Source organism: Erythrolamprus reginae, chromosome 9 (assembly GCF_031021105.1).
Source record: "Erythrolamprus reginae isolate rEryReg1 chromosome 9, rEryReg1.hap1, whole genome shotgun sequence".
In the NCBI taxonomy this organism is placed as follows: Eukaryota; Metazoa; Chordata; class Lepidosauria; order Squamata; family Dipsadidae; genus Erythrolamprus; species Erythrolamprus reginae.
In genome coordinates, this window is record NC_091958.1 from 49,568,240 (window position 1) to 49,639,241 (window position 71,002).

A 71,002-nucleotide genomic window follows, 5' to 3' on the forward strand; every position below is an offset into this window, starting at 1 on the left:
ATGGGTTTTTAAAAATATCTTAAATTGTAAATTATTAGATTTGTCATGAACTGTTTTATTGTGTTGTGAGCCGCCCCGAGTCTATGGAGAGGGGCGGCATACAAATCTAATAAATAAATAAATAAATAAAATAAATGTGACTCATCTGGTCGGGCCGGGAATTTAGACATTCTATTCCCCATCCCCACCTGAAAATAACTTTGTTGCCTTATATTAACACGCTCTGATGCTAAGCAGTTAAGACATTCTACTCTCTCTCCCCACCTGAAACGAACTCTGTTCCAACTGCCAGTTATTTTATATTCATACACTCTGCAGCTAAAGAGTTATACTTTCTAAATAAAATTTCAAGCTTCAAGTGTCAATGTATCAAGTCCAATCATAACTACTGATTAATTTTCAAGCTTTAACTGTCAAGTTATCAAACCCGATCAGTTTCCTAGTGAAGCACGGGTATCCAGTTTCTAGCGTATATATGAAATGAAAAGGCCACAATTCAATGCTGAGACAAGGAGTAAAAACTCATCGGAGATGGAATCGGATGAGGAAAGAGGGGAGTTTCCTTGCCATAAAATCAAATATGACATCAAATCTCTCCAGCATGATCTTCTAGTCTAGTGATTTTTCCCCGCTTTGAAACTAAACCAGAGCAAAGTGTGTTTCACTTTGTGAAAGAAGAAGGACTGTGAATTGCCTCACAGCTGCAAGCTAAGTATCTCAGAACTGATAAGGGACTTGTACAAATTACCAGTTTGTTTGGAGACGAGTGCTCCTTGCTATACCAAAAGAGGGCTTGGTTTAAGTGAATTTTCATTATAAAGAACATTGTTTTGAATTTTCAAACGTGTGTGTGTGTCTGAAATTTGTACCTGTGAATTTTTGGGAGGATTCTACCAGATCTCGACAGAACACTACTCAAATAGGGGGTGAACTAGAAGGCAAGACAAGGAACAATGGATGGAAACTAATCAAGGAGAAGAAACCAGCTGGAATTAAGGAGAAATTTCCTAACAGGGAGGCAATCACCCAGTGGAACAGCTTGCCTCCAGAAGTTGTGGATGTTCCAGCATTGGAGGTTTTTAAGAAGAGACTGGACAGTCATGGAATGGTATAGGGCAGTGATAGCAATAACATTTAGACATATCCCGCTTCACAAGGTGTTACAACCCTCTCTAAGCGGTTTATAGCGAGTCAACCTCTTGTCCCCAACAACCTGGGTCCTTGTTTTACCGACCTCGGAAGGCTGGAAGACTGATTCAACTTTGAGCCTTACTAAGATTTGATCTGCCAAACTGCTGGTAGCCGGTGGTCAGGAGAAGTAGCTTGCAGGACTGCACTCTACCCACCCACCACCGAGGCTCTTTGGTGGCAAAACCTTTTTGGTTCGCGTGCCAAAAGGGTGTGTGCCTGTGCTAGCACATGCTCACACCCATTCCCCGTGCCTGCGCCTCTGTTTATGCGCATCACTAAAACCTTGGACGGTGAAAAAAATGGGCAAACCAGAAGTCTGTTTTCTGAATTTTCAGTTTGCCTGTTGCCCATGTCACACCAACACTCCACAGTCTGCATTGGTTGCCGATCAGTTTCCGGTCACAATTCAAAGTGTTGGTTATGACCTATAAAGCCCTTCATGGCACCGGACCAGAATATCTCCGGGACCGCCTTCTGCCGCACGAATCCCAACGACTGGTTAGGTCCCACAGAGTTGGCCTTCTCCAGGTCCCGTCAACTAAACAATGTCGTTTGGCGGGACCCAGGGGAAGAGCCTTCTCTGTGGCGGCCCCGGCCCTCTGGAACCAACTCCCCCCAGAGATTAGAATAGCCCCCACCCTTCTTGCCTTTCGCAAGCTTCTTAAAACCCACCTCTGTCGTCAGGCATGGGGGAATTAAGATATTCTTTCCCCCTCGGCTTCCACAATTTATGTATGGTACGTTTGTATGTACGATTGGTTTTAAAATAAGGGTTTTTAGCTTCTTTAGTATTGGATTGTCGCATGTTGTTTTTATCACTGTTGTTAGCCGCCCCGAGTCTACGGAGAGGGGCGGCATACAAATCCAATAAAATAAAATGAAATGGCCTGCTTTTTACACTCCAGAGGACAAAACAGCCTTCCTCAAGGCCGAAAACCAGAGGACAAAACAGCCTTCCCGAAGGCCAAAAATCAGCTGGCTAGCGAGCGCATAAGGCAACGCCTTGTGTGCCCTCCAATATGTTTCTGTATGCCTGCTGTGGCACACATGCCATAGCTTCGCCATCCCTGGCATAGGATCTCCTGCTCCAGCAAAGGGTTGGACTACAAGACTCCCAAGGTCTCTTCCAATTCTGTTATTCAAAGCCAGAACTTTGCTTAGACCTCAAAAACAGGAGCTCGCAACCCCGGCTCCAGAGAAACAGGACTTCTCGTAGCTCAGGTACAATTTGGGAAAAGGAACTTTAATGCGGTCGTTTAAAACACACAAAAGGGGTGCCCCCCTTTGCTCTCAGCCGCTGACAGAGGATGTGAATTTCAAGTATTTATTTATTTAATAAAAGCCATTCTCTTTCCCTCGTGCCCACTCAGTTGTTGGTGAATTAAAATCTCAAACGTTTTGCCTGCATTCTGATAGAATTTACTGATCTGGTGCGTCGCTGAAGACCTGTCTTTGGATGGGATCATTAAGGACATTCCCAGGCCTATTTCCGTAATATGAAGAGTGTTCCTCTAGCAAATGGGAAGTTGATTTTTTTGCTGTTCCCCATTGCCTTGAGCCCACCTACCATCCTGGTGGGGCAGACAATTCTGCGTAAACGAGTCTCCGTTTTGAAGCATTCAAGCTGCCAAGAAATATACACCACCTTCTTGGGGGTGTAAACTAGGTTCCCCCCCCCCCCCAGCCACAACTTTATGGGTGTATGGACTTCAACTCCCAGAATTCTGGGGAATTCTGGCAGTTGAATCCACAAGTCTTAAAGTCAGCAAAATTGAGAGCAGCTGTTTCCAGGGCAGGCTGAGATCTCCCTGGCCTGCCACACCCAATACATGCCTCCCCACCTACCCAAAAAATATTCAAAACGGCAATGCCGAAATTTGGCAGGTACATGTGCTCTTTGAGGCAGTGTGGTTTTCTTTCAGCACGAGGGGTGAGAATCAGAGAAAAAGGGTGACAGTTGCCTGTTTTACGGGGGGAAACTGTCTTTATTCTGCTTTTTCGGGCTGGATATTTCTATGTGAAAAGCCTTACAACAGAATTTCCCAAAGATGGTGACTTTTTAAGACGCCTGGACTTCAACTCCCAGAATTCCATGCTGGCTGGGGTGGGGTGGGGTGGGCAGGATTCTGGGAGTTGAAGTCCACAAGTCTTAAAGTTGCCAAACCCTGCCTTACATGCTTCTAACCACCTTTGAGAATCTTGGTTGTTTAGTGCTCTACTATCATGGCTGATAGTCCAAAAGGTTGATCAATTGATCAGCTGGCAGGCAGGAACTCTCTCTCTCTCTCTCTCTGTATGTGTATATATATGTATATATGTGTGTGTGTGTGTGTGTGTGTATGTATTGGTCCAGTCAATGTGCTAACTTCGCAAACAAAATCAGCCATGCTACAAAATTAACCACCACAACAACAACGGTAACAGTACAATGCTGCTTTCATTGGCTTCCAACATAGTTTTTGCCTGGGAATTTTAAACGCATTTGCCCTGAACAGTTTTACACTGTTATCAATCGTGGTATAAATCTCAAAATTATCACAACCTTAAAAAAAAAAAATTCAACAATGTAAACAGCACTACACACAGTATAGGCCTGCTCTGTTTAAAAAAAAAATATGAAGAACTTCAATCTGGCACTATAATAATTTAGTGATGTTAATTTAACCTCACCAGGAAAAAGTGTATGAATATATATATATATATATATATTCTTTGAAAGTTGTGTAACCTGGGGTATAGAAGCATACCAGCCTGAAAAACATTTGGAAATAAAATCATTGAACTCGCAACCGAAGGGAAGGGAAGAATTAAACATTCTGGGGAGAGGAGAAACAGGAATAACCCAATTTTGAAAAGAAAGTGCCTAAAATATGGATACAGCATTTGAAAGCCCTTTCAAATTACAAGGCAGAGAAAGGTGTAAAGTAGAAAAAATCTGGAGAAGTCTGTAAATTCCAGAGGAGTTTTCTGAGCTTACGGGCCATGAGGGTGAGGACGGGGCGGGGGACAATTGCCGCTGTCGAAACTGTCAGGCCGCGTGATGGTCTGTAAACGGGGACGCTGTCTGTAAATCCTCCAAGCGGGCGGGGCTCCCCTCGTCCTCCCCCTTCCTCCGTCGCTCCGTTTCCCACTCCACGAACGTGTCAAAGAGGCTGGGCCAAGCCTCGTCCTCGCTGTAATTGCTGAGGTCCGGCCCGATGACCTGAGTGAAATTGAGGAACATGTTCCAGGTGTCTCTGGAGATGCCCTTGATACCCGAAGGGTTCTCGGTCAAGAAGTGCAACCACTGGTCCAAAATGGGAGGCTTGTTCTGCATGAAAACCAGCTTCCAGAGCGCGATGGCTATTTCCCGGTGGAGCGACCTCTGGCCTTCGTCCGAATCCAAGCCAAACTGGAAAGTGAAACGGTAGAGGTCTTTGAATTTATCTTCCTGCTTGGCTTCATTCAAGAGGCTGGAGAACCGGCCGCAAATCCCATCGATGGTGTCCGCGTTTATTGCTTTGCAACCCTCAAAAAACTCCATCCTGTGGGCAGGGAGGAAAGATGGCAGTTAGGTTTGATTTTTCACCCTACATTTATTTATTTATTTATTTTGTCCAATACACAATGAGGGTTTTAGTGGGTATATATCTATATAACACATAGTAAAATACATGATGATGGTTATTGAGGGAGATACTCATAGTAAAATATATCTAAGAAATAATAGAAAAGAAGATGTAGTAATAGAACATATCAATGAAAGAATAGAAGAGATACAGGAATAGAAGAAAGGTATAGGAGATATAGGAGAGCAATAGGACAGGGGACGGAAGGCACTCTAGTGCACTTGTACTCGCCCCTTACTGACCTCTTAGGAATCTGGATAGGTCAACCGTAGATAATCTAAGGGTAAAGTGTTGGGGGTTTGGGGATGACACTATGGAGTCCGGTAATGAGTTCCACGCTTTGACAACTCGGTTACTGAAGTCATATTTTTTACAGTCAAGTTTGGAGCGGTTAATATTAAGTTTAAATCAAGGCCAGACTATTTACGGGACTATCTCTTGCCACCTCCCAGACACCTAATAAGAGCACACAGAGTTGCCTCCTCCAGATCCCGTCAACTAAGCAATGCAGGTTGGCTGGTCCATGGGGGAGGGCCTTCTCTGTTGCTGCCCCAGCTCTATGGAATCAACTCCCCCCCCACCCTGAGATCTGTACTGCTCCCACCCTAATGGCTTTCTGTAAGGCCACGAAGACCTGCAGGCCTGGGGGCCATGAATTAACAACCAGCATGCCCAAACTGTATGAATGCTACCCATGCACGTTGACTGTTTAGTTTATCATGAGTTTGATAATTAAAATTGTATATTTGACTTCTTTTTAATTGTTTTTTGTATTTTTTATATTGTTGCAAGCCGCTTCGGGATTGGGCGGCATAGAAATTGAATTAAATAAATAAATAGAATAATAAATACATAATTAAAACTTTTTAATTCGTTTATCGAAGGAAAAAAATACAAAGAGGAAAAAAAAACCTGGAAAAGTAAGAAGAGAGGAATGGAAAAAGAAAGGGTATAGTGTAAAGGGAGGGGAAGGGGGGGCGAGTGAAGGCACCAACTTAGGTTTGATTTTCAATAGTTCAAATCAATGGAGAATCTCAAGAGTCTGAACCTTGGCAACTTAAGACTTGTGGACTTCAACTCCCAGAATTCCTCAGTCTTAAAAGTTGCCAAGGTTGGAGACCTCCTAATCCAGATCATGGCTGTCCCAAAGGCATAAAAGAGATGAAAAAACATGGCAGATGACTATTCATCTCCCTGCTGGACAGACTGGTTGAGAGAGAACCTTTTGGTCAGAGCGGCTGGTGGCCCCAATCAAGGAATCTTTGTGTTAACTTCAAAGGGTTTGTTGTATTTGGGGAACTGGGTCAGAACAATGGGTTTTTCTAGATTTCCCCAGTGTTTGGCAGAGAACATGTTTGCTACTGACATTTTCCAAGTTTTTCCCACAGCAGGCCACTAAAACTGACTGCTAGATCTGCAGGTTAGCGGTTCAAATCTCATCACCGGCTCAAGGTTGACTCAGCCTTCCATCCTTCCGAGGGGGGTAAAATGAGGGCCCGGATTGTGGGGGCAATAGGCTGGCTCGGTTAAAAAGTGCTATTGCTAACATGTTGTAAGCGGCACTGAGTTTAAGCCGAAGGGCGGCATAAAAAAATGGAATACAGTGTTCCCTCGCTTTTCGCGGGGGATGCGTTCCAAGATCGCCCGCGCAAGTCGAATTTCCGCGAAGTAGAGATGCGGAAGTAAATACAGTGATCCCTCGATTATCGCGAGGGTTCCGTTCCAAGACCCCTCGCGATGATCGATTTTTCGCGATGTAGGGTTGCGGAAGTAAAAACACCATCTGCGCATGCGCGCCCTTTTTTTCATGGCCACGCATGCGCAGATAGTGGAGTTTGCGTGAGCGGCGGGGAAGACCCAGGGAAGGTTCCTTCGGCCGCCCAGCAGCTGATCTGCTCGGTAGCGCAGCAGCAGCGAGCAGACGAAGATCGGGGTTTCCCTGCCGCCCACGCAAAGGGGAAACCCCGATTCGGCTCCTCGCTGCTACCGCGCTGCCGAGCAGATCAGCTGCTGGGCGGCCGAAGGAACCTTCCCTGGGTCTTCCTCGCTGATGCCCCCGCTCGCCCGCCCACCCGCCCGCCGCCCGCCAGCAAGAGGGGTAGAGATAGAGAAAGAGAGAGAAGGAAAGAAAGAGATGAGAGAGGGAGGAAGAGAGTGTGAGAGAGGAAGAAGCAAGATAGAGAAAGAGAGAGAGAAAGAAAGATGAGAAAGGAAGGAAGAGAGTGATGTCATCGGGTGGGGAAAATCGCGATATAGCGTTTCGCGAAGAACGAGATTGCGAAAATCGAGGGATCACTGTACACTATTTTTGGCTATGAAAAGTATCACAAACCTTCCCTTAACACTTTAAACCCCAAAATGGCAATTTTCCATTCCCTTAGCAACCATTTAGATTATTATTCACCATGTTTATTTATTAAAGTTTATTAAAAGAAATATTTATTAAAAGCAGACGAAAGTTTGGCGATGACATAGGACGTCATCGGGTGGGAAAAAACTGTGGTATAGGGAAAAAACCCATGAAGTATTTTTTAATTAATATTTTTGAAAAACCGTGGTATAGACTTTTCGCGAACTTTGAACCCGTGAAAACTGAGGGGACACTGTACATAAAATAAATCAAATAAAACTAATACCAGTTGAGGGGACTCCAGATACCCAGTTTCTGACGGCACGCAGGGCTTACCTTGTGAATTTGCACATGGTAGCCGCTTGAAATTTCCAAGCCAGCACGAGCACTTTGAATTCCGTGGGGTCAACACAGAGGTCGTTGCAAAAACGCTCCATGCCTTCCTCCAGTATGGCGTCTTCTCTCTCGTCCTTGTACCTCCTGAACAATTCCTCAGTTCTGTGGAGGAACGATTCCTCGGAGCCCGAGACGGGTTCCTTCCGGGCATCTCCGGAGGACGTGGGAGGCTGGTTGGCTTCTATAGCCGCTTCCACCTTCTTCGTCCCGTTGACCAGGATATCTCCAGAGGGTTTCCTGCCAACCAGGTTGAGCTCCTCTTTGTGATTGGTGCTCCGCTTCGCGTGAGCTTTGCCGTGGGCCTCCCGATCGCCATTTTTGCTACCCAGAGTGGAAGAAGGATTCTTGCACTTGGTGACGCACTGGCCCATATTGTAGAGCGCCCAGCGGTTAGAGCAGCCCCCACGCCGTCACACGCCTGCCCCACTGGTGCTGCCTGGGCCTCTGCATGCTCTCAGTGGTAATCGGCCAGCCTGGAAGAAAGACAGGTGAAGGGAAGAAAGGATCAATCCTTCTTTTAATCATATTGAGGGTAATCCTAAAATCCATTTGGATAAAAATTGGATGGCTTGAGGCTTTGAAATTGGACTTAAAGGAGAGGGGGGGAAAGAACTTTAAGGGTCCAAATGGACTTGGCACAAGGGTGATTTTGCAAGAGGCAGCTGGACTTTTGGGGTTTTTTTTTTCTTTGAAGACGTTTCGTTTCTCACCCAAGAAGCTTCTTCCGCTCTCAGAGAAGCAAAATCTCAGAGCCGAAGAAACGTCTTGGATGAGAAGCGAAAAGTCTTCAAAGAAAAAAATAAACCAGAAAAAAAGCACCTTTGGGACAGCTAATACAGTGATACCTTGTCTTACAAACTTAATTGGTTCTGGGACGAGGTTCTTAAGGTGAAAAGTTTGTAAGATGAAACAATGTTTCCCATAGGAATCAATGGAAAAGCAATTAATGCATGCAAGCCCAAAATTCACCCCTTTTGCCAGCCGAAGTGCCTGTTTTTGTGCTGCTGGGATTTCCCTGAGGTTCCCCTCCATAGGAAACCCCACTTCCGGACTTCTGTGTTTTTGTGATGCTGCAGGGGAATCCCAGCATCGCAAAAACAAGCACTTCACTGGCAACGGAAGTCCGGAGGTGGGGTTTCCCGGTGAAGGGAGCATCAGTGAAATCGCAGCATCGCAAAACACCGAAGTCCTTGAAACCCCACCTCCAGACCTCTGTGTTTTTGTGATGCTGCGATTTCACTGAGGCTCCCCTTGCTGGGAAACCTCACCTCCGGACTTCTGTTGCCAGCGAAGCACTCGTTTCTGCGCTTCTGGGATTCCCCTGCAGCATCATAAAAACATGGAAGTCCAGAGGTGGGCTTTCCCATGGAGGGGAGCCTCAGTGGAATCCCAGCAGCGCAAAAACAGGTGCTTCGCTAGCAACGGAAGTCCAGAGGCGGGGCATCCCAGCGGCAGTGGTGGGTTTGTAAGGTGAAAATAGTTTGTAAGAAGAGGCAAAAAAATCTTAAAGGCCAGGTTTGTATCTCGAAAAGTTTGTAAGACGAGGGGTTTGTAAGATGAGGTATCACTGTACTCAGTTCTGCCTGAAGAGACCCTTCCTTTCCCTCTGTAGGTGTCAAGGGCATTTTATCAGAAAAAGCTTCCCGGAAGCTTATTTATTTATTTTTTATTTGTTTGACTTCTGTGCCGCCCAATCCCGAAGGACTCAGCTACGTTGAGGACTGAGCTACGTTGGCTGACATTCTGGAAATTACAAGCTGTCGGGCTTGCAAGGCTGAGTGACAAGTTAAGCCACCGACGTCCGTGGCTTTAAAAGGGATGCGAGATTGACACAGACAATATAGCTATCAATAGCTACTCGTCACAATGGCGATGTGCTTTCTTGGTATCAGCAGCAGCATCACTCTCAATACCAGTTGCTAGGGAACAGGGATGGGGGGGGGGAGAGAGAAAGGAGGCCCCCGGTGCGCTCGTATCCTGCCCATGCGCTTCCCAGAGGCATCGAGCTGGCTGTTGTGGGAAGATAATGAATTAAACAGAGTCTAATCCAGCTGGGTTTCACTTACAGGCTTTGTGGGTTGGGGAAGAGAATGGATACAATGAGGAAGGTGTCGTAATGCAAGTATTAACTGTGCCCTATGGCTTCACAATGCCTGAATTCATGGCCTGGGGCCGGGTTATTCGCGGGGCTGTCTCTGTCTGGTTCTATCCACCCGTCATGTGAGACCCAACAGAAGGGGCACGCTCCAGGCCCCATTCATTAGGGAATATCACCTGGCAGGTTCCCAGAGGAGAAGGGGAGCCTTTTCTGGGAATATCGTCCCCCCCCCCCCCCAGGGATTAGTCACAGTAAACAATATTTGCAGCTCGGGATTGACTAGAGGGGTCCTTGGTGCTGTCTAAGCCTGGCTCTTTTCTTGCAGATGTTGCGTTGCCGAACTAGGTAACGTCATCAGTGCTAGGAGAGAGTGTGGTTTGGGAGGACGGGGAGGAGTAGCATGACTGTGATGTCCTTGATGCTCTATAAGCTTTGTTTCTTTTCCCCTTGGAGACATTTTCCTATTTGGACCGGGACTCACTGCTCACAGTCACTCATGCCCTCATCACCTCGAGGCTCGACTACTGTAACGCTCTCTACATGGGGCTACCTTTGAAAAATGTTCGGAATGCAGCTGCGAGACCAGTCATGGGCTTTCCCAAATATGCCCATGTCACACCAACACTCCGCAGTCTGCATTGGTTGCCGATCAATTTCCGGTCACAATTCAAAGTGTTGGTTATGACCTATAAAGCCCTTCATGGCATCGGACCAGAATATCTCCGAGACCGCCTTCTGCTGCACGAATCCCAGTGACCGATTAGGTCCCACAGAGTTGGCCTTCTCCGGGTCCCGTCAACTAAACAATGTCGGTTGGCGGGCCCCAGGGGAAGAGCCTTCTCTGTGGCGGCCCCGGCTCTCTGGAACCAGCTCCCCCCAGAGATTAGAACTGCCTCTACCCTCCTTGCCTTTCGTAAACTTCTCAAAACCCACCTTTGTTGTCAGGCATGGGGGAACTGAAACATCTCCCCCGGGCCTATATAATTTATGTACGGTATGTTTGTAGGTATGTCTGCTTAAAAATGGGGTTTTTTTAACTATTTTAAATTTTAAATTGAATATTATTAGATTTGTTATGAATTGTTTTATTGTGTTGTGAGCCGCCCCGAGTCCACGGAAAGGGGCGGCATACAAATCTAATAAATAAATAAATAAATAAATAAATAAATAAATAAATAAATAAATAAATAAATAAATAAATAAATAAATAAATAAATAAATAAATAAATAAATAAATAAATAAATAAATTTCCTAACTAGGTAACATCATCAGCTGTTACCTAGCAGTGGTTCTCAACCTGGGGGTTGGGACCCCTTTGGGGGGGTTGAACAACCGTTTCACAGGGGTCGCCTAAGACCACAGGAAAAGACAAATTTCCCCTGGTGTTAGGAACTAAAGCTTCTAATCTGGCACCTTGGAACATAGTTTTGTAATCCGATCGATCAGGCGTTTACAGTGGGGGGGGGGGCTCTGACCTTCCTACCAATCAGTTTAAAGCTGTGTTGGGAGAATGGGCACTAGACTTATGGTTGGGGGGTCACCACAACATGAGGAACTGTATTTTTTTTTAATAAACTTTATTGATTTTCTTAAAAACATACAAACACACATTTAACATAAAATTGGGGTTGCAGATACCCCGCTTGTTCCAGAAGTCAAATTGCATTACAGAAAAAAGAATACATTATTAATATGTTAAGTCAACCTATTACTTTAAGTGAAAAGAAGAAATTTTATATGACCTTATTATGAAAAAATAAAATAAAACATAAACTTCATATCTAAGCAAAGTACAAACACAAAAATTAAATCCTAACCATACTACTAATATGCATTTTTAATTCTTCTTTTTGTCTATCCATGTATACACTTCATTCCAAATCACATAAAATTCAGATTCTTCTTGGTTATTTAACTGTCTGGTCATCATATCTCCGGGTCCCGTCAACTAAACAATGTCGGTTGGCGGGCCCCAGGGGAAGAGCCTTCTCTGTGGTGGCCCCGACTCTCTGGAACCAGCTCCCCCCAGAGATTAGAATTGCCCCTACCCTCCTCGCCTTTCGCAAACTCCTTAAAACCCACCTTTGTCGTCAGGCATGGGGGAACTGAGATATCTCCCCCGGGCCTATACAATTTATGTATGGTATGCTTGTGTGTATGTCTGTTTAATAATGAGGTTTTTAAATATTTTAAATTGTAAATTATTAGATTTGTTATAAACTGTTTTTATTGTGTTGTGAGCCGCCCCGAGTCTACGGAAAGGGGCGGCATACAAATCTAATAAATAATAATAATAATAATAATAATAATAATAATAATAATAATCTCCATTTCAGCGCAGTCTAATATTTTCTTAATAACCTCCTCCTCTTTGGGAATATCTTCCCCCTTCGAATTTTGCGCATATACTATCCTGGCCGCTGTCGTCATATGAATAACTAAATGTAAAATATCTTTCTTATATTTCTGTTTGTTTATACCTAGTAAGTAAAATTATGGAGTTTTTTCTATCTCTTGAGGAACTGTATTAAGGGGTCACGGCATTGGAAAGGTTGAGAACCACTGAGGGATCAGCTGTCTTTATGTTATTGGGATGAACATTACAAACTGACTTTAGAGGTGCTGACTTTAATTTACGAGTGGACTATTCGTTCCAACAATAGCAAGATATAGACATCCGCTGCAGCTCCCTGTCCGATTTCCATCACCCTCAGTTAACACGGCCCAAAACTGGATGCAGCCATCGCCACATGATGGACTACTCCGACTTTACTTAAATGCACCAAAAAAACAAAACACGACTTACATGACATCTTCCCAAGGCCACGAAGGCATTTAGGCTGACTCTCCTCCTATGGGAATTGGTTGCCTTTCCGATGGCTGCGAAAGCAAAAAGAAAAGGACTCAGAAATTTTAGCAATGGCATGCATTTCTTAAAAAAGAAAAAATTAACCAGTAGCCACATCTAAACAGGCCGGCATGCTATAAGGACCAGCCATATTTTATAGGACCATCAACACTTGCGTTATGACAATCACAAGTTCTCCGGTTGTTAGCGGAGACCAAGTTGCATTAGAGCAGGGGCGTCCATGTTGGCTGGGGAATTCTGGGAGTTGAAGTCCACACGTCTTCAAACTGCCAAGGTTGAGAAACACTGTAAAGGGACCACAGTGGAACATCCCTTCATTAGAGCGTTTACATAGGCAATCCAGATCAATTTAGAAGTTTTATAATATTGTTGGGATATAATGTGATCTGTTTAGAACATTGGTGCTCGGCTTCTTGGTAGGGAAGGGAAATACTATGTCATTTTCTTCCATTTGTTTCCCCACCAACACAGATTTCATAGGATAATCAGAAGTGCAGAAAAAACAATTGCTGCCAACCTGCCTTCCATTGAGGACCTCTTCGCTGCACGAGTCAAAAAGAGGGCGGGGAAAATATTTACTGACCCCTCACATCCTTTCCTTCCCACCCTCCCTCAATTTTTTCTTTCTTTCTTTCTTTCTTTCTTTCCTTCCCACCCTCCCTCAATTTTTTCCTTCCTTCCTTCCCTTCCTTCCTTCCTTCCTTTCCTTCCTACCCCCCTCAATTTTTTTCTTCCTTCCTTCCTCCTACCCTCCTACCCTTCAACTCCTACCCTCAAAACGTCACTACAGAGCACTGCACACCAAGACTACTACACACAAAAACAGTTTTTCCCCCAAACGCCACCAGTCTGCTAAACAAATAATTCCCTCAACACTGTCAAACTATTCACTAAGTCTGCACCACTATTACTACTAGTTTTCCCCCCATCATTCCTATCACATATTTCCTCCCACTTATGACTGTGTGACTGTAACTTGTTGCTTGTATCCTTAAGATTTTTATTAATATTATTTCCCGATTGCCTATGACAATCATTAAGTGTTGCAGCTCATGATGTATCTTTTGCTTTTATGTCCGCTGAGAGCATCTGCACAAAAGATAAATTCCTTGTGTGTCCAATCACTTAGCCAATAAAGAATTCTATTCTATTTTATTTGTCATTCGCCCCTCTTCCACCTTTATAGCAACAGCAATAACACGTATATACTGTTCCACAGTGCTTCACAACCCTTTCGAAGCGGTTTTTACAGTCAGCATTATTGCCTCGAACTATCTGGGTCCTGGTATGTAATTATACGTACAGAGGGGAGTTCTCCTTTAATGGCCGCAACCGAGCCCAAAATCTATGTTGTTAAGTGAGAAATGTGTTGAGTAATTTTTGATCTGTTTTATTTATTTATTTATTTATTACTTAGATTTGTATGCCGCCCCTCTCCGAAGACTCGGGGCGGCTCACAACACGTGGAAACAAATCATAAATAATCTGACAATTTAAAATATTTAAAGATTTAAGAAAGACCCCATATACTAACAGACATACACACAAACATACCATATATAAATTAACATGCCCAGGGGGAGATGTTTCAGTTCCCCCATGCCTGACGGCAAAGGTGGGTTTTAAGGAGTTTACGGAAAGCAGGAAGAGTAGGGGCAGTTCTAATCTCCAGGGGGAGTTGGTTCCAGAGGGCCGGTGCCGCCACAGAGAAGGCTCTTCCCCTGGGGCCCGCCAACCGACATTGTTTAGTTGATGGGACCCGGAGAAGGCCCACTCTTTTTTACGACTTTTCTTGTCACGTTGGTTAACTGAATCTCTGCATGGGGAAGTCAGCCTGGTTTCCCCATTGGCTCTGCTTGCCTGAAGCCAGGTCACTGCAACCGTCATAAATAGGAGGCAGCTGTCAAGCATCCAAATGTAAATCATGTCACACGGGGGATCTTGCAAGGGTTCTAAGCGTGAAAAACAGTCCCATTCTTTCCAGGGCCGTTGTAACTTCGAGCGGTCACTAAGAGAACTGTTGCAAGTTGAGGACTCCTTGCGCCCCAGCACACTAGTCATGAAAATATGTTTGGGAGCGAGAGGTAGCCTTTGGTTTGAGAACTGCCTCTCCTGAAAAAAATATATGCATACTTGTTGTGGTTAGCTCTGGCCCTGCTCCTGCCCCAAGGACTGTGGATGTGGGCGAGACATCCACATGCTGCAGGCCTGTTTTGCCCCCCCGGTGGAATCTGATGATAAAGGCTCCTCTGACCAAGAAGACATGAGTGACAGGGAGGAGGAGAGTGTGGCAGACAGCTCAGAAGGAGATCAATTATCTAGCTCCTCCTTGGATTCAGAACAAGAGTTAATGATACAGCCATGCATGCGGAGAGCGATGCATAGGCAACAACAACTGAGAGATTATTATCAAAGAAAATGAGGCCACCTGTGGTTGGGTGGGGCTGTGGTCATTAGGGAGGCTGCTATAAAGAGCAGCCTGTGGGTTTGGCCATTGTGGAGGATTATCTGATCGTTGTGTTTCGTGACTGCTTTACTGACTTTGACCTTTTGTGTGCTGATTTTTCCCCCGCTTTGAAACTAAACCAGAGCAAAGTGTGTTTCACTTTGTGAAAGAAGAAGGACTGTGAATTGCCTCACAGCTGCAAGCTAAGTATCACAGAACTGATAAGGGACTTGTACAAATTACCAGTTTGTTTGGAGACGAGTGCTCTTTGCTATACCAAAAGAGGGCTTAGGTTAAGTGAATTTTCATTATAAAGAACATTGTTTTGAATTTTCAAACGTGTGTGTGTCTGAAATTTATACCTGTGAATTTTTGGGAGGAGTCTACCAGAGAGCCCGACAGAACACATACTGCTCAAAAAAAATAAAGGGAACACTTAAACAACACAATATAACTCCAAATAAATCAAACTTCTTTTTAAATCAAACTGTCCACTTAGGAAGCAACACTGATTGACAATCAATTTCATTTTGTTGTCAGCACATTCAACTTTGTACAGAACAAAGTATTCAATGAGAATATTTCATTCCTTCAGATCTAGGATGTGTTCTTTGAGCGTTCCCTTTATTTATTTTTTTTAGCAGTGTATATTTGTTGCCTAGAAAAAGAGAGAGAGATAGAGAGGAAGAGGAACTGCAAACCAGCTGGAGGAGGTTCAAGTCCCGGTGACTCATGACGGTTCACATGAAAGGCTTCAGCACCCAAAGCAGACAAGTCCAGACTTGAAAAAAATAAAAATAAAAACAAACCAACAACAATCTAAGGAGATGATCTGAGGTTTCCTCGTGACGATCATCTGTTTTCTCTTTCATTTTTGACATTGAAATCTTTATGGGAATTCTTCTTCTGCAATTTGCTACAATATTTGGGTGCTTAAGTCTAAAAGTATTTAGAATGGAATAGAGCTGGAGGGGGCTTTCTAGTCTAGCCCCTGCTTTTTTCTCTTGGGTGCCAAAAGAGGGTGCGTGTGTGCTTGTGGGGTTGACGGCCACAAGTCTTTCAAGTTACCAAGGTTGGAAACCGCTGCCTGGAGAAGATTCCTCAAGAGTGCCTTCCGTCCCCTGTCCTATTGCTCTCCTATATCTCCTATACCTTTCTTCTATTCCTATATCTCTTCTTCTACTCTTTCATTGATATGTTCTATTACTATATCTTCTTTTCTATTCTTTCTTAGATATATTTTACTATGAGTATCTCCTCTATAACCTTCATCATGTATTTTACTATGTGTATATAGATATAGACCCACTAAAAACCTCATTGTGTATTGGACAAAATAAATAAATAAATAAAAATAAATAAATAAATAAATAAATAAATTTGATTTATAAGCTGCTCAATCCCATGGGACTCAGATCCATCGATTCGTCCATCTCCCCCTATCCCTTCTTATTTTGGGGGGAAAACTGGACCAGAATACCTCCGAGACCGCCTGCTGCCGCACGAATCCCAGCGACCGATTAGGTCCCACAGAGTGGGCCTTCTCCGGGTCCCGTCAACTAAACAATGTCGGTTGGCGGGCCCCAGGGGAAGAGCCTTCTCTGTGGTGGCCCCGACCCTCTGGAACCAACTCCCCCCGGAGATTAGAACTGCCCCTACTCTCCTTGCCTTCCGTAAGCTCCTTAAGACCCACCTTTGTCGTCAGGCATGGGGGAACTGAGACATCTCCCCCGGGCATATACAATTTATGAATGGTATGTCTGGATGTATGTTTGTTTAGAAAATGGGTTTTTAAAAATATTTTTAAACAGTAATTTAGATTTGTTGTAAATTGTTTTCACTTTGTTGTGAGCCGCCCCGAGTCTGCGGAGAGGGGCGGCATACAAATCTAAACAATAAAATAATAAATAATAAATAAATAAAAACCAAGAATAGCAATTTTTTCTAAAATTCTAAAGGCTAGCCCTCTTGTAATTGTGCAAGATTCACAAAGGAAGTGAAGGGGGGGGGGGGGGGAAGCAAAGCAGATTCACCAGAATGGATTGCTCAATTCAATAGCCAGGAAAGCAGAAGAGAGACAGCTCATAAAACATCAACTGCTCCTGGCCTGCCCATCAATCCCAAGTCAACATCCGGTGAGCAGGGCATCATCCGATGCCATCTGTGCTTACTGCAGACCTAAATTGGGTTAGGTTTCATTTTGGAACAATCTTTAACAATGACAAACATCATATTTGGGGTTTTCTTATTATTTTTAACTTGCATCCGTAGGGATAATAAAGACTACAGATCAAGAAATAATGACTTATGACCGTTTTTCACGCTTACAATTATTGCAGCATCCCTGTTGACACGTGATCAAAAGTCAGACTTGTAATTATGACGGGGGTCGTGTCCCGGGGTCACACAATCCCCTTTTCTGACCTACTGGCCAGTAAAGTCAATGGTGAGGCCAGAATTCATTAAAAAAAAACAGATTACTAATTCAATTTAATGTAATTACTAATACAGTGGTACCTCTACTTACGAACTTAATTCGTTCCGTGACCAGGTTCTTAAGTAGAAAAGTTTGAAAGAAGAAGCAATTTTTCCCATAGGAATCAATGTAAAAGCAAATAATGCATGTGATTGGGGAAACCACAGGGAGGGTGGAGGCCCTGTTTCCTCCCAGGAGATTTCTAGAGAGGCCCCACGGAGACTTCTCCCCGCCTTTTCTGGCCCTGTTTCCTCCCAGGGGATTCCTAGAGAGGCCCCATGGAGGCTTCTCTCCGTCTTTTCCAGCCCTGTTTCCTCCCAGGAGATTCCTAGAGAGGCCCCACGGAGGCTTCTCCCCGTCTTTTCCAGCCCTGTTTCCTCTCAGGAGATTCCTAGAGAGGCCCCACGGAGGCTTCTCCCTGCCTTTTCCGATTACATTTTCGGAGGCTCAAGTTTGTAAGTGGAAAATGGTTCTTGAGAAGAGGCAAAAAAATCTTGAACACCCGGTTCTTATCTAGAAAAGTTCGTAAGTAGAGGCATTCTTAGGTAGAGGTAGCACTGTACTAATTTTACAACTTCTGTGATTCAGTTAACAACTGTGGTGAGAGAGGTTGTAAAATGGGACAAAACTCACTTAACAAATGTCTTGCTTAACAAGGGAAATTCCGAGGGTCAATTGCAGTCATAAGCCCACATAGTGCTCAAATTACCACCTTAGTTTAGGGACCGCGCAAAGTTACAACACTTCTGGCAAAAAAAGTGACCAACGACCAATCCTCACACCTATGACTGTTTCAGCATCCCCCAGGATCAGTTCATCAACATTTGCATGCTTGGCAAACTGGGATGTGTTTGTGATGGTCACGCAACTTCCCAGCTGGCTTCTGACAACCCAAGTCCATGGAGGGGGGAACTCTAGATTCTCTTAATGACTGTGGTGGTAAAAAGGTCGTAAAATCCGATGTGATTCATTTAACAACGCAACTGCTTAGCGGTGGAAATGCTAGTCCCCTTATCGTGTTGAATAGTCTATCTGAAACTAACCCTTTCCTGGTTAATTTTTCCAGTCCAGACAAAGTTAGCCAAGAAATCACTGTTTAAAGAGCTTCTGGTGCAATTTCATCCCGACTAGGTGGAAATTTTGTCATTGGAAAAACAACATCTGGAGAGATGGTCTTGAGTCAGAGAGAGAGAGAGAGGGAGGGAGAGAAACAGATGTGACCTTTTCCAATGTTGCCATCGGCTTCACCAATAGCTAAGTAAAATTCCCATTGCCGAAGGCTGGTAAAGTCTTTACGTTTCTGACAAAGTTCCTTTTCACAAATATGCGAAAACCATGAAAATAAAACCCCAACAGCCATGAGTTCACTCCCTCATACTTTCCTTATCTTTTCCACATTACTGATTCATAGAACAGAATAGAATTCTTTATTGACCAAGTGTGATTGGACAAACAAAGAATTTGTCTTGGTGCAGATGCTTTCAGTGGACATAAAAGAAAAGATACATTCATCCAGACTCATGGGATACAACACTTAATGATAGTCACAGGATACAAATAAGCAATCAAATTGTATTAGGAAACAATCAATATAAATTGGAATGCTGTGTTCAGTTCTGGAGACCTCATCTACAAAAAGATATTGACAAAACTGAACGGGTCCAAAGACGGGCTACAAGAATGGTGGAAGGTCTTAAGCATCAAACCTATCAGGAAAGACTTCATGAACTCAATCTGTATAGTCTGGAGGACAGAAGGAAAAGGGGGGGACATGATCGAAACATTTAAATATATTAAAGGGTTAAATAAGGTCCAGGAGGGAAGTGTTTTTAATAGGAAAGTGAACACAAGAACAAGGGGACACAATCTGAAGTTAGTTGGGGGAAAGATCAAAAGCAACATGAGAAAATATTATTTCACTGAAAGAGTAGTAGATCCTTGGAACAAACTTCCAGCAGATGAACCCAGAGTAACTGAATTTAAACTTGGAATAAACATATATCCATCCTAAGATAAAATACAGAAAATAGTATAAGTGCAGACTTGATGGACCATGAGGTCTTTTTTTGCCGTCAGTCTTCTATGTTTCTATGTTTCTAATTGTGAGGATACAGATTACATTGCTAAGTGGTAGGAGATAGGTGATAGAAACGATGAGAAGATTAATAGAAGTGCAAACTTAGGAAATAGTTTGACAGTGTTGAGGGAATTATTTGCTTAGCAGAGTGATGGCATTTGGGGGAAAACTCAGCAGAGTGATGGCATTTGGGGAAAAGTTCTTGGGTCCAGTCCTTGACGTATGGCCACAATGGATCCTAACATTTCTGTTGCTAAGTAAGACATTTGTTAAGTGAGTTTTCCTCTTGGTTTACGACACTTCTCACCTGGATGTGAAATGAACTTATGATCTGGTGGTTAAGTGAATCTGGTTTGCCCCGTTAGCTTTGCCCGTCAGAAGGTCGCAAAAGGAGATTGGGACACAGCAACAGTGGTAACTATGAACCAGTTATCAACCGTCTGAATATTGATCCCACGACCAGGGGCTTGGCTGGAATGGCCGTAACTGTGAAAAATGGTGAGCTGTATTATAGAAACATAGAAGACTGGCGGACCTCATGGTCCATCTAGTCTGCCCTTATACTATTTCCTGTATTTTATCTTACAATGGATATATGTTTATCCCAGGCATGTTTAAATTCAGTTACTGTGGATTTACCAACCACGTCTGCTGGAAGTTTGTTCCAAGGATCTACTACTCTTTCAGTAAAATAATATTTTCTCATGCTGCCTTTGATCTTTCCCCCAACTAACTTCAGATTATGTCCCCACACCTTCACTGTACGAGCTAACGAAATGCAAACACAATTGAGGTTGCAACATGGGGGACAAACACTGTTAAGAATAACAACACTTGTGTCCCTTGGTGAGGGAATAAAAGAGCTACACACACCTGCTCGCAGAGGTGCGTAATTGCTTTTTCGTGTCTATACCTACTAACGATGAGTAACGCTAGGGCAGTGACGGCGAACCTTTCTCCCCCCGAGTACTGAAAGAATGTGCGCACACACACTATCGCGCTTGCATGAGTGCCCACACCCATAACTCAATGCCTGGGGAGGGCAAAATCAGCTTTCCCCACCCCCTGGAGGCCAGAAACGGCCTGCTTCCCAACTTCTGGTAGGACCAGTAGGCTCGTGTTTCACCCTCCCTGTTGTGGTTAGCTCTGGCCCAGCTCCTGCCCCAAGGACTGTGGATGTGGGGGAGACATCCACATGCTGCAGGCCTGTTTTGCCCCCCCCCCCCCCGGTGGAATCTGCTGATGAAGGCTCCTCTGACCAAGAAGACATGAGTGACAGGGAGGAGGAGAGTGGGGTAGACAGCTCAGAAGGAGATCAATTATCTAGCTCCTCCTTGGATTCAGAACAAGAGTTAATGATACAGCCACGCATGAGGAGAGCGATGCATAGGCAACAACAACTGAGAGATTATTATCAAATAAAATGAGGCCACCTGTGGTTGGGTGGGGCTGTGGTCATTAGTGAGGCTGCTATAAATAGCAGCCTGTGGGTTTGGCCATTGTGGAGGATTATCTGATCTTTGTGACTTTTTGTGTGCTGATTTTTCCCCGCTTTGAAACTAAACCAGAGCAAAGTGTGTTCACTTTGTGAAAGAAGAAGGACTGTGAATTGCCTCACAGCTGCAAGCTAAGTATCACAGAACTGATAAGGGACTGGTACAAATTACCAATTTGTTTGGAGACGAGTGCTCTTTGCTATACCAAAAGAGGGCTTATGTTAAGTGAATTTTCATTATAAAGAACATTGTTTTGAATTTTCAAACATGTGTGTGTGTCTGAAATTTGTACCTTTGAATTTTTGGGAGGATTCTACCAGAGAGCCCGACAGAACACTCCCCAGGCTCCAAAGGCTTCCCTGGAGATATGAGAGGGTAAAAACTCCCCAGAGGCTCCCTGGAAGCCAAAAACGTCCTCCCAGAGTCTCTGTGTGAGCCAAAGATTAGCTGGCCAGCACACACATGCATGTTGGAGCTGAGCTAGGGCAATGGCTCATGTACCAGCAGTTATGGCTCCGTGTGCCACCTGTGGCACCCGTGCCATAGGTTCGCCATCACTGCATTAGGGCATAAGTAAATTCTAACCCTAACCAGGGATGGGATCCTCTCAGTTAGGACCAGATCACCCAAACCACTAACGACCCACTGGTGACATCTAGATGCCGTCATGAATCCGGTTCTGTCTGTGCATGCCGCCATATTTTTTTCAGAATTTTTAGTGATTTTTTTGGGGGGGGATTTGGATGGCTTCTCCTCATTCTCTGCTTTGAAAAATTCCAATAATAATAATAATAATAATTATTATTATTATTATTATTATTTATTGGACTTGTATGCCGTCCCTCTCCGAAGACTCGGGGCGGCTCACAACAATAATAAAACAATATAGCAGTAAAACAAATCCAATATTAAAAACATATATAAAACCCCAGCAGTTAAAACCATACATTCCCCCCCCCTGGATTAATACAGCTGTTTTAATACAGCTGCACCTTGGTGGCGCAGTGGTTGGAGCGCAGTACTGCAAGTTGCTTCTGCTGATTGCTGGCTGTAGTTCATCAGTTCAAATGTCACCATTGGCTCAAGGTTGACTCAGCCTTCCAGCCTTCCAAGGTGGGTAAAATGAAGACCCAGATTGCTGGGGGCAAGAGGCTGACTCTGTAAACCTCTGTAAAGCACTGTGAAGGTATATAGAAACATAGAAGACTGACAGCAGAAAAAGACCTCATGGTCCTTCTAGTCTGCCCTTATACTATTTCCTGTATTTTATCCCAGGCAAGCAATGTACAGCAGACAAACAGTCTTATTAAAACCAATGAAATGTTAGCGATCCATTAAGTGAAGCTAGAGACATAAAGATGAGCAATTAAGGAAAGGTAACCGATATTACTGCTAGTCCTCAACTTATGACCACAATGGAGCCCCAATCTTTTTTTGCTAAGTGAGGCAGCAGTGATGTGAATGTTAACCCATTTTACAACCTTTCTTGCCACATTTGTGAAGTGAATCACGACAGTTGTTAAATTGGTCGCAGGATCGCAAAGGTGAATCTGGCTTCGTCATTGGCTTTCCTTGTCGGAAGTTACAAAAGTGGATCACCTTGATGGCGGAACACAGCAACCGTCATAAATACGAGTCACTTGTCAAGCAACTGAATTTTGATGATGGTTCATCTTTTTTACAATTGTTAACGCTCAGTTCTACAGTGAAGTTCCAGGCCAATGTTCACCAGCCTGAGAGTAAATAAGTCTACATTTTGCTGTGTTTGTTCTGTACTGTATATATATATATGTGCATTTGTATTTATACATATATATTAAATGTTATATTTAATATAACTCCACCTTCCAGTCACTACATCCCAGCCATACAAACTACATCATGCAATGTTGTGGCTCTACATCTCTGTTTATCATTAAAACAATTTTAATGTGACTCATTTCTATAGATTGCTTGAGAAAATACACAGATATTAACAGAGGTTTTTGTTGTTACCACTCCGTGGAGCCGGGGCAACTGGATGGAGCTTGAGTGTTTACTGGCCGGATGCCCTTCCTGACCGCCTTCTGCCGCACGAATCCCAGCGGCCAGTTAGGTCCCACAGAGTGGGTCTTCTCCGGGTCCCGTCAACTAAACAATGCCGCTTGGCGGGACCCAGGGAAAAAGCCTTCTCTGTGGCGGGCCCCGGCCCTCTGGAACCAACTCCCCCCAGAGATTAGAATTGCCCCCACCCTCCTTGCCTTTTGTAAGCTACTTAAAACCCACCTCTGCCGCCAAGCATGGGGGAATTAAGACTTCTTCTCCCCTTAGGCCGTTACAATTGTATGCATTGTATGTTTGTATGTATGTTTGGCTTTATATATTAAGGGGTTTTAATTCGCTTTTAGTATTGGATTATCATTGTATATTGTTTATGATTGTTGTTAGCCGCTCCGAGTTTTCGGAGAGGGGCGGCATATAAATCCAATAAATAAATAATAAATAATAACTTACATGAAGTTCACAGCAGTGGTTTCTTTTTCCTCTGCCCCTTATTAAAGAGAGAAAAATCTCTGCTCTACCCAGGATTGAACTCTCAACCATCCTGACTGGGAGGGGCAGCATCCCCACCACTAGGCCACCAATCCACACGACAATTCATATCAACAGTAATAGGCAAACTAAAAGGAGCCAGCAATCAAATCCCAGTCAAGCCTTTCTTAACGCCCACTCGCTTACACCTCCTTTTTTCTTAGCCCAAACCAAGAAACCCTAAGCAACTGCAGGAGACTCAGATGGAGAAACAGATGGAGCGTCTGCTCGGTGGCACCCACTGCAAAAAGCACAATATTGTCAACAATGCTGAGGAACGCTGGCTTTTTTTAAAAAGGAAAAACTCAATCCCACAAAGGGATGTCACGCAACTTCGTGCCATGAAATAAAAGGGGTTTGCTTGAAAGGGTTACAGAAAAATCAGAGGAGGAGGAGGAAAACTTCCTTGCGTTGAAGCTAAGGTGGAAGTTCCTACTAGGGTAGTAAACTCAGTTGACTGGCGCAGCTACTTCCTCTCTCTGAGCAAGACAATAGGCTTCCATAGCTGAGGGTTTTTACGTTCTCGTTTGGGTCAAAAGTTGACTTTTGCCGCCCCTGCGATCGTTTTCAGCATCTCTGCCAAGTTTCCTGCTACGTAAATATAAATGGAAGATGTGATAGAACCCAGATTAAGGCACAGAAAGAGAGGGGTTATTTTACAGCTCATAAAATAAGCCTTCCTTAATTTGAGTAGCCCTCCAAATATTTGCACTCCAGTTCCAAGAATTCCACAGCCAGCACAGCCAATGGGGCGGGGGGGGGGGGGGCCCTGGGAGCTGAAGTCTCCAGGGACATTTGATTTGTAGATGATGTTTCCCGTCCCGGTGTGTGTGTGTGTCATGGGATCCCCTTTTGCGATCTTCTGACAAGCAAAGTCTGTGGGGAAGCCAGATTCACTTAACAACCAGGTTACTGATCGAACAACTGCAGGGATTCACTTAACAAAGGTGGCAAGAAAAGTCGTTAAAAGGGGCAAAGCCCACTTAACAAATTTCTCACTTAGCGACGTGAATTTGGGGCTCAATTGTGATCGCAGGTTGAGGATTACTTGTGTTTACGGTTCAGTCTGGAAGTTCAGTGGCTGATTTTAAAACCCTCACCCTCTTCTTGTGAGAAATCTTGAAAGTCACTCCCTGACAAAGACGGGAAAAACATTCTCTGTGACTTCAACATTTAGAAATGTTAAATTAGATTGATAGATGATAGACAGACAGGTAGACAGATAGATGACAGAGATGGGTGGATTGATGGTAGGAAAAAGAAAGGAAAGGAAAGGAAAGAAGGGAAGAAGGAAGGAAGGAAAGGGGGGAGGGAGGGAAGGAAGGAAGGAAAGGAAAGGAAAGAAGGAAGGAAGGAAGGAAGGAAGGAAGGAAGGAAGGAAGGAAGAAAGAAAGAAAGAAAGAAAGAAAGAAAGAAAGAAAGAAAGAAAGAAAGAAAGAAAGAAAGAAAGAAAGAAAGAAAGAAAGAAAGAAAGAAAGAAAGAAAGAAAGAAAGAAAGAAGTGGACTGGGATAATAACTGAGGCCTGAGTTTGATAAATGGGGAACGCCGTCTTTTCAAGCCAAGACTAGGATGACAGGAAGGGGAAACATTAATTCTTTGGTTCATGCCTGATCCAGACAGCCGAACCCTCCTCTGCAAACACAAAATAGTTTTTGAAATGCAAATCTGGACCTCGGGCAAGTCCATCTACATTGTCTTTCCCCTTGATCAGCAACAGTTTTTTCTCCTTCTTTATGACACAGTATTTCAGGCGCTCAGGAATTCCCTTTCATGTGACAGCCAGCCTTCCACAGATGGGAGCTCAGCTCTGCAGATTTTGGCTATTCCTTATTACCTGGGTCTCCCTCTTTCTTAGGGGGATGGTGGGGTGTCTTCCATTCCGGCTTATAAAAAAGCTGCTCCCTGAACAGATTGTTTTGTCTTGTGGCATTAACACAGCTGTCTCCCCACATCGCAGCAGTTAGGTCCCTTACACAAAAGGAGGAAAGAGAGAACACAAGGAAGAAACTAAGTGGTCCCCCACATGACCACAATTCGGTCTCTGGTCTAAGACTGTAGTAAACTGATTGATTGACCACAATTCAACCCAACCTTTCTGTTCCTATGCGAAACAATTATTCCGTGAGCTTTGCCCTGCTTTACGACTTTTAGTCTTAAGTTTACCACAGTCATTAGGCGAATCAGTGCAGCTGTTAAGGCAGGAACATGGTTCTTAAGGGAATCTGGCTTTCTCCATTGATTTTGCTTGTCAGAAGGTCACAAAAAGGGATTGCATGAGCCTGTCCTGCCCTCAGTTACGAAAGTATCAAAACACACCATCTGAACGAACTTAATCTAATCAATGAACACTGCTAATAACTGGCTTAGCAATGGAGACACACCCACAAATCAAAAAGCAATCCTTTCTTGCAAAAAGCCAGTTGCTCATTAATATTCACTAGCAGCCGGCATTAAGTTAAGCAAAGTCTTAACTCAAGCAATGCAATTAGATCTTGGTTTCTCACATAGTGTCCAAATGCTTGGCAAAATGCCCAGGAGTCTTCCTGATAAGCAATCCAAAGCAGAAAAACAGAGTAGAGATTTTCAGGAGACAGTCACGACAAGACAACAGGCGTCTAAACTGTTATTTCCTGCAGCCTTTCAGCTGCCTCTGCTGTCCTTAAGTAGACTAGGGGAGTGGCCAATTAGCCCCCAGTCTTACTCCAGAGGAGACCTCCTCTTGAGTAGCCACTCCTGTCTCTTGGCAGCTCTGTGAGCTCTTGCATCAAGATGAGGAGAGGTGCTGGAGGGCTCAGGATGATCGTGCAGAATGCAGCTGCGAGAGCAGTCATGGGCTTCCCAAAAATGCCCATGTTACACCAACACTCTGCAGTCTGCATTGGTTGCCGATAAATTTCCTGTCACAATTCAAAGTGTTGGTTATGACCTATAAAGCCCTTCATGGCATCGGACCAGAATATCTCCGGGACCGCCTTCTGCTGCACGAATCCCAGCGACCGATTAGGTCCCACAGAGTCGGCCTTCTCCGGGTCCCGTCAACTAAACAATGTTGGTTGGCGGGCCCTAGAGGAAGAGCCTTCTCTGTGGTGGCCCGACTCTCTGGAACCAGCTCCCCCCAGAGATTAGAACTGCCCCTACCCTCCTTGCCTTTCGTAAACTCCTCAAAACCCACCTTTGTCGTCAGGCATGGGGGAATTGAGATATCTCCCCCGGGCCTATATAATTTATGTATGGTATGTTTGTAGGTATGTCTGCTTAAAAATGGGGTTTTCTTAACTACTTTAAATTTTAAATTGTAAATTATTAGATTTCTGATGAATTGTTTTATTATGTTGTGAGCGCCCCGAGTGTACGGAAAGGGGCGGCATACAAATCTAATAAATAAATAAATAAACAAACAAACAAACAAACAAACAAACCTCTGCTTCTGGCACTGAGTCCTCGCCATCCTCCCCACTACCCAACTCGGGTGCCAGCTGCACAGCCCGCTGGCACATCACCAAGTTGATCTCCTCTTAAACGGGATCTGCTATCAGCTGCACAGGCCACTGGTAGACCACAACAGAGCCCTGGACACAACAACCATCACTTCAGCCTTTTTATGGGGTTGGAAGGGACCTTTAGGGGCCACCAAGACCATGTGCCAGAGCGACCATGTGCCAGAGCATCCATCACATCTCACAGGTGTTCCAACCTGAGTCCCAGAACATCCTGCAAATTGATGGGTAGAGTTGCAAATGGCCAATTGTGGTTTTGTCTCTCTCTATCCGCTGAAGACAGAAAGCTATAGAGGTTACTATGCAATTACCATTGTTTTTTAATCATGGGAAGAAATCAGCTGCCACAAGCACCTAATTAAGACACAGCGGGGAGCCCAATAGCCACAAAGAGAGTCCGCTATGGCGCTTTTTGAAAGAGAGAGAAAAAAAAATCACCATTTACAACATCTCCTCTTAATCCTAAAAGGTGCAAATGAAAAAGCAGGATTATTGTCACATAGTTATCAGAAAGGAGTAAGTTTGAGAGGTGTTTTTTTTTTAATAGTTAAGAGTGGAAGATTTGGCTAGCCAGATTGCAACTGAGTGATAGATGGCTGAAAAGCCTTTTTTTTTCCTTAAAGAACCAGGCTGAGATTTTTCAGTGGAGAAAGAGAGGAATTTCCCAATTCAAACACTACAGAAGTACAACACAAGGTTTTCTACACAAATTCTGCAGAGATCTGCTTTTAGTAATAGAGTAAAAAAACCCAAAAACCATTCAACGATAATTCAGAAACTTTCCATTTTTCTATAACACCAATCGTTGCAAAAGCCTATATCAGTAATGGCGAACCTTTTTTCCCTCATAGAAACATAGAAGACTGACGGCAGAAAAAGACCTCATGATCCATCTAGTCTGCCCTTATACTATTTCCTGTGTTTTATCTTAGGATGGATATATGTTTATCCCAGGCATGTTTAAATTCAGGTTCTGTGGATTTACCAACCACGTCTGCTGGAAGTTTGTTCCAAGGATCTACTACTCTTTCAGTGAAATAATATTTCCTCACGTTGGTTTTGATCTTTCCCCCAACTAACTTCAGATTGTGTCCCCTTGTTCTTGTGTTCACTTTCCTATTAAAAACACTTCCCTCCTGAACCTTATTTTAACATATTTAAATGTTTCGATCATGTCCCTCGGGTGCCAAATGACCGTGCACATGTTATCATGCATGCGCGAGTGACCACACCCATAATTCAATGCCCGGGGAGGGCAAAAACAGCTTCCCCCAATCCCTGGAGGCCCTCTGGAGGCTGGAAATGGCCTGCTTCCCAACTTCTGGCAGGCCCAGTAGGCTCGTCTTTCACCCTCTCCAGACTCCAAAGGCTTCCCTGGAGCCGGGGAGGGTAAAAATGCCCTCCCCCATCCCCCAGAGGCTCTCTGGAAGCCAAAAATGCCCTCCCAGAACATCTGTGTGAGCTAAAAACCAGCTGGCCGGCACACACATGCACAGTGGACCTGAGCTAGGACAATGGCTTGTATGCTAGCAGATATGGCTCCGTGTGCCACCTGTGGCACCCATGCCATAGGTTCGCCATCACTGGCCTATATTATAATCTATCCATTTCTCCAATTGCTCTTCTTTGTTGTATTGTAGAAACAAAAAAACTAAGGCAAAGCACGAGACTTGTTGCCGGTTTGCACATGACGCTTGCAGGTCACATGATGAAAATTTGGAGGTTGGGCAAACTGTCATGCATTTATGGCAGTTGGCCTATCCTGTCACGACTTGTGACCTTCCCAGCTTCTGACAAAATTAAACAAGGGAAGCCAGGTTCACTTAACGAGCACACAATTCACTTAATGACTGCAACGAATGGCTTAATAGCTGCGGCCAAAAGGGTTGTAAAATGGGGCATTGCTGACTTAACAGCAATGCTTAGCAACTGAAAATTTGAGGCCTCGGTTGTGGTTGTAAGTCAAGGATCACCTTCACCAGTGATGGCGAACCCTTTTTTTCCTCGGGTGCCAAAAGAGCGTATGCACGTGTGCCCACACCCATAATTCAATGCCTGGGGAGGGTGAAAACAGCTTCCCCCACCCGCCAAAGGCCCTCTGGAGGCCGGAAATGGCCCAATAGGCTCATGTTTTGCCCTCCCCAGGCTCCAAAGGCTTCCCTGGAGCCTGGTGAGGGTAGAAACGCCCTCCCAGAGCCTCTGTGCGAGCCAAAAATCAGCTGGCCAGCACACACATACATGTTTTTAATAGGAAAGTGAACACAAGAACAAGGGGACACAATCTGAAGTTAGTTGGGGGAAAGATCAAAGGCAACATGAGAAAATATTATTTTACTGAAAGAGTAGTAGATCCTTGGAACAAACTTCCAGCAGACGTGGTTGGTAAATCCACAGTAACTGAATTTAAACATGCCTGGGATAAACATATATCCATTGTAAGATAAAATACAGGAAATAGTATACGGGCAGACTAGATGGACCATGAGGTCTTTTTCTGCCATCAGTCTTCTATGTTTCTATGTTTCTATGTTGGAGCTGAGCTAGGGCAACGGCTCATGGGCCAGCAGATATGGCTCCACGTAACACCTGTGGCACCCATGCCATAGGTTCGCCATCACTGACCTACACATTCAACAAGTTTACTCAGTTCTACCCTCTTATCCTGTTTGAGATCCAAACAATATATTCCCGGAAAACCCTCCAGCAAAAAAAAAAAAAAAAGGCAGGGGGCAAATCTGTTTGTCAGCAGGTCTACAAAAACAGCAAAAGAATCCCAGGAAAAATCAGCTTTTATTATTTGCTTTAGGAGGTTGGCTCCCAAAAAGATCACAGACTTCTGGGCTGCTATCATTGATGGACCCAGGGTGGGGAAATTTTCCACAAAAGGTTTTCCAAGAGAAGAACGTTCCAAACATTTTCCTGCCAGCAACAACTGTAAAATTGGATGGAGATATAATACTGGTAGTTCTCGACTTACGCCCACAAAGCGGCTCAGACTTTCTGCTGCTAAGTGAATTTTGTTGCGTTTTGACTTTCCTTGGCCCATTCGTTAAGTGAATCCTTGCCGTTGTTAAATGGATAACCCGATAGTTAAATAAACCTCATTGTCCTTGCTTGGCAGAAGGCCGCGAAAGGGGATCGCATGACCCCAGAACACCCGTCGTAAATATGAGTCGGTGGTCTGAATTTTGAACACCTATGGGATGTTATCTCCGGGACCGCCTTCTGCCGCACAAATCCCAGCGACCAGTTAGGTCCCACAGAGTGGGCCTTCTCTGGGTCCCGTCAACTAAACAATGTCGTTTGGCGGGCCCCAGGGGAAGAGCCTTCTCTGTGGCGGCCCCGGCCCTCTGGAACCAACTCCCCTCGGAGATTAGAATAGCCCCCACCCTTCTTGCCTTTTGTAAGCTTCTTAAAACCCACCTCTGTCGTCAGGCATGGGGGAACTGAGATATTCTTTCCCCCTAGGCTTCTACAATTTATGTATGGTATGTTTGTATGTATGTATGATTGGTTTTAAAATAAGGGTTTTTAGCTGTTTTAGTATTGGATTGTCACATGTTGTTTTTACCACTGTTGTTAGCCGCCCCAAATCTACGGAGAGGGGCGGCATACAAATCCAATAAACATAAACAAACATAAACATAAACACATGCTGCAATGGTCATAACTGTGAAAAAAACAGTCATATTTTGGCACTGTTTGTAACATTGAACGATCACTAAATGAACAGCTTGTAAGTCGAGGATCTCCTGTATTTTAACAATGCCAGGGAAAGATAACTTCCTGCCTTAAATTAAGGACCCCTACCCCAATCACACCCATTCTAAGGTTAAATTTTAAACATTTTGAGTTTATTCAGCCTCAGTCCTTAGCTATGACTGGCTGAGTTTTCTTTTCTTTTTTCCCAAGATGTTAAAAAATATATATGCCCAAAACAATCTGGGAAATTTTCCAGTTCACATTCTCCAGAAAATCTACAACACTTGTCCTGGAACAGGAGAGGGAAACCAATAACCCAAGTTTAAACGCGAATGTTCTCCAAACCCGGAGCCAAGACTAAATGTCATAAGATTGTTTACCACTGCATTCTTGAAAACCTGCTCAGTGTCATGTTTTGTTTTGGTTTTAAGAAATTATTGCTGGAGCCCATGCCCATGGAAAATGCAGAGAAGCCAAGGCCCTTCTTTAAAACAATGTTGTAAGTTTCCCCCCGCATGCTGTATCGCTCTGATAAACAACTAATTCCCACCACACAACACAACAACCATTTTTCAGAAGTGGGGTAGGGTCTCCTGCTTGAGATGTTGGACTAGATGACCTATAAGAGCCCTTCCAACTCTGTTTCATCTGTTTAACACTGTTTATGTCATAGAAGAAACATAGAAACATAGAAGTCTGACGGCAGAAAAAGACCTCATGGTCCATCTGGTCTGCCCTTATACTATTTCCTGTATTTTATCTTAGGATGGATCTATGTTTATCCCAGGCATGTTTAAATTCAGTTACTGTGGATTTACCAACCACGTCTGCTGGAAGTTTGTTCCAAGGATCTACTACTCTTTCAGTAAAATAATATTTTCTCATGTTGCCTTTGATCTTTCCCCCAACTAACTTCAGATTGTGTCCCCTTGTTCTTGTGTTCACTTTCCTATTAAAAACACTTCCCTCCTGAACCCTATTTAACCCTTTAACATATTTAAATGTTTCGTGTCATGCAATATCAAAACACCTAGTAGGGCTGTATTATTTATTATCCTTCTCACCTGTCCTACTACGTCCTTAGCTTCTTATGACCACAACTTTGTAGTTGTATCTCATGATTTGTGCTTTTGTTTGTTTATTTGTTTGTTTGTTTATTAGATTTGTATGCCGCCCCTCTCTGAAGACTCGGGGCGGCTAACAACAATAAAAAAGACAATGTAACAAATCTAATATTAAAAAATAATCTAAAAACCCCAATTTAAAGAACCACTCATACATACAAGCATACCATGTATAAATTCTATAAGCCTAGGGGGAAGGAAAAAAATTACAGTTCCCCCATGCCTGATGACAGAGGTGGGTTTTAAGGAGCTTGCGAAAGGCAAGGAGGGTGGGGGCAACTCTGATATCTGGGGGGAGCTGGTTCCAGAGGGTCGGGGCCACCACAGAGAAGGCTCTTCTCCTGGGTCCCGCCAAATGACATGGCTTTTAGTATTCTAATATGATATATGTGGGTTACTTTCGTATCCTATAACTATGATGGTTGTTATCTATGACTTAAGGTGATTTATTATGATGATTATCACTTGTTGCTAGCATGTACACTAATGCAATTTTAAGACGTGTGGACTTCAAGTCCCAGAATTCCTCAGCCAGCTTCTGGGAGTTGAAGTCCAGGGAGACCCCTGCACTAATGCACCTGGAGACAAGTACCTTGGGTGTGTGTGTGCGTGTGGGTGTCCAATCACACTTGGCCAAATAAAGAATTCTATTCCGTTCTACAGAAGAGCAGAGTTATAGGTAGCTTTCCTTTTCCAACAGCTGTGTTAATTAGCATGTTGTGGTTCCACTGGTTTTGGAAGACTTGCCTCTTCCAAAAATGCTTAAGGAAGCATCAGACATGCCTTTTAGCACAATGCTGTAAAAACTCTGCGGTTGAGTTTCTGTTGGGCTGCAACTCCATAATGGGATTCGCTGGGCTTTCGCTTCGCTTGCTGCATAAATCCAGACAAGAGGTTTGCAAACTACAGATTAAAACTTAAAAAAAAAACACTGGGCGATTCCGGCGTGCTAGGTTTGATTCATCAAAATGTATCCACGCAAAGAAAAGGCATTGTGATCTCAAGTGTTTGGCCCTTATCTGCGTTGTATAATGTTGCAAAACAGCCCACATTACAAGGGCTATGTGCTTTCTTACCCCCTCCAATTCTATTAATTCAATGAATCGTTTATGCGTATCTATCCTGATGTCCTACCTACCTAGTTTAACTCCATTCACATCCAAATTAAGGTTTTCATTCTAAGTTCTCCTTGCTCCACATCTCAACATAGCAGTATCAGAATGGATTGCCATAAAGAAGTGGGGGGAGGGGGGGTGTTTTCAAGCTATTCTCCAAAACACCCGAAAGCAGGACAAGGAGCAATGGCTGGAAATTAATTAAGGAGAGAAGAACCTGGAAATAAGGAGAAATTTCCCAACAGTGAGAAGAATTAATCAGTGGGATAGCTTGCCTTCAGAAGATGCTCAATCACTGGAGACTTTTAAAAGATGATTGAATAAAAACATAGAAACATAGAAGACTGACAGCAGAAAAAGACCTCATGGTCCATCTAGTCTGCCCTTATACTATTTCCTGTATTTATCTTAGGATGAATAGATGTTTATCCCAGGCATGTTTAAATTCAGTTACTGTGGATTTACCAACCACGTCTGCTGGAAGTTTGTTCCAAGGATCTACTACTCTTTCAGTGAAATAATATTTTCTCATGTTGCCTTTGATCTTTCCCCCAACTAACTTCAGATTGTGTCCCCTTGTTCTTGTGTTCACTTTCTTATTAAAAACACTTCCCTCCTGAACCTTATTTAACCCTTTAACATATTTAAATGTTTCGATCATGTCCCCCCTTTTCCTTCTGTCCTCCAGACTATACAGATTGAGTTCATTAAGTCTTTCCTGATACGTTTTATGCTTAAGACCTTCCTCCAGACATTTGTGTGAAGTGATATAGGGTTTTTTTCTGCCTGAGCAGGGGGTTGGACTAGAAGACCTCCAAGGTTTCTTCCAATTCTGTTATTCGGAATATTTGTGCAGGTTTTCTCTAGGATGCAATAATTCACTCTCTCCCATACCTGTGTTTCCAGCTTTAAAAAACCATATAGCGCCTGGATCAAGAGTCTCAAGCCTGCCACAACTTCCACCCAGGATAATTTTTTTTAAAAACCCATCTCTACCCACAGTGAGAAGAAATCAGAAGGTCTATTTTTTGGGGAGGGAAGAGATAGGAGGAGGACCTACCCAAGCCACTTTTGGTTATTCAACCAAATGCCAAATATGGAGATACTCCAACTGCATAAACACTGGCCTAAAATGACCTGCTGCCTAACGGACTGAAAAGGGCAGGAGTTGTAGTCCAAATCTTAAGAAGGCATTGGATGACTGGCATAGTGGAAGAGTGGCACGCAGCTTTCCTCGAATGATGTTACCTAGTTTGGGTAATGAAATGTCTAGAAGAAAACCACCAAGCTCAGAGAACACCAAGGATCCCACAGTCTTCCTCCTCTTCCTCCCCCTTGCAAAATCCTCTCCCTTCTAACAGTGATGATGTTACTTTTGAAAAACTGCTTCGGCCTGCCCTCGGTTCTTGCTGCTGCCAATATGTCAGTTTGCCTTTTGCCTTTGTAATCCTTTGTGCAATTTCTTGATCCGAGGCAAGGTCTCCATCTTATTAAGGTGCTGAGAGGACATTAAAATTTATTTATTTATTAGATTTGTAACAATAACAAAGACAATGTAAGAACAAATCTAATAATTTAAAAAACACTAAAAAACCCATTATTAAAAGCAAACACACACACAAACATTCCATATATAAACTGTATAGGCCCGGGGGAGATGTGTCAGTTCCCCCATGCCTGACGGCAGAGATGGGTCTTAAGAACTTTATGAAAGGCAAGGAGGGTGGGGGCAGTTCTAATCTCCGGGGGGAGCTGGTTCCAGAGGGTCGGGGCCACCACAGAGAAGGCTCTTCTCCTGGGTCCTGCCAAATGACATTGTTTAGTCGACGGGACCCGGAGAAGGCTCACTCTGTGGGACCTACCCGGTCGCTGGGATTCGTGCGGCAGAAGGCGGTCCCGGAGATATTCTGGTCCGATGCCATGAAGGGCTTTATAGGTCATAACCAACACTTTGAATTGTGCCCGGAAATTGATCGGCAACCAATGCAGACTGCGGAGTGTTGGTGTAACATGGGCATACCTGGGGAAGCCCATGATAGCTCTCGCAGCTGCATTCTGCATGATCTGAAGTTTCCGAACACTTTTCAAAGGTAGCCCCATGTAGAGAGCGTTACAGTAGTCGAGCCTCGAGGTGATGAGGGCATGAGTGACTGTGAGCAGTGACTCCCGGTCTAGATAGGGCCGCAACTGGTGCACCATGCGAACCTGGGCAAACGCCCCCCTCGCCACAGCTGAAATATGTTTCTCTAATGTGAGCTGTGGATCGAGGAGGACGCCCAAGTTGCGGACCCTCTCTGAGGGGGTCAATAATCCCCCCCCCAGGGTTATGGACGGACAGATGGAATTGTTCCTGGGAGGCAGGACCCACAGCCACTCCGTCTTATCCGGGTTGAGTTTGAGTCTGTTGGCATCAATGAGATGGCATCAAAAACAAACCAACAACCTACAGAGTGTTATAGAGGCACACGGGCTCTATAACGGCAGGTTTCTTAGCCGCAAGGAAGTCAAACATGGAAGAAAAAAGAGAAGAAGCCATGCAGGACTATTTGGGCCAAGTTCCAGGTCAGTGTTTCTCAATCTTGGCTGCTTCAACTTCCAGAATTTGCCAGGCTGGATGAGGAATTGAAGTCCATGGGTCTTCAAGCAGTCAAAGAAATGAGATGTGTGGGCTTCCACTCCCAGAATTTGCCAGGTTGGCTGAGGAATTCTGGGAGTTGAAGTCCACATAAATCTTCAAGTAACCATGGTTGAGAAAACCCTGTCCCTGGAGTTATTAGTTCTTCTAGAATTATACTCTCAAGGTAAAAAACAGACTCAACAATGCTACAAAATCCTCCACATAAATCAGAGGTCTTCAAACTTGGCAACTTTTAAGACCTGTGGTAAGCAAGTCTTAAAGTTGCCAAGTTTGGGGACTCCTGACACAAATCATAAAATGACATTTGTCCGGTTATTCGGCTACAAAAGTCAAGGGTTAGTGTAGAAAAAGCCCAAGGTGGTTAGTTTTAGACCTAATCCTGTGACTTTGGAGGAGGGAGGGAGGATAGGTTTTTTTCACATTTGGGGGTTAGCTACTTTGATCCATCAAAATTGCAGGAGTGTAATAGCCTCATCAGTTCGTGCTCAAGGCTTGGCACACCTCTGCAAATTGCCCACGCATTTTGGAAATTACATCCACCTTCCACAGCCCTGAAGGTTGAGGAACACCTGCATAGCTGGCTGGAGAATTCTAGGAGTTGAAGTCCACAAGCCTTAAAGTTGCCAAGTTTGAAGACCTCTGTTTTAAAGGATCAAGGCAACTGGGGAAGAACAGAAAGCTTCGAAGAATTTTTTCAGAGGAAATCTGTGGTTCTCAAGTGTTATTTAAAGAATTTAAGAGACAACCATCCACTAGAGTCCAGAGCCATACTGGAAAAGACAGAGAATCCATTGTTTCAGTAAAAGCTACCCAAAGATGTTGGGGGGGGGGGGGGGGGTTCCACAATGCTAGCTGCAGGAGAAAATATCTTTACATTAATATTTGCTTAACCACTGCTTGCCGCAATTCAAGTTCAAGTTTCAAGTTTTATTGGATTTATATGCCGCCCCTCTCCGAAAACTCGGGGCGGCTAACAACAATCATGAAAATATACAATAAAATCCAATACTAAAAGCAAATTAAAACCCCTTATTATGTAAAAACCAAACATACATACAAACATACCATGTATACAGTTGTAACGGCCTAGAGGGAGAAAAAAGTTTTAATTCCCCCATGCTTGGCGGCAGAGGTGGGTTTTAAGTAGCTTGCGAAAGGCAAGGAGGGTGGGGGCAATTCTAATCTCTGGGGGGAGTTGGTTCCAGAGGGCCGGGGCCGCCACAGAGAAGGCTCTTCTCCTGGGTCCCGCCAAGCGGCATTGTTTAGTTGATGGGACCCGGAGAAGACCCACTCTGTGGGACCTAACCTAATTGTTGCCCATTTGACATTGAAAGAAAGAGTCTTCGGAGAGGGGCGGCATACAAATCTAATAAATTGAATTGAATTGAATTCTCTTTCCTCCCCCCAAAATTAACCTGCACCAGGACTTTACAAAGTTGTTTTCAGAACAAAAAAAAATTGTTTTTCAGCTAACCTTCTCGTAATGTTTTCCCTCCCAATGAGTGGATGTGCTTGATAACTTCATCTCTCCTTTTTTAAAAAAAAAATAAATCTTAGGTATGGTTCTAATAGGTTTGTGGCTTTAAAAGAATGGAAATCGAGTGAATGATATTTCAAAACATAGAAAACTGATGGCGGGGGCTGGGGGGAGCCAGTATTCCATTGAGCCTGCCCTTTTGAGATTTATTATTTTTTAATTTTGGATGATGGGCGTGTGTTTATCCCGAGCATGTTTTAAACTCAATTGCTGACGAACGACGGCTGGAAATTGGACGTTTAAATGTCGAACGTTCTGGGGCAGACCGCTGGATTCTGCCTGGCCATAACTTTTCGAGCTTAAAAAAGCCAGGATTTCGCAAGCAATTGTGTTGTCTAGAGAGAGCAGTCACTGCACAAAACAGAACAATCACTGCACAAAACGCATTACTCACATGAACACCAGGGCCTCTTGGGGACAGGGTGTTGTGTGTGTATGTGTTTTTAAATGGCGCTTCCACACCCTTCAGATAGGAACAGAATATAAATAATGACTGGAAAAGCAAGCTACATTGGAATGTTGCGTTTGAGTTGCCTGTTTCTACCCAGAAAATTCTGGGAAGGGAGGCCACAAATTCTCTCCACTTTTCCTATGAATCAATACCCAAAGGCTGCAGGTTCTAAACAGGCCGTCTCGGACTTACAACAGTTCGTTTAGTGACCGTTGGAAGTTACAACGGCACCGAAAAAGTGATCTATGACTGTTTTTCGCCCAACCATTACAGCAACCCCGTTGTCAGGTGATCAAAATTCGGACGCTTGGCCACTGGTTTCATATTTACAACGATGGCTGTGTCCCCGGGATCACGTGACACCCCCCCCCCCTTACTAATTTATCAACCGCAGTCATTCACTTAACAACTGTGACAAGAAAGGTTGTAAAATGTCTATCTCAGCATTGGGCGCAATAATAATCATAAATTGAACACTACTTGTAATGATATTTCGTATTATTCACCCAGAAGTGCACAGAGAGGGAATTCCCTGGCTTTTTTCTCCACAACGCTTAAAACATGAACATAGGAGTTGCCAGGGCTGGGCAAATTGAGTTCCTAGAACAGTGATAGTAAACCTATGGCATGGGTGCCACAGGTGGCACGCGGAGCCATATGTGCTGGCACACGAGCCGTTGCCCTAGCTCAGCTCCAACGTGCATGTGTGTGCCATCCAGCTGATTTTTGGCTCACACAGAGACTCTGGGAGGGGGTTTTGTCTTCCAGAAAGCCTCCGGGGAGATGGGGGAGGGCGTTCTACCCTTCCCCGGCTCCTGGGAAGCATTTGGAGCCTGGGGAAGGTGAAACACGAGCCTACTGGGCCCATCAGAAGTTGGGAAACAGGCCATTTCCAGCCTCAAGAGGGCTTCTGGGGGGCAGGGGAAGCTGTTTTCTCTCTCCCTAGGCATTGAATTATGGGTATGGGCACTTGTGCATACACAATAGTGCGCACCCATGCTCTTTCAGCACCCAAGGGGAAAAATTCCCCATCACTGTCCTAGACCCTGCTGAACTCCAACGTCCCAAAGCCCCATTGAAAACGGTCCATGGCAAAGCAGGTTGCAACATCTGGAAGGCCGCAGTTCTCCTCCCTGAATGGAGAGACCCTCAACACCACAAGAGCAACTGCCCGGCTTATTCAAATGAAAGCTGTAGAATCTGATCCAACATCTGCTCCTCATTAATGAACTGCGGCATGCGAACAATAGTCTATGCTGGTATGCTGCCTTTGGATATGGAAGCTCTTCTGGCATCCTTTAAACTGGCTTTCAAAAGACAGGAGGAGGCAACTGAGGAAGAGAAAGGCACAACCCAGATGGAGAGGAGAAACAGGGGAATAAAATCTTGGGGGGTGGGGTGTCTCTCTTCAAGAACAAAAACTGTCATTTCCTAAGTTTTCTGTTTGTTGATTCAGAGTAACAATATTCACAAATGCTTGTTTAGGGAATGAGGAGGAAAAACATCCTTGTCAACTTCACCATTCAATATGCCCATAAGAGAAGGACAGATCTCAAGTAAAAATTAATAATAAAATCTTTACATTTTTAAAGGACACCAGCCAGAGCAGAGAACTACTCAAAATAAATAGTGAACAATTAAAAGATGTGGAAAGACTTTGCCCATAAAATTGCCAAGAGTCGGACGCGACTGAACGGATATCATCATCATCATCATCATCATCACCGTTGCAGATTAAATGGAAGCTCTAACTGCCATTGAAATAGAAAGAAGCCCAATGTCCCTTTCATTTCCCTATGAATAGCATACATTTTTAGTCTACCTCATACAATGAAATTAAATGCCATCTTCAATGTGCATTATACATAAAAAATTAAACAGAAACACCACCCCATTCACACTATACAATTGAATTAAAAAACTCTGGGATAGAGGCTGTTTTTCAGCCTATTTGTCTGTGTTTTTATTGTCCTGTACCGTCTGCCAGATGGTAATAGTTTTTTAAAAAGGTGCCCAGGAGGAGATGGTTCTTTACAGCAATGGTGCTCAATGTTTTTTTCAAGTTGGACTTCTTTTAAATACCTTTTGTGGCAATGGACAACCTAGACTTAACATTTAAATCAAAATATTTCTTCAATCCTTTGCTTGATGGGATCCGTGGACCACAGGTTGAGATCCGTTAGCATAATCTATTCCCAAAATCCTTTGAGAAATACAGAATTAAACCCATGAGAATGTTGATTTTTTTTCAAGATGGAGTGGTGGTCTCCAACTGTGGCAACTATAAGACTGGTGGACTTCAATTCCCAGAATTCCTGGCTGAGGAACTCTGGGAGTTGAAGTCCATAGGTCTTACAGTTGCTAAGGCTGGAGACACCTCCACTGGAGTAACTGAAACAATAGCTTCTACCTGGCCAGTTCAAAGCCCCAAACAACATACCATATTTACCCATTAATAACCCCCTTCAAATTTAGCAACCCTTCATTTTGATGAAACATGCAGAGGGTGGGACTCCAAAGTGGATTTTTAACATTTATTCTAAAGGAGTTGGGAGGGGAAAGAAAAGCTTTTTTTTAAAAAAAATCACAAGATAGCAGAAGAGCTAAATTGGGGAAGAGCTGGGATTTTGAAAGGTTTCCCCCGCCCCCTGCCACCCAATCAACACTTACAGGATTCTATTTTGATGCTTCACCTTCTAGTCCAAACCTTGTTGGATCCCCATAATTTCCCAGCCACCATAGCCGTGCAGGCTAAGGATGATGGGAGCTGTAGTCTGATATATACAGAGGGTGGAAGGAGGGAGAAATGGGATTTGCCTTTCTTCTCCCTTCAAAGCTGTTATGATTAACTCTTCTTCTAAGTCAGGGGGGAGTCAAACTCACGGCGTCATGGGGGTGTCACATGACATATCAGGATTCCCCCCCCCTTTGCTAAACTGGGCGTGGCCAGCACATGACACATCAGGCCCACAGGGCTGGCAGTTTGACAGCCCTGTTCTAGGTCATCCCACCCACTTTACAAAGGAATTACACAGGCCCTGGTTATCAACACTGAACGTTTCAATTGGACCATAAGCCAGGCGCCTCCACAATTGATCTTGGTACCCAGGTTAGCTGCCATGGACAAAGGCAACCTTTTCAATATTTGGATGCTAAGCCGAGAAAGTCCCAAAAGGTGCTTCCCCACCCCCACCCCCACCACCAAAAGGCAAGTTGGCTTTGTTTTTCCTTGAAGACAATCACGACCTGACTGATGACTGAGAATCTCCATAGACATTAAACTATCATTGGTTGCCGATCAATTTCCGGTCACAATTCAAAGTGTTGGTTATGACCTTTAAAGCCCTTCATGGCATTGGACCAGAATATCTCCGAGACCGCCTTCTGCCGCATGAATCCCAGCGACCGATTAGGTCCCACAGAGTCGGCCTTCTCCGGGTCCCGTCAACTAAACAATGTCGTTTGGCGGGTCCCAGGGGAAGAGCCTTCTCTGTGGCGGCCCCGACTCTCTGGAACCAGCTCCCCCCAGAGATTAGAACTGCCCCTACTCTCCTTGCCTTTCGTAAGCTCCTTAAAACCCACCTTTGTCGTCAGGCATGGGGGAACTGAGACACCTCCCCCGGGCATATACAATTTATGCATGGTATGTTTGTATGTATGTTTGTTTAGTAAATGGGGTTTTTAAAAATATTTTAAATTATAATTTAGATTTGTCATGAATTATTTTATTTTGCTGTGAGCCGCCCCGAGTCTGCGGAGAGGGGCGGCATACAAATCTAAATAATAAATAAATAAATGAAGGATTTTGCAAACTAACCTATAACATAGAGAAAGACTATCTAGTACAGTATATTAATCAGGGGCAGATTCTTCTTATCTGCTGCTACCGGTGCGCTGGGCGCGCAACATGAGGATTCGTGTGTACATGCATGTTCCCAGCGTGATTTTGCTTCCGCACATGTGCAGGAAGCCAAAATGTGCCAAAATCTTGCAAGGGGATGCGTCTGCATGTGTGTGAGATTTCGGTGAGGTTTTGCTTCCATGCAGGTGAGTGTCCCCTCACAAGGGGGGAATTTTTCAAAACCAAAAATTCAACAAAAAAGATGGCGACGCTTGAAGGACCAGCACCGCAGCGGTCTTGCGCAAATTGCACAATCTGGTGGCGCTACCGGTGTGGAGTCACCTAAGCCCTGGTTGCAACCCACCACTGATGTTAACGCAGGGGTTCCCATTCCTTGGTCCATGGGCTGGTTCACGTCCGGGCTGCACAGCTGGAGATGAGTGGTGTGCAAGCAAAACTGTGTGTGTGCAGGATCTAGGTTGTGAGCTCCAGTTCTTCCCTCCCTCCCCACCCAAGGTCCATGGAAAAATTGCCTTCCACAAACCAGTCCCTGGTACCAAAAAGGTTGGGATTGCTGCTTGAACGGCTGGTGTTTTGTAGTTTCAGCACAGATACAGAAGAATAAGAAAAAAACAACACCAGTGGTGGGGTTCTTTTTACAACGCAAGGCAATCATGAAGCGAAGCAGAAATTTTCCACTACAATTCCCTAATGAATTGAAGCTACTGTAACACAGAACTTGAAAAATAATTAGCTCATTAGGCTCCAAGGTTCCAGCAATACCCCATGATCAATGCTGGTAAATATCACCAAGGAATCTCCCCCACTTTTCCCCTGGCGAAGCCACCACTCAGAATAACTAGGGCTTTTATATCGTTACATCCAGATAATTAATTTCTTTCAAGTCGAATTTATTTCTAAGAAATTCCCAGCAGTTTAAAAGCTACCCTCTTATCTGGTACATAGGACCAAAACTTGCAACTTAGTGATAATTAACCAAAATTTAAAATCCAGGGAAGCCCTCTTTCCCCACCCACCCCCAAAATTCTACATTACCACCTGTTCCAAGATGATGTGCAGAACCACCTCATAAAAATAGGTACTGGCCCTGCCTGGGATTTATCCAATTAGAGCAACTGAGGACAAAAATCTAAAAAAAGTATCAGCAGTGCTAGACAAGTAATACAATAATAATATAATTAAGGAATCTCATAAACTCTGAACAGGTGGCACCTCAAACATTTTGCTATCTGCAGTACATACAAGGGATTTTGTAGGCAAAATTCTTCCCAAACCTATTAAATTCTGCCACAAATTTATCTCCAAGTAGGAGTCTCCAGCCGTTGAGAAATCTCTGCTGGACAGTTCACTTAAGACACAACAATGATGGAGAAATAAGTTCTCATTGCTGGCATCAGAGGTACACATTTTTTTTATTTTTTTATTTATTTATTTAATTGGATTTGTATGCCGGCTCTCTCCGAGGACTCGGGGCGGCTCACAGCGTATACAAAACAAAGACAATAATATAAATCCAATTAATACTACTTTTAAAAACAACCCTTCAATTCAGTTAAAAAAGTAAAACCTATCAAACCAATCATTCAACACTTCATACATAAGTGGACCTTGATCTGTGCCCAGTCAGATGTGTTGCAAAATTCATACTTCTGTGCCTTAAGTCATCTGTCAATTCATTTGCCTTCAATCTGGGCTCCCCAGAAACAATTCTCAAGAGTGAAAGCCCCAATAACTCTTTCTCAGTTCAAAAGTGCCACAACGAAACCAGGATGTTGTCAGGATCACGGCTCTAGTTCCCCGGAAGATTCAGCAATCCTCAAAATCTCTGAGGATCAACCAGGTTAACCAGTCCCCACCCTTCCAAGCAAGACAGGCACAGTCAGCTCAAATATCACCAGGATGCAATCTATTCACAAAGATGAGATGGTTCTTATCCCGCTGATGCCCCCTTTCCTTCCAATCCCTCCCACTCCCAAACACTAAAGCCAGGCTGGTATATAAATACACATGCACAGCCTAGTTACACCTCCCCAATTCCATTTGCACAATGTGCTAAAGTAGATGAGAAAGCTAGATAACTAGATTAGATAATGATTGATGATAGATAGATAGATGATAAATGATAGATCGATAGAAAATAGATGATACTGTAGACAGACAGATACAGACAGACAGATAGATATCATTGGATAGATAGATCTATTCAATCTATCTTCCAGATAGATGAAGATAGATACTGTAGATGATAGATAGATAGATAGATAGATAGATAGATAGATAGATAGATAGATAGATAGATAGATAGATAGGATTGACAGACAGACAGACAGGAAGGATGGATAGATAGCTGGATAGATAATTATGTTATAGATATAAGACAGACACGTTTTAACCCTCAGTGTGAGAGCCATCTGGTCTACTCGACGGATTAAGGCAGACAAAAAGGGCAGAATCCCATAACCAGGTTTTTAAGTAGGCTGAACCAAGCGCCGGCTCTACTTCTTATTATGGCCTGGAGCCGTTCCCAGAGTGGCCCTATAAAAGTCCAACACTGGCCTAAAGGCAACCGCCTCGCCCTGGGCCCTCACCTCTGGGGTAGAAACTCACAGAGCAAGGGCAATACGACCCCCCTTCCACTCCCCCAAACGGGGCCAACGACCGAACTCACCTCAGCGCTCCTTCCCAGGCGACTACAAAGCCATAACGAGGCACGAGGGGCGACCGGGACCGTCTGCAAAGAGAGCCCATTGTAAGGGAGGGGAGGAAACCCCCCCTCCCCGTTGCTGGGTCGTGAGGGGGGAAGAATACTCATTTACCTCAGCGTTGGGTGAGGGTCCCTTCCATGGACTCGTCCTCGGGGGGGGGGGTTCCCCTAAGGTTAAAGCCCCCCTCCCCTCAGAAGGAACCTTTCGTCCACCTCCCTTTCCCCAAAAGAGACCACCTCTCAAAGGAAAACACCCCCCTCCCAGAAAGGTGAGAAGCGAGTCTGGCCGTTGCTGAGGTAAAAAGAGGGAGAGAGGTGTGGGGGAGGGGGGAATGATGGCGAACGGGGCATTCGGTTGCCCGACCCGGACGGCAAGAGAGAGGGTCCAATTCAGCTTACCCTTCCCTCTCCGCCGCGCCAAGCTCTCCTCAGCGACCAGAGCGCCCACTCGGGCTCAGCCTCCAGCATCACTTCCGGGGGGTGGGGCCTTTCGCGGAGAAGGAGGGAGGGCGTCAGCTGGCGGCGCGGTGACGTAGTACGCGGTCCCACGCGCTTTGACGACGCCCGTAGCGTAAGGGCACTTTGAGGGGCTGGCTTTGGAGGGGGTGGACTTTCTCCCCCCCCCACCTCCCGTCGTTTTCGTCGCCTGAGGAGGTGAGCGAGGGGAATATTTATGTTGGGGAAGGAGTGGGGGTGAACAATACCCTCTCCGGGTCCATATGTGTGTGTGTGTTGGGAGCAAAACTGCAGGTGAATCCGAAAAGGTGAAAAGGGAGGAGGGAGGAGCGTCGATCCCACAAAGGCGAAGAGAACATCTTCGAAAAGAGAAGACACAGCAGAGGGGACACCCCCACCCCCGCATCTATATTGGTATCGCCCACACGGTTCTTAAGTGGGACCGTCAGAGATCAGCAAGCGCATGCGTTGTTTTGGGGGGTTTTGCCCTCTCCGATAGGGGGCGCTACAGGGCGGGAAGATGGCGTCGGTGCTGTCAAGGAGACCTGAATCAAACTAGGCCTCGTTTGTGGGTCCCTTCCCGGGTTTCCATAGCAATAAGATTTATTTTATTTTATTATTTTATTTTATTTGAGTTCACTGGAGAAGGGCGGCCTAGAAATGCAAATAAATAGATAAATAAAAATATTTTATGTTTTATTTTTGTTTTTTTTATTTGTTTATTTGGGTAGGTAGCTAGGTACCCTAGATCAGGGGTAGGCAAAGTTGGCTCTTCTATGACTTGTGGACTTCAACTCCCTGAATTCCTGAGCCAATCATGCTAGCTCAGGAATTCTGGGAATTGAAGTCCACATGTCATAGAAGAGCCCACTTTGCTTCCCATACTGGAGGAGGAGCTTTAAGAGCTGGGGGTGGGGCCTCTTTGCAGGGGGTGGGGCTTCAGACTGCTGAAGGTCGAACCTAACTAAATCCCTGGTAGAACCCTCTAAACAGGTTTTATTTTGTCATAAAACATACAGATTATAGGGCCATTCTTTGTCAAGTGGACCAGGTGAAATTGAAGCCTTATTTGAAAAGAAGCCATCATAAAAACAACATATATGATAGAAAAAAGTGTGCTCTTTCTAATGAAATAAAAATGAAGATGATTGAAGGTGAGAAAACAGAGAGCAATTTAAAAAAACCTGGGATTGAAGGTGATGAAACAGAGCTCTCCATTTTCTCACCTTCAATCTCCTTCATTTTTATTTCATTACAAAGAGCACGGTTTTTTCTTATCGTATTTGTTGTTTTTGTGATGGTTTCTTTTCAAATAAGGCTGCAAAAATCAGCCAAGTGGACACCTGGTCAACTTGACAAAGAATGACCCTATACATAAAAGAAAATTTGTATTTTCTCCTCCAGCCCATCCAAATAGTGGCAACTGTCATCGTAGAAACAGACCCATTTAATTTAATTTAATTAATTTGATTTATATGTTGCAAAATCCCTTGGGACTCAGGGATTTTGCAACCTATAAATCAAATTTATATAAAACACTATTACACCATTACAATAAAGTCAAATGTTAAATAATAATTTAAAAAAAAGTAAAATCCCCATTAAACTAAGGATAAAAAAACAATAAAAGACTCTTAATTAAACAATCACACATGTACCTAGCAAATCATAGATCGGCTGTGAATAAGTGTTAACACTCACGGCTCCCAGGCCTGCCAGCCTAGCCAGGTCTCCACAGCCTTTTGGAAGGCCAGTAGGGTGGGGGCAGTATGGACATCAGGGAGTAGTTGATTCCAAAGAGCTGGGGCCGCCACAGAGAAGGCCCTTCCCAGGGGCTCACCAACCTGCACTACTTAGTTGACGGGACCCGGAGAAGGCCAACCCCGTGGGATCTAATTGATCTCTGAGAGGTGTGTGGCAGGAGATGGTCCCGTAGATAGTCTGGTCCTAAGCCATATAGGGCTTTATGGGTGATATAGGGCAGAATGGAGTGGAGTGGAATGGAATAGAATAGAATTCTTTATTAGCCAAGTGTGATTGGACGCACAAGGAATTTGCCTTGTGTAGGCAGCCAGTGCAATGCGTATTTATTTATGATTTGATTTGATTTGATTTGTATGCCGCCCCTCTCCGTAGACTCAGGTTGGCTAACAACAATGATAAAAACAGCATGTAACAATCCAATTAATAAAACAACTAAAAACCCTTACTATAAAACCAAACATACACACAAACATACTATGCATAACTTGTAATGGCCTAGGGGAAGGAATATCTTAACTCCCCCATGCCTGGTGGCATAAGTGAGTCTTGAGTAGTTTGCGAAAGACAGGGAGGTGTATGGTACAGTGACCCATGTGTCCTTTATTATAAAAGCTAGTTCTTTTTTTCATATACACACGCCGCCTTTTAGGATAGTATTTTTTTAAAAACTCACTCATGTCCTTTATTTGGGGAATTTAATTTCTCCCGTTGGTACCATTTAATGCACAGTAAGTTTGCATTCGTAGGAAAAAATACAGACATTGAGTTGCCTTTTTAAAATAAGCATGCATGCCTTTATTTAAAATATCCATTTTTGTTCTTCTTGGCTTGGCTCTTGAATTTTCTTTTGCAAAACAAAGTTATAAACATGTTTTTATCCTTAACAAATCTCCTTCAGATTTCTCCCTTTATTTTTTCCAAGAAAATATGGCCACTGTATCTAGAGAGGAACCAAAACTGCAGACTATTAGATTCTATAAGCATATTATAAAGTTTATTAATCTTCAAAGCTGGTACCAGATGCCGAACGGCAGTAGACAGACACTCCGTTAATCAATGCCTTAATGAAATTATACGAAAGCAGCAATTTAGACCCAGGAGTTTGAAAGGCATTGCATTCAATTCACAGAAGAGCTCGCCCACGTGTTTGCCTCAAAAGACTTGGAAGAAACAACCCGCGTTCAAAGAAACGTATTGCTTGCTGTGGTTTTCTGGCTGCAGCCCACAAACCACCAATAGTTGTATAGTTTTTCAATGGGCTCAGTTGCCCTCAATCAAAACCGTAGGTAGCAGGAAGAAACGGAGCATGAAATCACAAAACGTGAAAAAAAAACAACCCCTGGAGACAAATTGCTCAGTTTTAACTCATCTTTTTTTATTTGGCTACAGTATAAATCCATCAGCATATCATGAATTTTATTGCTTGAGGCGGTTGAAAATCCAGTGGGGTTTTTTTTTAGTATCCCAGAATCCTTGGAGAGGGGAGGCATACAAATCTAATTTATTATTATTATTATTATTATTATTATTATTATTATTATTATTATTATTATGTCAGTACAACACAGCAAACGAGATCACTATGCTGGATTTCGTATTTCATCACCAGTCGGGCGCTTCCCAAGCACCTAGGACTGCGTGATGTAGCGGCGAATTATGTTTGCCGATCCCAGTAAAGCGGCCTTTTGCAATTGACAGATGGAGATTTTGTCAATTCCGATGGTTTTCAAATGTCCGCTGAGATCCTTTGGCACTGCGCCCAGCGTGCCAAGTACCACTGGGACCACTTTCACGGGCTTATGCCAGAGTCGTTGCAGCTCGATTTTTAGATCTTCGTATTTCACTAATTTCTCTAGCTGCTTCTCCTCAATTCTGCTGTCCCCTGGGATTGCAATGCCGATGATCCATACTTTCTTTTTCTCCACGATCACAATGTCTGGTGTGTTGTGCTTCAGAACTTGGTCAGTCTGAAGTCGGAGGTCCTACAGTAGTTTTGCTTGCTCATTTTCAACCACTTTTTCGGGCTTATGATCCCACCAGTTCTTTGCCACTGGTAAATGGTAGTTCCGGCACAAGTTCCAGTGGATCATCTGTGCCACAGCATCATGTCTATGCTTGTAGTCAGTCTGTGCGATCCTTTTGCAGCAGCTGAGTATGTGATCCATTGTTTCATCTGTTTCTTTACAGAGTCTGCACTTTGGATCGTCTGTTGATTTTTCAATTCTGGCTTTGAGAGCATTTGTTCTAATGGCCTGTTCTTGTGCCACCAGTATTATTTATTTATTTTATTTATTTATTATTTAGATTTGTATGCCGCCCCTCTCCGCAGACTCGGGGCGGCTCACAACAAGATACGGCGAATCATAACAAATCCAAATAGCTTTAAAATATTTAAAAGGATTAGTCCTTCAGTCTCCTTTTTGAGTGTTCCACTTGTAAGCCATGACCAGGTCTTTTCTTTATCCACTTTGCCTTCAATCTTCTCCAAAAACTGTCCATGCAATGCTTTGTTCCGCCAACTGTCCATATGACATTGAGTTACATTTTTTCTGTACTGGTCCTTAGTTTGCTTCACCTTGAGAAGCTTCCTATTGTTGACCTCCATCAACGCTGACTCTTTGCTCCCCTTCACATAGTCAGCTAATGCATGCTTCTCTTCTTCCACTGTCTGCTTCACTTGCAAAAGTCCTCTATTATTATTATTATTATTATTATTATTATTATTATTATTACAGTGTTCCCTCGATTTTCGCGGGTTCGAACTTCGCGAATAGCCTATACAGTACCACGGTTTTTCAAAAAATATGAATTAAAAAATACTTCGCGGTTTTTTTCCTATACCACGGTTTTTCCCACCCGATGACATCATATGTCATCGTCAAACTAATAATTTTTGCAAATAAATAACAAAAAAATAATTATTGTTAATAAATAATTATGTTTATAAATATCAGGATCACTAAGTGTCTTATTCAATGGTGAGTACCAGTAATAATGGTGAGTAAATGGTTGTTAAGGGAATGGGAAATGGTAATTTAGGGGTTTAAAGTGTTAAGGGATGGCTTATGATACTGTCCATAGCCAAAAATGGTGTATTTACTTCCGCATCTCTACTTCGCGGAAATTCGACTTTCGCGGGTGGTCTCGGAACACATCCCCAGCGGAAATCGAGGGAACACTGTATTATTATTATTATTATTATTATATGGGGCATTGGATATAAACTGTTTTGTTCCTTTAAGAGAAACCTAGTCCAAATATCTCGCCTATACCAACTTGGAACTGCCCTGGGGTTTTCCCATCTACCCCACCAAAAAAACTTTATTATTTGTGCAAAGAAGAAGTGAAAACCTAGAGATTTCCTCTAAAGCTGGCTTGTAAACCAAAAGATGAATGAGAAATGTTTTTATTTTAGTGTCGGGTGTTGCATTTTTCGGCATCTCTTGGAAACATAGAAGACTGACGGCAGAAAAAGACTCCTGTTCCATCTAGTCTGCCCTTATACTATTTCCTGTATTTTATCTTAGGATGGATCTATGTTTAATCCAGGCATGTTTAAGGGGTCGCGGCATTAGAAAGATTGAGAATCACTGCTCTATGGCAAGGGGTGGGTTTTCCAGTCAGCTCCACAATTGATAGGGCTTTCGGTTAGGACAGGTAGAAGGAAAAGGATACTGCACCAAGAGGAGATTCTATCGTAGGGGAACCGGACTTCTGGTTGGCTCCAGAATTGAAGCGGGGGTTTCCAGTTAGCAGTTTTGTGGCTCTTTGAGTGTTTAAGGTTGCCAACCCCTATAATATACCAACTGACCCATTCTCCAAGAAAAAAAGTCGAAATTTATCTTGGGCCAAGTGAGCTGTCGGAAGGTGAAGTGATCTTTCTGAGTCTTCTCAGTCATCTTCCTGTCAATTTATTTATTTATTCAATTTTTTAATGCCGCCCTTCTCCTTAGACTCAGGGCGGCTTACAACACGTTAGCAATAGCACTTTTTAACAGAGCCAGCCTATTGCCCACCACAATCCAGGTCCTTATTTTATCCACCTCGGAAGGATGGAAGGCTGAGTCAACCTGGAGCTGGTGATGAGATTTGAACCACTGACCTGCAGATCTACAGTCATCTTTAGTGGCCTGCAGTACTGCACTCTACCTGCCGCGCCACCCCAATGTCATAAGAACTTATTTACACCCTATTGACCCTGCAGTGGCTCTCAGATCTCACCTCTTTAAACCCACCTCTGTCATCAGGCATGGGGGAATTGAAATTTCTCTTCCCCCTAGGCTTATAGAATTTATACATGGTATGCTGGTATGTATGTGTGGTTCTTTAAATTGGGTGTTTTTTAGATTGTTTTTAATATTAGATTTGTTTACATTGTCTTTTTATATTGTTGTTAGCCGCCCCGAGTCTTCGGAGAGGGGCGGCATACAAATCTAATAAATAATAATAAATAATATTAATAATATCTTTTCTGCAGCTAAACGCCCCATCCCATTAAATACACACACACACACAAAACACACATCTGTCATCTTTCCCAGCTGCAGAATAATTGAGGGTCATCACTTCAGCTAAACGTTATCATTTAGTTCCGAAGACAACAAAATGGGTTGCATTTTCAAACGGAGTCGGTGAAGCAGGCATGAAAATTGGGCACCTGGTTATTCTTCTGCTACCCTGACAACATAATTCTTCTGGGCAGGATTTAGGAGGGATAAAGAGGCAGCTATCAAGATATCTTTGGTGGTAGGGAATGCTCTCTTTGTTAAACCCAGCTTAAATAGCTTCTGTGACTTTAAGATGCTTTTTTTCCAGGAGAAAGTACAATAAATGCTATTTTTCCTCATTAGGATTGCTGGGGGAACTGAATTCACAATTCATCGATTGTTAAAAGAACAAAACTCCAGTGCTGGTTGGTTTTTAACAATAAAGTATAATGTCCTTTATTATGTTTAGCTTAATAACATATTACACATAGGAATATGATAGACAGACAGGCACTGATACATAGATATAGAAAGAGAAAAGAATGAGAGGGGGAAGGGAGGGAAAGAGAGAGAGAGAACGAGAGAGAAAGAGAGGGGGGTTAGATTGGATTGGATTGGACTTATTGGATTTATATGCTGCCCCTCTCCAGAGACTCGGGGCGGCTCACAACAATGACAAAAACAATACATAATGACAAATCTAATATTTACCAATCTAATTACAGTTTTAAGTTAAAAAGTTCGTAAAAACAACCCCAATATATATAAAAAACAAGCGCACAATCAAACACCAAAACAACATGGGCAAGGGGGAGATGTCTCAGTTCCCCCATGCCTGACGGCAGAGGTGGGTTTTAAGGAGTTTACGAAAGGCAAGGAGGGGGGGGGAATCCTAATCTCAGGGGGGAGCTGGTTCCAGAGGGTCGGAGCCACCACAGAGAAGGCTCTACCCCTGGGTCCCGCCAGATGACATTGTTTAGTCGACGGGACCCGAAGAAGGCCAACTCTGTGGGACCTAACCGGTCGCTGGGATTCGTGCGGCAGAAGGCGGTCCCGAAGATTTTCTGGTCAGGTGCCATGAAGGACTTTATAGGTCATAACCAACACTTTGAATTGTGACCGGAAACTGATCGGCAACCAATGCAGACTGCGGAGTGTTGGAGTAATATGGGCATACTTAGAGAAGCCCATAATTGCTCTCGCAGCTGCATTCTGCACGATCTGAAGTTTCCAAACACGTTTCAAAGGTAGCCCCATGTAGAGAGCGTTACAGTAGTCGAGCCTCGAGGTGATGAGGGCATGATAGAGACGCACAGACAGATAAACAGACAGATCGAATCCATCTTCTGTTTCCCAAGCCAAATGCAATTTATTTAGTAAACCAGTGTTAAAATATGATTTAGCATATGACCCAGTGAAACCTTTGCCAACTGTTCCCTAACAGCCCATCAATAATTTTCCTTGAGAACACTAAGAAAGAGAGCATTGTGCTCATCGGGTGCAGAACTGAAATCATGAACAACGAAACCATAATATTTCGTTTTTACAAGAACGCTTTGTCGTGACAAGTTCAGCAGTCCTGGACAACAGACGTTGCTTTTGTTCACCGAAAAAAATATGGATTTATCCAGCATTTTTGAGTGAAGTTTGCTTTCTGTGGGTGTCTATACTAGCTAGGGCTCGCCGTGCCTTTGGAGCAAAGGGAAAGCACGTTTTAAGCATTTAAGATGGTGTCCTCCATACTTTTCACCATCAGTTCTCACAATCCAGTCCAGTCAACGAAGCAGTGGAAGTGATGTGCCGGTGCCTGGGGGCTGTTGGGGCCTGGATGGGTGTCAACAAACTCAAACTCAACCCAGACAAGACGGAGTGGCTGTGGGTCCTGCCTCCCAAGGACAATTCCATCTGTCCGTCCATTACCCTGGGGGGAGAATCATTGACCCCCTCAGAGAGGGTCCGCAACTTGGGCGTCCTCCTCGATCCACAGCTCACATTAGAGAAACACCTTTCAGCTGTGGCGAGGGGGGCGTTCGCCCAGGTTCGCCTGGTGCACCAGTTGCGGCCCTATTTGGACCACGAGTCACTGCTCACAGTCACTCACGCCCTCATCACCTCGAGGCTCGACTACTGTAACGCTCTCTACATGGGGCTACCTTTGAAAAGTGTTCTGAAACTTCAGATCGTGCAGAATGCAGCTGCGAGAGCAATCATGGGCTTTCCCAAATATGCCCATGTTACACCAACACTCCGCAGTCTGCATTGGTTGCCGATCAGTTTCCGGTCACAATTCAAAGTGTTGATTATGACCTATAAAGCCCTTCATGGCACCGGACCAGATTATCTCAGGGACTGCCTTTTGCTGCACGAATCCCAGCGACCAGTTAGGTCCCACAGAGTGGGTCTTCTCCGGGTCCTGTCAACTAAACAATGTCGCTTGGCGGGACCCAGGGGAAGAGCCTTCTCTGTGGCGGCCCCAGCCCTCTGGAACCAACTCCCCCCAGAGATTAGAATTGCCCCCACCCTTCTTGCCTTTCGTAAGCTACTTAAAACCCACCTCTGCCGTCAGGCATGGGGGAACTGAGATACTCTTTCCCCCTAGGCCTTTACAATTTTATGCATGGTATGTCTGTATGTATGTTTGGTTTTTATATTAATGGGTTTTTAATCGTTTTTACTATTGGATTATTTTGTATACTGTTTTATTGTTGTTAGCCGCCCCGAGTCTACGGAGAGGGGCGGCATACAAATCCAATAAATAATAATAATAATAATCACTCTTAAGGGATGATGGACGCTGATAACTAGACACAATAACAGTTTTTCCTCGAACGCCGTCACTCTACTAAACAAATAATTCCCTCAACACTGTCAAATTTTTACTAAGTCTGCCCTTCTATTTCTACTAGTTTTTTCTCATCATTCCTATCACCCATTTCCTCCCTCTTAGGACTGTATGACTGTAACTTGTTGCTTGCATCCTAAGATTTTTATTAATATTGTTTCTTCATTGCTTATTTGGACCCCTATGACAATCATGAAGTGTTGTACCACATGATTCTTGACAAATGTATATTTTTCTTTTATGTACACTGAGAGCATATGCACCAAAGACAAATTCCTTCTGTGCCCAATCACACTTGGCCAATAAAGAATTGAATTCTATTCTATTCTATAACAGGTAGTCCTCAGCTTACGACCACAGTTGAACCCAAAATTCCCATTGCTAAGCAAGACAGTTGTTAAATGAATTTTGCAGCATCTCCATGGTCATGTGATACAAAATTCAGACACTTGTAACCTGTCTCATATTTATGACCGTTGCCATATCCCCAGGGTCATCCCCAGGGTCATTCCCTTTTGCAACCTTCTGAGAAGCCAAACGGCAGAAAAAGACCTCATGGTCCATCTAGTCTGCCCTTACACTATTTCCTATATTTTATTTTAGGGTGGATATATGTTTATCCCAGGCATGTTTAAATTCAGTGACTGTGGATTTACCAACCACGTCTGCTGGAAGTTTGTTCCAAGGATCTACTACTCTTTCAGTGAAATAATATTTTCTCATGTTGCTTCTGATCTTTCCCCCAACTAACCTCAGATGGTGCCCCTTTGTTCTTGGGCTCACTTTCCTATTCAAAACACAATCAGAACTGCAGAAAAAGTAATTGCTGCCAACCTGCCTTCCATTGAGGACCTGTATACTGCACGAGTCAAAAAGAGGGCGGGGAAAATATTGACTGACCCCTCACATCCTGGACACAAACTGTTTCAACTCCTTCCCTCAAAACGTCACTACAGAGCACTGCACACCAAGACAACTAGACACAAGAACAGTTTTTCCCCGAACGCCATCAATCTACTAAACAAATAATTCCCTCAACACTGTCAGACTTTCTACTAAATCTGCACTTCTATCCTACTAGTTTTTCTCATCATTCCTTTTACCCATTTCCTCCCATGTTGACTGTATGACTGTAACTTGTTGCGTATATCCTAAGATTTTATTAATATTGCTTCTTCATTGCTTATTTGACCCCTATGACAATCATTAAGTGTCGTATCACATGATTCTTGACAAATGTATATTTTATTTTATGTACGCTGAGAGCATATGCACCAAGACAAATTCCTTGTGTGTCCAATCACACTTGGCCAATAAAATTCTATTCTATTCTATTCTATTCTATTCTATTCTATTCTATAACTTCAGCTTCACTGAACAACTGTGGCAAGAAAGGTTATAAAATGAAGCAAAGCTCACTTAACAACTCGCTGGTTTAGCTAGGCTCAATTGTCGTAAGTTGAAAACTACCTTTTTAAAAGTTTGCATTGATAAATAGATGAACCATATCTTAATTCTGTGTGGATCACTCTCTTCAATTCTGTGGTTATTATAATTGGGGGTTTTTTTCTCCTTTTTCATCGTTCCCTTTCTCAAAGTCCCGCTTTTGATTCCTGTGATGTATTATTCTTTGAAGAAAAGGGTGAGCATATTTTCACATATGCTGATATCAGTTGGGTATTTTCTTGCCTTAAATTTAGCGCATGTAAAACTACATAGCTTTTATTGATTTATTGATTTGATTTGATTTGATTTGTATGCCGCCCCTCTCCGTAGACTCGGGGCGGCTAACAACAGTAATAAAAAACATCATATAAATCCAATACTAAAACAACTAAAAAACCCTTATTGTAAAACCAAACATCCCTACAAACAAACATACCATGCATAAATTGTAACGGCCTAGGGGGAAAGAATATCTCAGTTCCCCCATGCCTGACGGCAGAGGTGAGTTTTAAGGAGCTTACGAAAGGCAAGGAGGGTGGGGGCAATTCTAATCTCTGGGGGGAGTTGGTTCCAGAGGGCTGGGGCCGCCACAGAGAAGGCTTTTCCCCTGGGCCCTGCCAAACGACATTGTTTTGTTGATGGGACCCGGAGAAGGCCCACTCTGTGGGACCTAACCGGTCGCTGGGATTCATGCAGCAGAAGGCGGTCTCGTAGATACCCTGGTCCGGTGCCATGAAGGGCTTTATAGGTGATGACCAACACTTTGAATTGTGACCGGAAACTGATCGGCAACCAATGCAGACTGCGGAGTGTTGGTGTAACATGGGCATTTTTGGGAAAGCCCATGACAGCTCTCGCAGCTGCATTCTGCACGAATTATCCATGATTGGGAGGTAATTATACTTTCCCATCCATGTTTGCGGATGGAGCCAAGAAAAATATTTGAAAACTGATGGAGCCAAATGTGAAAAATATCCCCATCTGTTTGAAAACCCTTTGTTTTTTTTTCACAGCTCCAAATGCTCACTTGGGAATCTTCTCTCCTTTCTCCAGATGACACCAGTCACTCGTCAAGAGGTCCTGGGCCTTTACCGCAAAATATTCCGAATAGCCAAAACATGGCGGTCGGCAGCTGGACAGATGAAAGAGACGGAGAAAGAAAAACAGTATATTATTAGCGAAGCTAAAACATTGTTCCAAAAGAATCGAACTGTGAGTTAGCATTGAGTCTGGAAGGGTTTTTTTTTAAATCAATGGGATTTGGGGTGGGGATCCAGGAAGGTGAGAAGGAGTGGTGTGGGTGGCCTAAAGGTAGAGCTCTCGCCTCCCAGTCAGGAGGCTGTGAGTTCGATCCTTGGTAGAGCCATGGTGGTGCAGTGATTAGACTTAATGAACTCAATCTGTATAGTCTGGAGGACAGAAGGGAAATGGGGGGAACATGATCCTTCCTTCCCTTCCCTCTTGCTCTCTCATTCACTATCAATAATCTTCCTCTCTCTTCCTCCCTCCCTTTCTCCCTCTCTTCCATCCTCTCATTCTCAATAGTCTTCCTTTTCTCTCATTCACTATTCTTCCTCATTCTTTCCTTCCTTCCTTCCTTCCTCATTCTTTCCTTCCTTCCTCCCTTCCCTTCCTTCTCTCTTGCTCTCTCACAATATTCTTCCTCTCTTCCTTCCTCTCATTCACTCATTATTCTTCTTCCTTCTCTTTCCTCCCTTCCTTTTCTCTCATTCACTATTCTTCATTCTTTCCTTCCTTCCTTCCTTTCTTCCTCATTCTTTCCTTCCTTCCTCCCTCCCTTCTCTTTCTTCCCTCTTGCTCTCTCACAATATTCTTCCTCTCTTCCTTCCTCTCATTCACTCATTATTCTTCCTTCTCTTTCCTCCCTCCCTTCCTTTTCTCTCATTCACTATTGTTCCTCATTCTTTCCTTTCTTTCTTCCTCCCTCCCCTTCCTTCCCTCTTGCTCTCTCACAATATTCTTCCTCTCTTCCTTCCTCTCATTCACTCATTATTATTCTTCCTTCTCTTTCCTCCCTTCCTTCCTTTCCTCTCATTCACTATTCTTCCTCATTCTTTCCTTCCTTCCTTCCTTCCTTTCTCTCTTACTCATTCTTTCCTTCCTTCCTCCCTTCCTTCCCTCTTGCTCTCTCACAATATTCTTCCTCTCTTCCTTCCTCTCATTCACTCATTATTCTTCTTCCTTCTCTTTCCTCCCTTCCTTCCTTTCCTCTCATTCACTATTCTTCCTCATTCTTTCCTTCCTTCCTTCCTTCCTTCCTCATTCTTTCCTTCCTCCCTCCCTCCCTTGTCTTCCTTCCCTCTTGCTCTCTCACAATATTCTTCCTCTCTTCCTTCCTCTAATTCACTCATTATTATTCTTCCTTCTCTTTCCTCCCTTCCTTCCTTTCCTCTCATTCACTATTGTTCCTCATTCTTTCCTTCCTTCCTTTCTTCCTTCCTCATTCTTTCCTTCCTTCCTTCCTCCCTCCCTTGTCTTCCTTCCCTCTTGCTCTCTCACAATATTCTTCCTCTCTTCCTTCCTCTCATTCACTCATTATTCTTCTTCCTTCTCTTTCCTCCCTCCCTTCCTTTCCTCTCATTATTCTCCTTCTTTCCTTCCTCCCTCCCTCCCTCATTCACTATCAGTATTCTTTCTCCCTTCCTTCCATCCATCCATCCTTCCAGGGAGATCAGGGTCTTTCCTTTGAACCTCTTTCAGGGACCGGGGTGGGGTGGGGTGGAATTTACAAGGTAATTTGGGGGGGGGGGATTTTAACTTACCTCCCTTAAGAACTTTTGCATTCCCTCTTCTAACTTTTCTCTTTTATTCTGTGCTGTTTGCAAGACCAGCTAACAGATCCCGAGGTGATTAATGGCTGCATAGAAGAATGCAAGGCGAGAATAGAGCTAGGACTTCATTATCGCAACCCGTATCCACGGCCTGTAAGTAGGAACCAGCTGCTCAATAGGAATCTGTTAATGTTCAACCCGGAGGATTCTGTCTTGACAATAGATTGCAGAGATACTGGCTGTCCTTGATTTTTACAACCCTCTCTTTAGTCACCGTTTGACGTTACCATGGTATTTAGAAAAATGACTTGTGACCGGTGCTTGCATTTATGACCGTGGCAACATTCCCACAGACACTGCACACCAAGACAACTAGACACAAGAACAGTTTTTCCCCGAACGCCCTCACTCTACTAAACAAATAATCCCCTCAACGCTGTCAGACTTTCTACTAAATCTGCACTTCTATTCTACTAGTTTTTCTCATCATTCCTTTCACCCATTTCCTCCCATGTTGACTGTATGACTGTAACTTGTTGCTTATATCCTAAGATTTTTATTAATATTGCTTCTTCATTGCTTATTTGACCCCTATGACAATCATTAAGTGTCGTACCACATGATTCTTGACAAATGTATATTTTATTTTATGTACGCTGAGAGCATCTGCACCAAGACAAATTCCTTGTGTGTCCAATCACACTTGGCCAATAAAAATTCTATTCTATTCTATTCTATTCTACTCTACAGATTCATTTGCCACCCATGGGCCTCGCCCTGCCACAAGCCCAGGCCTTTCGACACCAGGAGAAGCTCAGGAAAATCTCTAAACCGATTTATTTGAAATCTCATGATGAAATTTCATAAGCCCCGAACAAGCTGCAGGTCGATATCATCTTAAGATTACCTGACTGATGCGCTTTGCATGGCCACAGGTGGAAAGGAAGTTCGTACAGGTACCACCAGGGGATTCCCCTACCCAAGGTCGGGAATCCACTTGGTCACAAAGAGAGATGACAAGGAAGAACTAACCTACCTTGTGTGAAAGAAAGAAGCATTGTGGGAAAATTAAACAAAATGTGATTTACAAAAATAATCAAGGTCTGATGAGTCTTATGTTCTACTTGGGCACATATCCTCAGGGGGTTATTGATATTCCTACAGTCTCCTCACTTTATGACTGAACTCTTAACTATCGAAATTGCATTTCACCAAGCCAGGCAAAATCTGGGATGGGGGGCAGCTAGCTAGGCTGCAGTGCTAATTGGGCTGCAGTGCTAATTGGGTTGCAGTGCTAATTGGGAATACACTCCCAAGCTGGAGGACAGGGACAGTTGTGGTGGAGGAAGCATGGCACCGGACCAGAATATCTCCGAGACCGCCTTCTGCCGCACGAATCCCAGCGAACGATTAGGTCCCACAGAGGGTCCCGTTGACTAAACAATGTCGCTTGGCGGGCCCCAGGGGAAGAGCCTTCTCTGTGGCGGCCCCGACTCTCTGGAACCAGCTCCCCCCAGAGATTAGAACTGCCCCTACTCTCCTTGCCTTCCGTAAACTCCTCAAAACCCACCTTTGTCGTCAGGCATGGGGGAACTGAGATATCTCCCCCGGGCCTATACAATTTATGTATGGTATGTTTGTATGTATGTCTGCTTAATAATGGGGTTTTTAAAATATTTTAAATTGTACATTATTAGATTTGCCATGAACTGTTTTATTGTGTTGTGAGCCGCCCCGAATCTACGGAGAGGGGCGGCATACAAATCTAATCTAATCTAATTAATTAATTAAGAAAGAAAGAAAGAAAGAAAGAAAGAAAGAAAGAAAGAAAGAAAGAAAGAAAGAAGGCTAGCTAGGTCGCAGTGCCATGTGAGGTTCCCCCATAGTGGCAAGCAGGCCAGGCAAACGGGAGGACAGGGACCGGGGGTGGGTGGGGGGAGCTAGCTAGATTGCGACTTACCCAGACAGGCAGATCAGGGCTGCTCGGCTGGGCTACAGCAGTGATGGCAAACCTTTCTATCCTCGGGTGCTGAAATAGTGCGCATGCGTGCTATCGTGCATGCGTGAGTGCCCATACCCATAATTCAGTGCCTGGGGAGGGTAAAAACAGCTCTCCTCCCCAGAGGCCAGAAATGGCTGGTTTCCCAACCTGGTGGGCCCGGTAGGCTCGTGTTTCACCCTCCCCAGGCTCCAAAGGCTTCCCTGGAGCCTGCGGAGAGTGAAAATGCCCTCCCACATCCCCCCGGAAGTCCCCTGGAAGCCAAAAACTCCCTCCCAGAGCCTCTGCGAGGCAAAAATCAGCTGGCTGGCACAAACATGCACGCTGGAGCTGAGCTAGGGCAACAGCTCGCGTGCCAGCAGACATGGCTCCATGTGCCACCTGTGGCACCCGTGCCATAGGTTCGCCATCACTGGCATAGACTGTATAAAAAGTGTTCAAATTTCCTGTTGTGTATAGAGAAGGTGAACAAACAGGGCAATGTATACCAATTGAATTCACACGTAGCTCCCATTGGGAACATCTTAAAAACCAATGCCCTCCCCTACCCCCCAAGCTTGCTCAGAAGGAGCAGAGAAGACAGCTGTTCAATCCTAGGAAAAGAGGTGGCTGCTTTCAAGGGTCCGTGGCAGGCATCTGAGCCACCTTTCGGCCTTCCAATCCGGATTTTGTAGATGAGCTCCGTCCTTACAAAGCTTGACTTTCTCCATTCCCCAACTCTGTAATTATACAGTGGTACCTCTACTTACAAACTTAATTCGTTCCGTGACCAGGTTCTTAAGGAGAAAAGTTTGTAAGAAGAAGCAATTTTTCTCATAGGAATCAATGTAAAAGCAAATAATGCATGCGATTGGGGAAACCACAGGGAAGGGTGGAGGCCCTGTTTCCTCCTAGGAGATTCCTAGAGAGGACCCATGGAGGCTTCTCCCTGACTTTTCCGGCCCTGTTTCCTCCCAGGAGATTCCTAGAGAGGCCCCACAGAGACTTCTCACCTTTTCTGGCCCTATTTCCTCCCAGGAGATTCCTAGAGAGGCCCCACGGAGGCTTCTCCCCACCTTTTCTGGCCCTGTTTCCATCCAGGAGATTCCTAGAGAGGCCCCACAGAGACTTCTTCCCACCTTTTCTGGCCCTGTTTCCTTCCAGGAGATTCCTAGAGAGGCCCCACAGAGACTTCTCCCCACCTTTTCTGGCCCTATTTCCTCCCAGGAGATTCCTAGAGAGGCCCCACGGAGGCTTCTCCCCGCCTTTTCTGGCCCTATTTCCTTCCAGGAGATTCCTAGAGAGGCCCCACGGAGACTTCTCCCCACCTTTTCTGGCCCTATTTCCTTCCAGGAGATTCCTAGAGAGGCCCCACGGAGGGTTCTCCCTGCCTTTTCCGGCTCTGTTTCCTCCCAGGAGATTCCTAGAGGCCCCACGGAGGCTTCTCCCTGCCTTTTCCGGTTACAGTTTTGGAGGCTCGGGTTTGTAAGTGGAAAATGGTTCTTGAGAAGAGGCAAAAAAATCTTGAACACCCGGTTCTTATCTAGAAAAGTTCGTAAGTAGAGGCGTTCTTAGGTAGAGGTACCGCTGTACAGCCAAAGGGCAAATTCAGAAGGATAAGAGGTCTTTTAAGACGGCCGTTTTTTCATTCCAACGAGAGCCAAGGCCAAATGCTTACGTATTTTAATGGGGAGCTGCGGGAACAACATAACATTCATTTTGTGCGTACGGGTTCAGTCGTCTAACTGGCAAAGGGCTGCCACGCCCCGGTTGATCCAGTGCTTCTGGGGGAGGTCAGAAGGAAGCTCGATGGAGAGGACATAGTTGGTGGAGTGGCCGGTGGTGGACAAGGTGCCTCTCCTGGCGCTGGTTTTGTAGACGGGGCACAAGTAGATCCGCTCGTGCAAAAACTTGGCGCTCTCTCCGGGTTTCAGCCAAATGATGGGCAAGACGTCGTAAAGGATTTTGGGGTAGGACTCGCCGATCTGCATGGTCTCCCTGTCCCATCGGGCTCCTTCCAGAAAGAGGCCCTTGACGTAAGCGCCGTCTTCGGGCAACTCTGTCATGGTGTGTTCCTGCTTCACCACCTACGAGGAGGCGCAAACGGGATGAGAAGGAAGAAACATAGAAGATTGACGGCAGAAAAAGACCTCCTGGTCCATCTAGTCTGCCCTTATACTATTTCCTGTATTTAACTAAGGATCTGTTTATCCCAGGCATGTTTAAATTCAGTGGATTTACCAACCGCCTCTGCTGGAAGTTTGTTCCAAGCATCTACTACTCTTTCAGTCAAATAATATTCTCACGTGGCTTCTGATCTTTCCCCCCACTAACCTCAGATTGTGTCCCCTTGTTCTTGTGTTCACTTTCCTATTAAAAACACTTCCCTCCTGGACCTTATTTAACCCTTTAACATATTTAAATGTTTCGATCATGTCCCCCCTTTTCCTTCTGTCCTCCAGACTATACAGATTGAGTTCATTAAGTCTTTCCTGATACGTTTTATGCTTAAGACCTTCCACCATTCTTGTAGCCCGTCTTTGGACCTGTTCAGTTTTGTCAATATCTTTTTGTAGGTGAGGTCTCCAGAACTGAACACAGTACTCCAAATGTGGTCTCACCAGCGCTCTATATAAGGGGATCACAATCTCCCTCTTCCTGCTTGTTATACCTCTAGCTACATGGTTCCAAAGGAAGTGGGCAATCGGGGTTCATAGGCTGTACCGTGCTTTGGCTTATTACATGCATAAAGCCTGTCTCGGGTGGATGGATGGATGGATGGATGGATTGATTGATTGATTGGATTTTTATCCTGCCCCTCTCTGAGGACTTGGGGCAGCTTACAACATATGAAAAAATTCCGTTCTGAAATCCAATAAAACTAAAACAAACAGTCTAAAACTCCCAGCACAGCAGGTAGAGTGCTGTACTGCAGGCCACTGAAGCTGACTGTAGATCTGCAGGTCACCGGTTCAAATTTCATCACCGGCTCATGGTTGACTCAGCCTTCCATCCTTCCGAGGTGGGTAAAATGAGGACCTGGATTGTGGGGGCAATAGGCTGGCTCCGTTCAAAAGTGCTATTGCTAGCATGTTGTAAGCCGCCCTGAGTCTAAGGAGAAGGGCGGCATAAACATAGAATAAATAAATAAATTTAATCTATAAACAGTCATATTCAGTCCACCAACATACTTCCCATTTAGCATACGTCCATTCATTGATTGGTAAACCAGGATTGGTAAACCAGGATTACAGCTCTGGGCATCAGTTTTCAGGAAGAGCAAGAGAGTGGGCGTGGGAAGGAGGGCACAGTGTTCCAGAGGGCAGGAACTGTGTCAGAAAAAGCTCTTGATGGAGGAGAATATTCAGGGTTGAACTCTGGGGTCCTTGGTGATCCCTAAGATGGGTTGTTTTCTTACAGACGTTTTATTACCCAACTAGATAACATTATCAGTACTAGGAGGGGTGGATTTTTTAGAGAAGGAGGACTGGGAGGTCCTTGGTGCTCTCTGAGCTTGTGACTTGCAGAGATTTTGTGACCCAACTAGGTAACATCATCAGTGCTTAGATTAGATTAGATTTATTGGATTTATTAGGAGGGAGTGGGGTTTGCTTAAGAGAGGTGATGATGTTTTATTTATTTATTTATTTGTTTATTTGTGGGTTTTTTTGTTTATTGATTTGATTTGATTATTTGATTTGATTTGATTTGATTTTTATGCCGCCCCTCTCCGTAGACTCGGGGCGGCTAACAACAGTAATAAAAACAGCATATAACAATCCAATATTAAAACAGTTAAAAACCCTTGTTATAAAACCAAACATACATACAGACATACCATGCATAAAATTGTAAAGGCCTAGGGGGAAAGAGTATCTCAGTTCCCCCATGCCTGACGGCAGAGGTGGGTTTTAAGAAGCTTACGAAAGGCAAGGAGGGTGGGGGCAATTCTAATCTCTGGGGGGAGTTGGTTCCAGAGGGCCGGGGCCGCCACAGAGAAGGCTCTTCCCCTGGGTCCCGCCAAGCGACATAGTTTAGTTGACAGGACCCGGAGAAGGCCTACTCTGTGGGACCTAACTGGTTGCTGGGATTCGTGCAGCAGAAGGCGGTCCCTGAGATAATCTGGTCCGGTGCCATGAAGGGCTTTATAGGTCATAATCAACACTTTGAATTGTGACCGGAAACTGATCAGCAACCAGTGGAGACTGCGGAGTGTTGGTGCAACATGGACATATTTGGGAAAGCCCATGATTGCTCTCGCAGCTGCATTCTGCACGACCTGAAGTTTCCGAACACTTTTCAAAGGAAACATCTGCAAGAAAACATAAAGCCCAGAGAAGGACCCCACAGTTCTCCATCACCACACCACAAGCCCACTCCTTAAAGCTCTTCTCCCAGACCTGGCCAGCTGAAATTTCTAGTCTAGCAGAATCTGGAAATGTGTGTTTTGCCCGCCGGCGAGGCAAGCCGACCCTATCGTGAACATTTTCTCCAATGAAACTAACCTACTTTATTTCATTTTTCTTTTTGGCCCCTTCCACGCAATAAACTCCGTTATCTCCACCTGCTCATTATATTTCCAGCTGCAATGCTCTCTGGGCCTCTTTATTTTGAACTCTTTTTGGTGCGTTTCCCCCAGAGGTTTGATCTGAGAGCAGAGTTCTCCGAGTCTTTTCTCTTCCTTTTTCTCTCCGGTGTTAATAAACGCCATCCATTATTTAATATTTGGCGCATTCTTATCTCCCAACACTGAGGGATCAATTAAGCCAGAACGAGGCTCACGCTGTTTCTAGCCTTGAACAACTCGGAGTGAACTCTAGAGAACCTGGCTTCAAAAATCAATATTTCAGAAAAAGAAAAGAAAATATTTCTTTTCCCACTATCCACATTTTATAGCAGAGACGCTTTGTTGCTGCCTGGTACCCAGTTAGTTCTGATGAGTATATGTATGAGGTCTATAAATTAAAAGGAGGAGGGAGGGAGGGACGGAGGGAGGGAAGGAAGGAAGGAAGGAAGGAAGGAAAAAGAAAAAAGGAAGGAAGGGAGAGAGGGAAGGAAAAAGGAAAGAAGGAAGGAAGGAAAAAGAAGAAAGGAAGGAAGGGAGAGAGGGAAAAAGGAAGGAAGGAAAAAGAAAAAAGAAAGGAAGGAAGGGAGACAGGGAGGGAGGGAAAAAGGAAGGAAGAAAAAAGAAAAAAGAAAGGAGGGGAGAAAGGGAGGGAGGGAAAAAGGAAGGAAGGAATGAAAAAGAAAAAAGGAAGGAAGGGAGAAAGGCAGAGAGGGAAGGAAAAAGGAAAGAAGGAAAGACGGAAAAAGGAAAAAGAAAGGAGGGAAGGAAGGAAGGGAGAGAGGGAAGGAAAAAGGAAAGAAGGAAGGAAGGAAAAAGAAAAAAGGAAGGAAGGAAGGGAGAGCGAGGGAGGGAGGGAAAAAGGAAAGAAGGAAGAAAGGAAGAAGAAAAGGAAAAAGGAAGGGAGGAATTAATTTATCTGAATAAAGGGAGGGAAGGAAAACAAAATCCGGGATATTTTCAGAAGACTCGTCATCTTTTTATGGCTTTGAACCCTGCTAAAAACAAATCCTGCTTTTGTGCTAGTACCTGTAGCTACCTGACCCCCAAGTCTAATTATTTTTGTAGCAAATCTCCAAGATGCTAGAAGATGATAGTTTCCATCAATTGTCATCTCATCTAGTTCATGGCATGAACGCCTGGGCTGTTTCATTAAGCACTGGGCTCTCTTGAGCTTTCTAGGGTCCTTGTCCCACTACATAAATTGATGATCTCTTTTTTTCTTTCTTTCTCTCTCGCTCTCTCAATTTTTCTCATAAATGCGTATGCTTCACCCATGTCTTAAGTGCTAGTCCTTTCTCTGCCTCTTCTCCATTCCTCTTACTTTTTTATTTTTTTGCCTCAAACTACAAAACCAGGCATAGACAATAATGTACCTCACCATGAAAACTACCTTCTTGTTGCCATCAAAATTTAGTCTGCAGATTCTGCTTCCCTACTTCTCTAGAAGCAACCTCTACATCTTAATTCTTACTTTCCACATTTCATTTTGTCCCATAATAATACTCTTTATAAACACAATTAAATTGTTTTTATAAGTACAGTGATACCTCATCTTACAAACCCCTCGTCATACAAACTTTTCAAGATACAAACCCAGGGTTTAAGATTTTTTTGCCTCTTCTTCCAAACTATTTTCACCTTACAAACCCAAGGCGCCGCCACTGGGATGCCCCGCCTCCGGACTTCTGTTGCCAGCGAAGTGCCCGTTTTTGCACTGCTGGGATTCCCCTGAGGCTCCCCTCCATGGGAAACCCCACCTCCGGACTTCCGTGTTTTTGTGATGCTGCAGGGGAATCCCAGCAGCACAAAAATGGGTGCTTCGCTGACAACAGAAGTCCAGAGGTGGGGTTTCCCAGCGAGGGGAGCCTCAGCGAAATCACAGCATCACAAAAACAAGGAAGTCCGGAGGTGGGGTTTCGATGACTTCTGTGTTTTTGCGATGCTGCAATTTTGCTGAGGCTCCCCTCGCTGGGAAACCCCACCTCCGGACTTCCGTTGCCAGAGAAGCACCCGTTTTTGGGCTGCTCTGATTCCCCTGCTGGGATTCCCCTGCAGCATCACAAAAACATGGAAGTTCGGAAGTGGGGTCTCCCATGGAGGGGAGCCTCAGCGAAATGGCAGCATCGCAAAAACACGGAAGTCTGGAGGTGGGATTTCCCATGGAGGGGAGCTTCAGGGGAATCCCAGCAGCGCAAAAACGGGTGCTTCGGCTGGCAAAAGGGGTGAGTTTTGGGCTTCCACGCATTAATCGCTTTTCCATTGATTCCTATGGGAAACATTGTTTCGTCTTACAAACTTTTCACCTTACAAACCTCATCCCGGAACCAATTAAGTTCGTAAGACGAGGTATCACTGTATATATTAAAGTATACATACTTTACCTCAAATTCAAATCCAATATGATCTATTGGGATTGTATACTTTCTGGCGTAATTCTGCGAGACGCCCGTCAGGAATGACTGAGTAAAATAGAAACCAGAGATCCAAAACACATTCGGAGGTCCGTGTTTGATCCATTCCTGAGATGAATGGGAATTGACAAATATTTTGATGAAATGGAGCATCAAAACAACAGCCACCAACAATCCTAGGATGACTGAATTTCTAATCTTTTGTCTGAAGTGCCAAGTTGTAGGGATTTATTTATTTATTTATTCATTCATTCGTTCGTTCATTCATTCATTCATTTATTGGATTTGTATGCCGCCCCTCTCCGCAGACTTGGGGCAGCTAACAACAGTAATAAAACAGCATATAATAATAATCCAATACTAAAAACAGTTCAAAACCCATTATTATAAAAACCAAACATACATACAGACATACCATGCATAAAATTGTAAAGGCCTAGGGGGAAAGGGTATCTCAGTTCCCCCATGCCTGGCGGCAGAGGTGGGTTTTAAGAAGCTTACGAAAGGCAAGGAGGGTGGGGGCAATTCTAATCTCTGGGGGGAGTTGGTTCCAGAGGGCCGGGGCCGCCACAGAGAAGGCTCTTCCCCTGGGTCCCGCCAAGCGACATTGCTTAGTTGACGGGACCCGGAGAAGACCCACTCTGTGGGACCTAACCGGTTGCTGGGATTGGTGCAGCAGAAGGCGGTCCCTGAGATAATCTGGTCCGGTGCCATGAAGGGCTTTATAGGTCATAACCAACACTTTGAATTGTGACTGGAAACTGATCGGCAACCAATGCAGACTGTGGAGAGTTGGTGTAACATGGGCATATTTGGGAAAGCCCATGATTGCCCTCGCAGCTGCATTCTGCATGATTAAGAATAATAATAATATGGTGCCAGTGAGCCACGACTATCTTGGCCGAAAAATTTCCTGTATTTTCCAGATTGTAACATGTAAAAAAGCCAGGAGGATGATAACATGGGGAATTGAGTTGTCACAATTTTCCCCCCCGAAACATTTAATGATATTTAGGTTATATTACAGCTGCCTAAGAATGAAGTTCGATAGATGAAAGAAACCCAACTGACTGAAAACCCATTAGCGAGGATGAATTCAATATACTTAGGGTTAATTAATTATTGGCGACGTTTGCTTGTTCTGGCTCTCTCAAAATAATAAAGCATCTAAATCAATCAATTAGGATCAGTTTTCTAAATGAATCAAACCACATAAAATGCTATAATCATTCTAGCAAGGAATGCAATCTTTGAAGACCCCCCTAGGACATATCATCATTTAATTAGTAGGAGATATATTAATCATCGTTCAGAAATCGGGGAAAATCATTAGGAAGTGTCTGCTCAGGATCTGGTAATCTTCTTTAGCATTTTTCTTCACCCCTTTAGATCCCAGGTATATGTATGTCAATCAAGGACACAACTGAGTTTTCCCTGCCGCGGTGAATATTAAAGCAGCATAGCATAACTGAGAAATTGATATGATCATCAAATCTTCCCCTACATGATGGTGCTTCACCCTGACATTTTGAAATATGATTTATTTTGCTTACAATCCCATCCACGTAGGAATTCTGTGCTTATGCCCCTGAAATCTTGTTTCTCTTTCTTTTTAGATGCTTAGCTGAGTTGCATTTGGGTTTTAGGATGCTCCTATTAAAATAGGATTGTGTCTCCTTCTCTACTGGTAGTGGAAAATGATTTTGAGGGATAGCAGGAAGAATCACAGCCTAGGTCAGTGATGGCAAACCTTTTTTCCCTTGGGTGCCCAAAAAATGTGTGTGTGCGTTGTTGCGCATGCGCAAGTGCCCACACCCATAATTCAATGCCTGGGGAGAGCCGGGGTGGCGCAGCAGGTAGAGTGCTGTACTGCAGGCCACTGAAGCTGACTGTAGATCTGAAGGTCAGCGGTTCATATCTCATCACCGGCTCAAGGTTGATTTAGCCTTCCATCCTTCCGAGGTGGGTAAAATGAGGACCCGGATTGTGGGGGCAATATGAGGCTGGCTCTGTTAAAAAGTGCTATTGCTAACATGTTGTAAGCCGTCCTGAGTCTAAGGAATAAATAAATAAACAAACAAACAAACAAACAAACAAAAACAGCTTCCCCTGCCCGCCGGAAGCCGTCTGGAGGCTGGTAACAGCCTGTTTCCCTACATCTGGTGGGCCCAGTAGGCTCATGTTTCTCCCTCTTCAGGCTCCAAAGGCTTCCCTGGAGTTGGGGGAGGGAAAAAAGGCCCTCCCCCATCCCCCCGGAGGCTCTCTGGAAGCCAAAAACGCCCTCCCAGAGCCTCTGTGTGAGCCAAAAATCAGCTGGCCGGCACACACATGCATATTGGAGCTGAGCTAGGGCAACAGCTTGTGTGCCAGTAGATATGGCTCCGTATTTATTTATTTATTTATTTACTTACTTACTTACTTACTTACTTACTTACTTACTTACTTACTTACTTACTTACTTACTTACTTACTTACTTATTGGATTTGTATGCCGCCCCTCTCCACAGACTCGGGGCGGCTAACAGCAGCAATAAAACAGCATATAATAATAATCCAATACTAAAACAGTTAAAAACCCTTATTATAAAACCAAACATACATACAGACATACCATGCATAAAATTGTAAAGGCCTAGGGGGAAAGTGTATCTCAGTTCCCCCATGCCTGGTGTCAGAGGTGGGTTTTAAGCAGCTTACGAAAGGCAAGGAGGGTGGGGGCAATTCTAATCTCTGGGGGGAGTTGGTTCCAGAGGGCCGGGGCTGCCACAGAGAAGGCTCTTCCCCTGGGTCCCGCCAAACGACATTGTTTAGTTGATGGGATCCGGAGAAGGCCCACTCTGTGGGACCTAACTGGTTGCTGGGATTCGTGCAGCAGAAGGCGGTCCCTGAGATAATCTGGTCCGGTGCCATGCATGCCACCTGGGGCACCCGTGCCATAGGTTCACCATCACTGGCCTAAGCAATGGTCTGATAAATGAAATCTATAGGAGAAGGAATGGCACAACCCGGTGATGGAGTTAAAAGAGGGGTCAGCCTAAAATCCCTACGCAGCCATAAGCAAATTAACTCAATTTTTCCTTGAATTTCATTTATCCTATCTAAACCCAGGTAGATGCTAACCATTAGATGAGAGGATTCCTATGCATACCCTCTTAGCAATAAATACATTTAATTGAACCACCTTGGATTGACTGGGTCTTTTGTACCTGACAAATCTGACTCCAAAGAAGGGATTTTCAGAAGACTAACAGTAAAGGTAGTCTTCTGACCAGTAGTAAAGGGGCGTGTGTAACAGTAAACATTAAAGGGGCGTGCATAAGTGCACCAGAATGCCTTCTGCCCCCTGTCCTAATGTTTCTCTTTTATTTGTATCTTGTCTATAAATATTGTCTTTGTATACCACCAATACGTATTTGACAAAACAAATAAATAAAATAAATAAAAAGTAGGAAAGTAAGAGATACTTTCACACTTGCAAGATTCTGTTACTACAACTTTACAATAAAAGTAGTCTTAGCACTCATAACTGGTGCCTCTTGTCTAGACAACAGATAGTTCTTGACTTACAACCACAACTGAGCCCAAAATTTATGGTGCCAAATGAGACAGTTATTAAGTGAATTCTACCCCGCATAGTTGCCAAGTGAATCAAACGGTCACATGACCCTTGAATGCGAAACCAAGGGTAGGCAAAGTTGGCTCTTCTATGACATGTGGGCTTCAACTCCCAGAATTCGTGTGCTAGTATGGTTGACTCAGGAATTCTGGGAGTTGAAGTCCACATGTCCCAGAAGAGCCAACTTTGCCTACCCTTGCCCTAAACCATCAAAAATACATCATGAACCAGTTGCCAAGTGTCTGAATTTGGATCCTGTGAGCCTGGAGATACGGCAATGGTCATAAGTGTGGGGAAATGGTCAGAAGTTACTTTTTTCAGTGCTGCTTTAACTTTGAATGGTCACTAAACAAACTTTGGAAAGTCGAGAACTACCGGTAATCTCCAAGAGTTGATAGTTCTCAACTGTACATGAAGATGATTTTGACAAGG

The 71,002-nt window shown here is 44.1% G+C and overlaps 3 protein-coding genes across 8 annotated transcripts in view; 1 reads left to right on the forward strand and 2 right to left on the reverse strand.

The window, feature by feature from the left end:
• Positions 1 to 3,609: 3,609 nt before the first annotated feature.
• On the reverse strand, positions 3,610 to 44,699 carry DCUN1D3 (defective in cullin neddylation 1 domain containing 3). 3 transcript variants are annotated; one of them, XM_070761236.1, is made up of 5 exons: positions 44,611 to 44,699; positions 44,176 to 44,238; positions 12,451 to 12,524; positions 7,486 to 8,018; positions 3,610 to 4,715 (listed from the first exon to the last, which is right to left on the reverse strand). In XM_070761236.1, the coding sequence occupies exons 4-5, from the start codon at positions 7,914 to 7,916 to the stop codon at positions 4,220 to 4,222; spliced, it is 927 nt and encodes a 308-aa protein (XP_070617337.1). In that variant the 5' UTR covers positions 7,917 to 8,018; positions 12,451 to 12,524; positions 44,176 to 44,238; positions 44,611 to 44,699; the 3' UTR covers positions 3,610 to 4,219. The 3 variants fall into 3 exon arrangements, with proteins under 3 accessions (XP_070617337.1, XP_070617338.1, XP_070617340.1); XM_070761237.1 differs by having other exon boundaries at positions 44,324 to 44,639; XM_070761239.1 differs by lacking the exon at positions 44,176 to 44,238 and having other exon boundaries at positions 44,611 to 44,698.
• A 101-nt stretch (positions 44,700 to 44,800) lies between these two features.
• Positions 44,801 to 58,959, forward strand: LYRM1 (LYR motif containing 1). Of its 4 annotated transcripts, none has more exons than XM_070761245.1 (5): positions 44,816 to 44,865; positions 51,282 to 51,343; positions 56,220 to 56,418; positions 58,059 to 58,151; positions 58,749 to 58,959. In XM_070761245.1, the coding sequence occupies exons 3-5, from the start codon at positions 56,260 to 56,262 to the stop codon at positions 58,863 to 58,865; spliced, it is 369 nt and encodes a 122-aa protein (XP_070617346.1). In that variant the 5' UTR covers positions 44,816 to 44,865; positions 51,282 to 51,343; positions 56,220 to 56,259; the 3' UTR covers positions 58,866 to 58,959. The 4 variants fall into 4 exon arrangements, with proteins under 4 accessions (XP_070617347.1, XP_070617346.1, XP_070617345.1 ...); XM_070761244.1 differs by having other exon boundaries at positions 44,819 to 44,865; positions 56,260 to 56,418; XM_070761246.1 differs by lacking the exon at positions 51,282 to 51,343 and having other exon boundaries at positions 44,801 to 44,865; positions 56,260 to 56,418.
• A 2,685-nt stretch (positions 58,960 to 61,644) lies between these two features.
• DNAH3 (dynein axonemal heavy chain 3) overlaps positions 61,645 to 71,002 on the reverse strand; it is a 131,384-nt gene continuing 122,026 nt past the window's right edge. The window contains exons 61-62 of the mRNA XM_070761232.1: positions 66,925 to 67,062; positions 61,645 to 62,063 (exon numbers count right to left, since the gene is read on the reverse strand). Of these exons, the coding sequence (XP_070617333.1) occupies positions 61,710 to 62,063; positions 66,925 to 67,062 (492 nt within the window). The 3' untranslated portion in view covers positions 61,645 to 61,709. The remainder of the gene's footprint in view (positions 62,064 to 66,924; positions 67,063 to 71,002) is intronic.

Bases quoted from the DNA above. Each gene is read 5' to 3' on its own strand.
- LYRM1 (XM_070761246.1), top strand. From the start codon at position 56,260: ATGACACCAGTCACTCGTCAAGAGGTCCTGGGCCTTTACCGCAAAATA. The intron at 56,419-58,058 runs GTGAGTTAGCAT...TTGCAAGACCAG, and splicing joins TGTTCCAAAAGAATCGAACT to CTAACAGATCCCGAGGTGAT. The intron at 58,152-58,748 runs GTAAGTAGGAAC...TCTACTCTACAG, and splicing joins GCAACCCGTATCCACGGCCT to ATTCATTTGCCACCCATGGG.
- DCUN1D3 (XM_070761236.1), bottom strand. From the start codon at position 7,916: ATGGGCCAGTGCGTCACCAAGTGCAAGAATCCTTCTTCCACTCTGGGT. The intron at 4,716-7,485 runs GTAAGCCCTGCG...CCCTGCCCACAG, and splicing joins ACCATGTGCAAATTCACAAG to GATGGAGTTTTTTGAGGGTT.